At 46.2% G+C, this 72,089-nt stretch overlaps 1 protein-coding gene across 1 annotated transcript; it reads left to right on the top strand.

Annotated features, from left to right (window-relative positions):
- The first annotated feature begins 35,480 nt into the window (after positions 1-35,480).
- Positions 35,481-71,409, top strand: TCEA2 (transcription elongation factor A2). The gene is made up of 10 exons (XM_054979951.1): positions 35,481-35,680; positions 43,603-43,665; positions 45,194-45,299; positions 46,796-46,886; positions 57,714-57,838; positions 61,368-61,424; positions 62,476-62,630; positions 63,290-63,436; positions 66,648-66,719; positions 69,475-71,409. The coding sequence occupies exons 1-10, from the start codon at positions 35,612-35,614 to the stop codon at positions 69,481-69,483; spliced, it is 894 nt and encodes a 297-aa protein (XP_054835926.1). The 5' UTR covers positions 35,481-35,611; the 3' UTR covers positions 69,484-71,409.
- The last annotated feature ends 680 nt before the right edge of the window (positions 71,410-72,089 follow it).

Below are 72,089 nucleotides of genomic sequence, written 5' to 3'. Positions count from 1 at the left end.
AAAAGTATTTAACAGGCTGAGTGGTAAATACTTCTAGTAGGGGGGGATGTTTTCCTCTAGTCGGCTGGCAGGGAGGCCCAACCAGTGTCAACCATATGCCTGGCAGAACAGCTCCGTCTTGCAGGCCCCATGGTAGGATAACGAATCGGCTGGGCCCCGGTCTCTTTAGACAGAGTGTTCCACCAGGTTGGAGCCAGGACCAAAAAGGCCCTGGCTCTGGTCGACACTAAACGGGCCTCCCTGGAGCCAGGAACCATTAACAGCTGTTTGTCGCTGGATCAAAACATCCTCTGGGGCTCATATAGGAAGAGGCGGTCCCCGCAGATATGCTGGACCCCATCCACATAGGGCTTTATAGGTTAATACCAAAACCTTGAATCTGATCCGGTACTCCACCGGTAACCAGTGCAGCTGGCGCAAGACCGGTGTTATGTGTGCATTAGAAGGCACTCCAGTGATGACACGTGCCGCTGCATTTTGGACCAGTTGTAACCACTGGATCAAGTTCAAGGGAAGACCTGCATAGAGCCCATTACAGTAGTCTAGCCTAGAGGTGACCATTGCCTGGACTAGAAAGAGAGACTGCTGAATTGTAACTGATAAGGAAGTTCAAGACAATGCATCCCCCTGGACTGAATCGAGATCTGGGCTTCCCTGGTTTCAATTGCAAAGTGAATGCATCTTGTCTCTTTCTTACAAACAGATGTATGAACGTTCACTGTAACCTGCAAATGGGACTACATTGCTCTAAGTGGGGTGGCGTACCTACTGGAACCAACCTTACCACGCCCCCATATGCGAGTTCTATTTTATTTCATTGTAAGTTCCTTTGAGGGCTGTTTCTGGCATGGAACAGGAATTCTAACAACGAGATGTTGAGGATCCTATGAAGAACATTGGAGAGAGAATACATGAGAGAGAATACATGATTTGGGAATTCTAATCCAACATGCCAAGCTCATTTCTCTACCCTCTCAATTTTCCTTCTTTTAACTGACTTTCCACATTCCATGCCACTTAAAAGCAACGTCAATTCTCATCGGGCTGGCTTTTTTTGCTGGGGGAGGAGGAAGGCCTTTTTGATTGATTTACATTTTTCTCCATACCTGGCGAGTTTCTTAAATGTGTCAAACAGCCTACCTTCTCTGTGGGCGGCAGCAGTGAAAAGGAGTTTTAACTTCTTGCTGATATTCTCTCTCGTGAAGCAAACGATGGCATGGGATGAACCTCTTCAGCATTTTTCCTGCCTGTGCTTTGTACCCCTCTGTAGAAGCTTAATGTCACCCCAGATGGTGGTTTTGTTTGGCCGTTTTTGGGATTGACACAAGCCACTCACTCTATCCTACTATATAAAAGGCAAGCCGTATTGGTGATGACTCACTTTTTATCCTCGTGCAGGCATGTTGCCGACGACTCTCGCCTCGAGGCCGCTGCAAAGTGGCCGCTTGCCGCTGGGCGGGGGCCCGCCAAATCGACGGTCTAAACACTTCTCCCTGCTCCTCCCTCAGTGCCCTCCTGCTCTAGCCTCCACACCACTGTGAAGTGCCCACTTGACTCCAAGAGGGGGGCCGCCGAATCAGTTTTCTAAAGCCCATTGTATTTTTTCACACAGCAGGCATTGTTGCTAGTTGGATCTAATGGGAAAGGGAGGAGGAGGGGAAAAAAACGGCATTCCCTTATATGTCCTGATGGGAGATCAAGGGCAGTGAAGAGTAAGAAGGGTGCAATATAAAATCTTGTCTTTCCCTATTAACAAAAATAAGGAATGGAAAAATAAGACTAGGCTGGTTTCCACATATATGACCCCCATCTTATGGAACGGCCTGCCTGATGAAGTACGGAAGATTCCTACTCTCCTGGCCACCTGCAAACTGTGCAAAAGCAAATTATGCAGGAGGGCTTTTTTACAAATATAATAGGGCTGTACTGTAATGAAATGGTTCAGAAAGTTGCTTTGGTATAGGGACAGGGACTGTGGACTATACTGATGTGTACTGCCTGTTGCTGTAAGTATACTCCTACTAGGTAATTTCTGCATCACTGAACATAATAATAACAACTTTCAATTTATATACTGCCCTTTAGGATGACTTAACACCCACTCAGAGCCATTTACAAAGTATGTTATTATTATCCCCATAACAAAACACCCTGTGAGGTGGGTGGATCTGAGAGAGCTCCTAGAAGCTGTGACTGACCCAAGGTCACCCAGCTGGCTTCAAGTGGAGGAGTGGGGAATCAAACCTGGCTCTCCAGGGCCGATTCCACACCACCTTACCTCCCGCGTTTTTTCCGATATTATTGCATCATGTGCGAGGGCGCAATAATCACCCGCGTGTTCACATCACCTTCCGACTTCCGTCTTTCTTGCGCGACGCCATGATCACATCCCCTCAATAAAACCTGCAATGAACGTGCGGGGGGCGTGGTTTTGCTGTGAAAAGTCTTGTGCCTTTTTTTTTTAAATCAAGCTGTCGGTATACCGACACGATACTATCCTGTCCTGTTGAAACCACACCCCATTAATTGGCGCTGATTGGCTCTTTTTCCTACCACCATCGATAGTCTGCAGTGATTGGCCCCCTGTTTGGGCGGGCAATTTTGAAATGTTTTTTAATGCTGGGTCCGTGGAGTTTTTATCTCTGTTGGTAGTAGGTGGATTTTTGGATTGCTCATCATGGCTCCTCGTGAAACCATTTGATTAAGGTGGGTGATCACCTGTGATCGGGGAGGCGTCACCCACTGCGGACCCCTGTTGCCCCACTACATGACATGAGTTCTGCGATGGGCAATCAACATCCTGGTCCATCCTATGCAGCATTCTCCCCAGCTTTCATCTGGAGATCCACTCTTGCAACATGACGGAGCAGTCGAGCCGAAAGCTGACATGACAGCTGGCACAGAAAAATGTTACGATGCGGTCCGTTCTTATTCCGGGTAGGTATATGGTGGTTGACTGAGTAGCGGTGTCGGCATACCGATGAATTGCCCTTCCTTTTTTTCCTTTAAGTGCGGGGGTGGGGCCGCAGAGATGAGGGATGCAGATTGATTGGGTGATGCTTTAGGGGATGGACGATTTAATGAGCTAATAGCGCGATGAAATTTCGGTGGTCTGCTGCGACGCCGTAGCGGTACCATTACGATTTTTTTTTAAAAACGTGTGAACAGAAGAATGTGTAGCGTGGCGGCAGCAAAAAACTAGCGCTAAAACTAGGTAGTGTGGAATCGGCCCAGATTAGAGTCCCGCTGCTCTTAACCACTACACCAAACTGTCATTTTCAATCCTTATGCTTTGTTTCAGGTTTGTTTCAGTTGTTTTCAGATTTTAGCCTGTTTTCAGATTTCTGCAATCCAAACACTATTGCAGTTTTCCACCCGGTTGGGCATTTGTTTGTTTATTTATTTACGTCATTTGTAGTCCACCTTGCTCAGTGAGACTCAAGGCGGAATACAAGCGTCAAAGTCATTTCAATAAACAATGCCATAAGGTAAATAAATGCAAGTTTTACAAAGACATCATATTAGCGAAAATCTAATACAGAGTTGAAGAAATGCTGAAACAGAGGATAAGCAATTCTAGGACTGACATTAGATAATATAGAACTACCCAATAGGGTCATACTTAAAGCAACAGGTAGTACATAGGAGCACATACTTAAACCAACAGACAGTACTATGTATGGCAACAGAGTGGTCCTGTAGGTATGCTGGACCAACCCTATGTAATCCTCTTTGGGTCTCAGTGAGAAAGGCTGACTATAAATTATGTAAAAGAATGAAAGAATGAAATATCTTGATGTAAATTCTGTGAGAACTTGAGAACTTCTAGAGACTTAGTGTGGTGTAGGCAGGGCCGGATTGACGGGGGGGGGCAGTCTGCCCCCGGCGCTGCCAAAGAGGCACAGGGCGCAGCTGCCAGCTCCAGGAGCGTACAGGCGGCAGGACAGGGGGCGTGCTTGCCACATGCCCCCTGTCCTGTGGGGCAGGTGAAAGGCAGTGTGGGTGGCTGGGAGGCTGTCCGTGCCATTCGCCTGCCCCACAGGACAGGGGCTGTGCAGCAAGCTGGCCGCCCCCAGTCCTGCGGGGCAGGCGAATGGCGTGGGTGGCTTCTCAGCCACTCGCGCTGCCGCTGCCAGCTCTACGGCGCTCCTGAATAGCCGGCTTGACGTGGGGCAGCGCATGCGCCCTGCATGATGATGTCACAGAAGTGCCATCATCACACAGCGCCGGGAGTGTGCGCGCGAGTGGCTGGTCTTTGGTTGCCCTGGGCGCCGGCAACCGTAGATCCGGCCCTGGGTGTAGGTCTGTGGTCAAAGCATCTCTTTGAGACCTCCTCCCTTCAATCCAGCCCTCCCACCTGAGTAAAAAGCCCTTTTGAATAATTCGGTTCTGCATCGTTTGCAGAAAGCCAGGAGGGTGGGGGCTCTCCTGACCTCCTCAGGCAGGCTGTTCCACAGGGTAGGGGCCACCACAGAGAATGCCTGTGTACGGGCAGCTGTTGATTTTGCCCACGTGCAGGGTGGCACCTGCAGGAGACCCTGTTCAGATGAGCAAAGCTGCTGTGGAGAGACCCAGGGAGAAAAGCAGTCCCGTAGTTATGCTGGAGCAACACTATGTAATCCTCTGAGTCTCAGCGAGAAAGGCTGACTATAAATTATGTAAAAGAACGAATGAATGAAATATCTTGATGTGAATTCTGTGAGAACTTCTGGACAGTTATTATTATTAACAACAACAACAACATTTGATTTATATACTACCCTTCAGGACAACTTAACACCCACTCAGAGCAGTTTACAAAGTATGTCATTATTATCCCCACAACAAAACACCCGGTCAGGTGGATGGGGCTGAGAGAGTTCCAAGAGAGCTGTGACTGACCCAAGGTCACCCAGCTGGCTTCAAGCGGAGGAGTGGGGAATCAAACCTGGCTGTCCAGATTAGAGTCCTGCCGCTCTTAACCACTACATCGAACTGGCTCTCAGTCATTGTGCTGTAGTGCTTAGAAGTGTTGGGCAAAGATTTGGGTGACCTGGGTTCAGACCCTCATTTTGCTACGCAGAAGTCTCTGGAGGATCTTGAACCAGTGATTCTCTCTCAACCTAACCTACCTCACAGGTTTCTTCACCAGGTTGATGGATTTCCATTCTGTATGGCTAAATGTGGTGCCTTCTATGGAGAGAGATCAAGATGGGTAGCCATGTTAGTTCAGGTATCTGAAGAAGTGAGCTGTGACTCACAAAAGCTCATCCCCTACCACCAATTTTGTTAGTCTTATAGATGCTACTGGACTCTGGCTCTTTTCTGCTGCTACAGACAGACTAACACAGATACCCATCTTGAACTACCTCTCAGGGTTGTTGTGATCATAAAAAGGAGACAAAGTCATGCATGCTTGCCTGAGCTGCTTGGAGGAAGGGGGGTTTGAAATACACTGAATGGATGAGTGAAAAAGAGGAGAAAGCAGCTCAGCCACAATTGCTGCCCTCTGCCCCTGTGGCACGCTCGAGGCAAAGGACTAAATCCCCAAGTGCTTATCTGATGAAGGTCGGGGTCTTGCCAAAGCGTCTTGCTATCAGCTGGAGACATATGTGCAATTGGCAAAGCTTCTGGGAAGGAACAATACAAACAGACTTCATTGTGGAGTCAACAATGCTGGGAGAAGGAGCCGGTGTGCCGTGGGCGGTCTGAGAGACGCACCACAGGCGATTCCAAGCCAGGAAGATGCTGTCAAAATCAAACGCAGGGGATGGCAGATTTCTGGAGCTTGGCTTTTTGAAACTTTTTTTTTTTTGGTTCATTCCCAAAGGAAAATTCATATGATTTGGAGCCAACAATATAAAAGAGATTGTGGTTATGGTCATTTGTGATCTTAAAATAGACCACTGTTGCCAGCCAGTTTTGACAAGTGATTGGGTTTACCAAGGCACTAGTTCTCCTTGTTCATAGAATCGTAGACTCATGGAATAATAGAATGATAGAAGCATAGAATCATAGGGTTGGAAGGTACCTCCAGGGTCATCTAGTCCACCCCCTGCACAATGCAGGAAATTCACAACTCTTCCCCCACCCCCCCACACACTCAGTGACCCCTGCTCCATGCCCAGAAGATGGGAAAACACCATCAGGATCCTAGCTGAACTGGCCTGGGGAAAATTGCTTCCCAACCCAAAAGTGGCGATCAGCATTACCCTGGGCATGTAAGAAGGGCCACAAGAACTAAGCACTCTTGTAACCCTTCCTGTCCTCCCTCTCATGATCTGCCCATGTTCACAAAATGAGCATTGCTGTCAGACGGCCAATCTAGTCTCTGCTTAAAAAAAACTCCAAAGATGGAGAGCTCACCACCTCCTGAGGAAGCCTGTTCCACTGAGGGATCGCTCTAACTGTAAGAAAGTTCTTCTTAATGTTTACCCGAAAACGCTTTGGATTTAACTTCCTGGCAGTCTTGCTTGTGTGTTAGTCTTTAAGGTGTTGCTGGACTTTTATTTCACTACAATAGAGTAACACCTGTTGCCTCTTTGCAATCATTCATTCTTACCAAAGGAAACCAGGCAAGCGCCTGGTTTCCTCTGGTAAGAATGAATTTCCATATGAGGTTTTGTGAGGCACAAGTCACTTCTTCACCTTCCTGAAGAAATGACCTGTGATGCATGGAAGCTCCTATGGAAATAAATGTTAGTCTTTAAGATGAAGCAAAGAATGGCATGGCCAGATCTTGTCAGATTATGGGAGCTAAACAGGGTCAGTACTTGGGTCATCAAGGAAGAGGAAATGGCACACCACCTCTGCTTCTCATTTGCCTTGACAGCCCCTTGCTGGAGTCGCTGTAAGTTGGTTGCAACTTGATGGCACATATATACACAGGGCTTTTTTTCTGGGAAAAGAGGTGGTGGAACTCAGTGGTGGAACCCAAGACCGCACAATAACGTCACTTTGGGTCAGCTGGAACAAGGGGGGAGTTTTTTAAAGTTTAAATTGTCCTCTGAAAATGGTCATATGGCTGGTGGCCCCGCCCCCTGATCTCCAGACAGAGGGGAGTTGAGATTGCCCTCCGCGACGCTCCAGCAGCGCAGAGGGCAATCTCAACTCCCCTCTGTCTGGAGATCAGGGGGCGGGGCCACCAGCCATGTGACCATTTTCTCCGAGGGCAACCCACTGAGTTCCACCACCTCTTTTCCCAGAAAAAAAGCCCCGCTTACAACATCTTGGAAACAGGATAATTGCTTTTGGGGGGAAGGTTAATCCTCACCGCCCCTACCGCCCCCAGCTCTGCAGACTATCCAAATTAGATGCCCCTGTGGCTTCTATTTAAGAATTTATTCATTTGCTTCACTTAGACCCCATCTTTCCCCCCAAAGCAGCTTACATTGTTCTCATCTTCTTTGTTTCATTCTTGCAATAACCCTCTGAAGTAGGATAGGCTGAGAGTCTCTGTACATGAGACCTCTTACACGGGAAGCTCAAGTGCAGGGAGGTGCGATGTTAGCCTGGAAGCTTAGTTTAAAAAGACAGAGCCTCAGGATCTGTCAATTTCACCCCTCAACGGGAGGGTAGTTTAAAAAGAGCCTGTGGAGATCGCTCCTCAGAGGGTTTGTTAATTTCATCTTCCTCTCCTGGAAGGCTCTGTCAATTTCACCTCCTCTTCAGAGGCTAAGATGAAATTAACAAACCCTGTGAGGAGCGATCTCCACCAGCTCTGTCTTTTTAAACTGCGCTTCCTGGTGAACATTGCATCTCCCTACACTTGCATCTCCGTCGGATGACTCAGTGACCTTGAGATGGGTGTTATGGTGTTGGAATAACTTGTATAATATAGTTATGAGCTTTTGAAAAACCATTTTGCCGAAACGGGATTACAAGCTGGAGAAAACCGCTCAGGCTCTTCAGCCACATTTTTGGCTTCCAGCTATAACCACTAGACCACGTTGTCTCCTGGAAAGACTCCACACAGAAACCAATGCAATTTACAAGAGAACTGCATCTCTGGAGGTTTCAAATAGCCACCCTTTGGTGAAGCTAGACCGGTTGGACTTTTGATTGAATTTGTATATATATATATTTGTATGTAATTATTGGATATTTATATATAATGTTTATTGGATAATGTACATTAACACTTTTGCACTTTGCACAATTTTTTTTTAAAAAATTCAATTTATCTTTAGTGTACCTCCAAGGTTTTTCTTGTTCATTGGGTAGCTCTCCCGACACTCGAGCATCCTCGTGTAAGACGTCTTGTGCACATGCATCTGGCGGGGAGGACTGTGGTTATCGAGGGCTTGTGCTGCAGTGCTGCTGAACTCTTTTTGATTTTGCTACTACAGACTAACAGCAAACTCCTTTGAATCTTTACACAAGCAAACTGATCCCCACACCAAAAGGAGCTGTCTGCATCTCCATATCAAAGGAGTTGTTTACATCCCCCCTCTCCTCCTTCCCCCCTTCCCCCCCTCTATATTTGGCCAGTTTCCTTCTGCCCTCCATGCATCTGACAAAGAGAACGTGATTCTCGAAAGTTTATGGTACAATAAAATTGGTTAGTCTTAAAGGTGCTACTGGACTCTTTTTGATTGTGCAGAGAGACTCCGAGAGTGCAAAACTGGCCCAAGGTCAGCCACCAAGGTTCCACAACAGAGTAGGGATTTGAACCTAGCCTCTAACTACTACACTATAGAGACTCTCTAGCATAAAGCGCACCTATAAAAAAATCATTTGTGGATCTCCAATGTAATACAGAAAGAGTTTTCATAGAGTAGTGGTAAGAGTGCACGTCCTTAGCTTTCCTGGGAATGGAAGCTGGTTTCATAGAAAAGGTGCCCTGCAGCCCCAGAGTCCCAGCATTTAAGGTGACTCATTGCCACTGGATCAGTTTCCAGGGAGGTAGTCCATGGCGTAGATGTGGAAGGACCTGAGTTAATGGCAGAGGAAGTCTGTTTTCGGAGAAAAAAAAAGGAGGGAGGCATTTCCTAATAACTAACAAATTTCTAGCACTATGGTTGAGTGATTCAGAAAGTTAATACAGATCGCCAAGTGGGAAAGTAGGAGGCTGGGCAACTTGATGGGGTCCAAAAAACCCTCTTGAAAGAACAGAGAGAAAAAAAAAGAAGTCCTCTGGTTCCTTGGACCTCCTATGACGCCCAAGGCCTTTGGTCCTGGAGGGGTAGGCAATGGGTACCAGACCTGTGATCTTCTGCAGTTATCTCCATTCACCAGGGAACCATCCACCCTCCTTTGAAAGCATCACCTGACAAGAAGGTGGGGCATGCATTACAAGGGAGCAGTTCTGAATCTGGAATCTTTGGGATTTTCTGCCAGCGCTCTACCACCCAGCTCAGATCAGAAAACGAAGGATTAAGTCTGGAAAGACCTGGGTGCACAGAGAGAGAATCCTAAGGCTGAGATCTCCTACAAAAAAATTCACTTTGCTGTCCAATATTCAGTGTTAAAGTTCTCTTTGTCCTCTATTTATCACAAACCTCTGGTACTTTTGTTCCCTTTCCTTTTTCTATTTATCCTTGCAGCAGAATTGGAGCTGATAGATACCTTCAGAATAACCACATGATACAGCCCTGCAGTACCATTTCAGACAGGAGGAAGGTTTTTTAAAAATATGTTTAATTCTTCCTTTTGCAAATATCACACCACCACTATCTGTCCTAGCCTTCTCCTCGAGGCACTCGTTTTCTGCATGCAGGGATTTCCTCTGGAGTGGGAATTAAAAGTTAGCAAACCAGTGCAGGGCATAGGGAATTGCCTCACCCCAATAAAAATGTTCAGCCTTGGATTTGCATTTCAGTAGCTTCAGCAATTAACATCAACAACATTCGATTTATATACCGCCCTTCAGGATGACTTAACACCCACTCAGAGCAGTTTACAAAGTATGTTATTATTATCCCCACAACAAAACACCCTGTGAGGTGGATGGGGCTGAGAGAGCTAGAAGCTGTGACTGACCCAAGGTCACCCGGCTGGCTTCAAGCGTAGGAGTGAGGAATCAAACCTGCCTTTCCAGATTAGAGTCCTGCCGCTCTTAACCACTACACCAAGCTGGCTCTCTTTCTTTGCTCCATACTGCAGATTGCATTGGTCTCTTCCTCTCCCTGTTCCAACTGCCATCTGTGCCTCTGGTAGTTTTAAGATATAGCCTAAGCTAGCATAATTCAACTAAATTGTGAGATGGACCAGTTCCTGCCCCATTGCACTGGGTGTTACTGCTGCTCCCGTGCACAGTTGACTGCAGATGCTCTAAACCGCCCCCCCTCCCACTAGCAAACAAGCAATCACCCTTGCAAAGATTCCTGTCCTACTATATAAAAGGCTAAGCGTGTTCCAGACAACTCACTTCCTACACTGGTGCGCCACAAGAGGGCACTGCTGTGGAGGGAAGACCAGGCGAAGCAGCCTGTCCCTCCAGAGAGCATGCCGAGGTGGAAAGCCCACGCTGGGATCAGGTGTGGAGCAAGTGGCAACGCCCACCCTCCCTTCACTCTGCTGGAATCAGGCATGGGGCAGGAGGCAACTCCTGCCCCCCCTTCACCAGTCAGGATTTGGAGCGGAGCATGAGGTAATGCCCACCCCACTTCACCTGGCTGGGATCAGGCATGGAACATGAGGCAATGTCTGCCCCCCTTCACCCGGCCGGGATCAGTCGCAGAGGAAGATGTAATGCCCACTTGCCCGCCCTCCCCTTTCTAGAGCCCGTTGTATTTTTCCCCACAACGGGCTTTGTTACTTGTCAAGTATAAACCCTACCACCACCTCGAGCCTATGCTCACCCCCTCATTTTGTAGATGCTGTGTGAAACCCCAAAGGCCAACCCCTTTCAAGAGCATTGCAAGCTTCCCTTGCCAGTAGATGGAAGGGAGGTGCTTCTCCCCCCCCTCTTCGTATTGGTGCCGACTGGCCGGCTGGCTGGCATGTGCCTCCCAAGGGAGGTGTTAGCAGGAGGCTATGTGTTTCTGGGAATTGTGTGGGTCAAGGAAGGAGGCAGTCATTGTTCTAGCTACAGACCTGCAACAGGCATGTGAGATCAGCGCTTGGTTAAGGAACCGTAGCAGAGACATGTGGGTGAAGGACAGAGGTGACACATTGCAACTGTGCTCACAGGAGCAGAATCATTTTGTGATGTGAGTCCTTTGCACACCAGCGATTCAACACTGGCCCATTCTCGGCCTTACAATCCTTTTTGGTTTCAAGCAGGTTATCCCCTTCTTGTTTTTAATATTTTACAATCGCTCATATTCATTGGTTTGGGTCAGCCTTGGTTAGTAATTGGATGGGAGACCTCCAGCGAAGACCAGGGTTGCAGAGGCAGGCAATGGCAAACCACCTCTGTTAGCCTCTTGCCAGGAAAACCCCACCAGGGGTCGCCATAAGTCAGCTATGACTTGAGGACACTTTCCTGCACCATATATTCATTGGTTTATATATTGTGTGTTATGAGCCATCAAGTCACTTTCAACTTATGGTGAACCCGTGAATGAAAAACCTCCAAAAAAGGTTCTATCGTGATCAGACTTGCTCAGATCTTGCAAACTGGAGGACGTGGCTTCCCTTATGGAGTCAAGCCTTCTCATTTGGGGTCTTCTTCTTTTCCTACTGCCTTCTGCTTTTCCTAGCACTGCGTCTTTTCCAGCGAGTCTTGTCTTCTCATGACGTGACTGATTTTAAAAAACGACAACATTCCTCAAGCGATTAAGGGGAAGGTGGCGTGCAAGCACTAGCCAATCAGCGCTATGCACAGCCCACTTCTATTCACGTTTAAAATACTCCTAAAGCTGCAGAATGCCTGGAGAGAAAAAAGAGGGGGGAAATGCGCTTGGATTGAGTGTGGTGAGGGGATTTCCGGACCTTCCTTGCATCAAGTTATGTCTGTCCTTACAATATCTGCTGCTAAGAAGGAAAACGGACTTCTTCTGAGCAATTATGAGGTATCCATATGATCTGATAGTTTGCCTCATTTTTTAATTCCTATATTTGATGCCTGTTTGTTCTCATCTTCTTCCAACTGATTGTTCTACCGTGTGCAGATGCTTGCGTTGATTGGCAGAGGTCTTTGAACCTTGCATCAAGTGAGCGTGTCTGAGTCTGCCTCCAAGAGCAGTCTTGGGGTGGGGGCCATAACTTGGTGGTAGGGAACGTGCCAGGTTCACCCAGCATCACCAGTTAAAAAGATCGAGAGCTAGTTTGGTGTAGTGGTTATGAGCACGGGACTCTAATCTGGGGAGCCAGGCTTGATTCCCCACTCCTTCCCACTCCCCCGCTTGAAGCCATCTGGGTGACCTTGGGTCAGTCACAGCTCTTTCAGAGCTCTCTCAGCCCCACCCACCTCAAAGGGCATTTGTTGTTGTGGGGATAATAATAACAGGATGACTCAGCTCAACCCCACCCCTCCTGAGTAGATACAAATGACCTGCCAACATCTTTTCCACACTGTGACACTGAGAGATCTCTGTCTTTTGGTGCTACACCTCTGAAGATGCCAGCCACAGCTGCTGGCGAAACGTCAGGAACTACAATGCCAAGACCACGGCAATACAGCCCGGAAAACCCACAACAACCATCAATAATAACATATTTTGTAAACCGCTCTGAGTGGGTGTTAGGTCATCCTGAAGGGCGGTATATAAATCGAATGTTGTTATTATTGTTGTTGTTGTTGTTATCGGACAGTAGATGATGAGAAGAACCTCTCTCTGAGGCCATGGAGAACTGCTGCCCGCCAGAGCAGACAATACCAACTTTGATAGATCAATGGTCTGATTTATTATTCGGTGTTCTTCTTTTGCACCATCTTTTATTTTCTGTTAAGCTTTAAAATAAACTTTCAAGATTTTAGCTCATAGGCGCTATGCCACAAGAGAATCCAAATGCTCTAGACTCACAAACAGCTCCAATATTTTGGATGGCCCAGGCTAGCTTCTCGGAAGCTAAGCAGGGCTAGTGCTTGGATGGGAGATATGACCTGGAGCAGGGGTGGTCTGAAAGTCACCACGCCCAATCCAAGCACAGTTTTTTGACAAGAGACTTCAGCGGTGCCTGCCTCTGCATAGCAACCCTGGACTTCTCTGGTGGTCTCCCAACCAAATAGTAACCAGGGCTGACCCTGCTTAGCTTTGAGATCGCAAACTGAGAAAAAGACCGGGGAATGCAGTTAGAAGTAATGAATAATCAGTCTATATTGTGCAAAGTGAAATATTAATTATAAATATTTCATACAATAAATAAATCCAATAAATATATTCAAAACTTGCAATACATATTCCGTCTCCAGTATCCGTCTATCTCATTTCCAAAATTCAAGGGCTCTAATGAGCAGTCCAATCAGGACAGGCAGATTGCCCCTTGGCCCCCTTTTTCCAGACTTGGACTGGGGATCACTTAGCACAGAGTCATCATCCATGCGCCCTCCTGTACTCTGTTTGATTGGACTGCTCATTAGAGCCCTTGAATTTTGGAAATGAGATAGACGGATACTGGAGACGGAATATGTATTGCAAGTTTTGAATATATTTATTGGATTTATTTATTGTATGAAATATTTATAATTAATATTGCACTTTGCACTTTGCACAATATAGACTGATTATTCATTACTTCTAACTGCATTCCCCGGTCTTTTTCTCAGTTTGTACTTCCTTGTTAACCCGGGGAACTCCTGCTGTTGTTTTTAGCTTTGAGATCGGACAAGGTTACGCTAGCCTGGACCATCCAGTTCAGGGCATTCAAGAGTTTACTGCCTGAATGTGGAAGTTCCCTTTAGTCACCACGACTAGTAGCCACTGACCTTAACTCCACAAATCTATCTAATCCCACTAGATCAAATTCCACATTTTAATTTAATTTAAGCCAGTTTGGTGTAGTGATTAAGAGCACGGGACTCTAATCTGGAGAGCCAGGTTTGATTCCCCACTCCTCCACTCGAAGCCAGCTGGGTGACCTTGGGTCAGTCACAGCTCTCTCAGAGCTCTCTCAGCCCCACCCACCTCATAGGGTGATTGTCATGAGGATAATAATAGCACACTTTGTAAACCACTCTGAGTGGGTGTTAAGTTGTCCTGAAGGGCAGTATATAAATCGAATGTTGTTATTATTAATCACTCATCGTGTAAAGAAGTCTTTCATATCTTTTTAACCTCACACAGTTCCGCTTTGGAAGGAGAAGGGGATGGGGGGCACAATTTTCTTCCAGTTGTATCACCTAGTTTCAATGCAGAATCAGCCCAACTGTTATTATTATTGTTGTTGTAATTAATTTATTTTATTTTATTCCATTTTTAGCCCGCCCTCCCCGCGAATGGGCTCAAGGCGGGTGACATCAGATATGAAACACAATATAAGATCACAATAAAATCAAGTAATCATAATACACAATAAAATGTACAGCTTGCAATCCCCAAGATGGCAGTCCGCATCCCTCTTAATAGTGCATGGGGGGAAGAAAGGGAAGGGAAGAAGGGGAAAACATTCAAATCAGACCGATTCATAAGGTGGGCCAAGATGATAACACAGCCCCTCTCCTTATGAATCAATATGCAGTAAAGGGGAGGGACAGTTGCAGCTTGTTATCAATCTTCCTTCACTCTCTCCAGTTGATATCAAAGCTCCAGTTTGACCGGAATGAAAGCTCCAGTTTTCAGCATACGTAGCTGCTGTTGGGTTTGCAACGCAGACCAGAGATTCTGACAGTGTCCCCTCCGTCCTGTTGTCTACCTGAGCTTTTGAAGGTAGTCTCAGATTTGGTTGTTGATTTCTTTAGTTTTTAGACACGGCAATATCCATGCCGAGACTTCCTCCTCAGGCTATTTCCCCAGAATTTCTTTATTCCCATAGATGTGGCAGGCTATGCCCTTGACTTGCTCTTCTTTATCAATCAAATGCAAAATGTTCTAGGAACTGAGGGAAAAATCCACAATTCTCTTGTCAAAGACCAACCATTACATGGTAAAGTCTAAAGTCCCAGGAAGTTGGGACCTCCGTAAGACTGATAGATCAGTTGAATAGTAGGAGAAACTTGCTACTAGTTAGACTATGGATCCAATTGCCTTGAGGGAGGCGGTCTCTCCCTTATTGGAAGCCTTCAAGATGGGGGTCTTCAAGATGGACAGATCGGGGCAGGAGAGTCATGCACTGCGAATGTTTCCGTTTGGGGCTTTTTTGCACTAACCAGGGGTCAGACAAGGTGGTCTATAAAGTCCCGTTCAACTTTATGATTCTATGAGTCTCTCTACACAAGACATCTTACACGAGGACGCTCAAGTGACTTACTTTTTGTGTGGTCTTATATTCAAGTGCACTCTGTCTCCCTAGCAGTGCATGTGTAGCCACAATGGGACAACAAGAGCAAGAGCTTTCACTTGAGCATCCTCATGTAAGATGTCATGTGTAGAAAGACTCTATGTTTCCGGGTGTCTCCAGGAGAGTTCTTGATTACATGGCTGGTGTTTTTGCCAAAGCCCTGGCAAGAATCTGGTACAGAGCTGAAGAAATGCTGAAACAGAGCATAAGCAATTCTAAGACTGACATTAGACAGGATCATACTTGAAGCTCAGATAGTACATAGGAGCACATACTTAAAGCAACAGATAGGACGTAAGGCAACAGAGTGGTGAAGTCTATGGACCCTAACTCATTAGTGAAGCACCTCTTTGAGACCCCCTCCCTACAGTACTGCCCTCGGTTCTGAGTAAAAAGCCCTTTTGAATAATTCAGTTTTGCATCATTTGCAGAAAACCAGGGGTGTGCGGATCTCCTGACCTCCTCAGGCAGGTCATTGTCACATCATGAAATCCATGTCTTTTACCATGGACATCTCTTCATAGAATCACAAGGTGGGAAGGGCTCTCCAGGGGCATCTAGTCCAGCTCTCTGCACAATGCAGGACATTCACAACTACCTCCCCCTTCCCACACACACACCCAGTGACCCTTGCTCCATGTCCAGAAGAAGGCAAAATACTGTCAGGATCCCTAGCTGAACCAGCCTAGGGAAAATTGCTTCCTGACCCCAAAGTGGCGATCGGCATTACCCTGGGCATGTAAGAAGGGGCCACAAGAACTAAGCTCTGATGTAATCCATTCTGCCCTCCCTCTCATGATCTGCCCAAGTTCACAGAATCAGCATTGCTGTTGTGGCCATCTGGCCTCTGCTTAAAAACCTCCAAAGAAGGAGAGCCCACCACCTCCCGAGGAAGCCTGTTCCACTGAGGGACCGCTCTGTCAGGAAGTTCTTCCTAATGTTTAGCCAAAAACTCTTTTGATTTGATTTCAACCCGTTGGTTCTGATCCGACCTTCTGGGGCAACAGAAAACAATACACCATCCTCTATGGGAAAGCCCATCAAGTACTTGAAGATATATTGTCGAAGGCTTTCACGGCCGGAGAACGATGGTTGTTGGGGGTTTTCCGGGCTGTATTGCCGTGGTCTTGGCATTGTAGTTCCTACAGTGTGGGAACTACAATGCCAAGACCACGGCAATACAGCCCGGAAAACCCCCAACAACCATCTCTTACAGAATGACTCAGTGAAGCCTTCCGCCATTAGCATTCCACACCCTGGGAAACTCTTACAGGATGACTCAGCTCAACCCCACCCCTCCTGAGTAGATACAAATGACCTACATCTTTTCCACACTGTGACACTGAGAGATCTCTGTCTTTTGGTGCTACACCTCTGAAGATGCCAGCCACAGCTGCTGGCGAAACGTCAGGAACTACAATGCCAAGACCACAGCAATACAGCCCGGAAAACCCACAACAACTACTTGAAGATAATTATCATATCACCTCTCAATCGCGTCTCCTCTCCAGGATAAACATACCGCACTCCTTCAACCTTTCCTCCTAGGACTTGGTCTCCAGACCCCTCACCATCTTTGTTGCCCTCCTCTGCACTCGGTCCAGCTTGTCTATATCCCTCTTAAGTTGTGGTGCCCAAAACTGAACACAATACTCTAGGTGAAGCCTCACCAGAGCGGAGTAGAGTGATACCGTCACTTCTCATGATCTGGACACTATACTTCTGTTGATACAGCCCAAAACCACATTTGCTTTTTAGCTACCGTATCACACTGCTGACTCATGTTCAGTGTATGGCCTACTAAGACCCCTAGATCCTTTTTGCACATACTACTGCCAAGCCAAGTCTCCCCCATCCTATAATTATGAATTTGATTTTTCCTACCTAAATGCAGAACTTTACATTGATCTTTGTTGAAATTCATATTATTTGTTTTAGCCCTGTTTTCCAGCCTGTCAAGATCATCCTGTATCCTGACTCTGTCTTCTACCATATTTGCTACCCCCCCCCCTAATTTAGTATAATCTGCAAATTTAATAAGCGTTCTGCCTTAACCCAAATTAGGCAGGGACTCCGGGAACTAGATAAAATTGTTTGAGGGATCAGCCACACTTTACGATCCCTTGGATTTAGGGCAAAGCAAATCTACAAGCTAGGCGAGAACGGGGATCAATAGTTAGAGATAATTTGGAATGCACGTCCGAGCTCTTTGCTCCTGTTTTACCAAGTCGCTTGGAAGCGTGTGTGTAAGATTGGGGGGGGGGAGTAATTCTGTAGAAAGCACTCAGGGGGAAGGGAAAGTCCTTGGTGAGAGCTCAAGAGTCCCCGTCTTCCCACAGCCAGCTTTGCAGTGGCGCCTGTCGAGAGGAGGATTTTACAGCGGCCCAAAGGGAAGTATCTGAAAGCCGGATTTCTCAGGGTCAAGGACACCCGACCAGCCTGGAAGAGAAATGCTGGTGCGACTGAAGAAAGGCGGAGCTGTTAAGGAAGGCAGCAAGCAAAGGAGCAGCTCGCGCTTTGCAAGAGTGCACGTAGGAGAAAGGAGGATAGTTAATTGGCACATAGGCCACGCTGCTCAGCACACCTTCCTTCACACACAAAACATGCATTTGTCAGAGCAGAAGTTCTGAATTTTCCACATTACGCTTTCCGACCCCTGCTCCCCTGGTTCAACACTCTGGTCACTTCTGGTACGTGGAAATGAATGGGGAAACAGAATTCGAAGGCCTTCTCTCAGAGCCAAACTGCATACAGGCAGCTCATGCCTACCAATGCTATTCTAGAGGAGAATTTAGCCATTTAAATCTTGCCTCAAGGGCACGATCCACAGCAATTTTTAAAGGGTTAAATTCTCCTCTAAAATGGCGCTGGTTGGCCTTAGTTGTCCCCTGTCTGCCTGCAGTGTGTAGTTTGGCTCTCATACACTGGATTCTCTAAAATCTGGGGCAAAAGCAGAGCTTTTGGAATGGCCGAGATATTGCCAGACATACACTTTGCAAAATGTACAAATATTCACCTCGTTGGTTGCCTCTTTACTGCCCTTGTTTCCCTCATTTGCTCTTTGGTCATTTATCAAACCCCTGGCCGTTTCCACACAGCTTACCTTGTTCTGGAAAACAGCGAAATCTCATGTGAAATCTTGCAAGAAGACGCTGTTATCGCGTCCACTCGCGCAATTTCATGTGAGATTTCACTGTTTTCCGGAACAAGGTAAGCCATGTGGAAATGGCCCCTCTTCTGGGAATAGCCCCATGAGCAATACCAGCCAGGTTGCCAGCCCTTGTCTTGCAATGCCCAGGAAGCAATACAGGGATGTTTCACAAATGCTACGTCATTTCTGGTTGAGAGGGGAGAGGTAACATCACAGCATCAGCAACACTCTAGTACTTTCCACAAACTCTATGGTAAGTACCATAGAGATCTGGAAAATTCCCAGAGTGTCACTGACAACATGACATCACATCTGCCTGTTCAACCAGAAGTGACATCATGACATCATGCTGATGTTTCCCTAGCCCATTTTTTTTCCTTTTCGCTAATCCACAGAGCAGGATGGGAGCTGGAATGATGCCCTTTAAGAGAGGGCAAGAGAGGAGAGCAGCCGCTGAGGCTTTCAAACAGTTTTCAGAGGCAGCCCCATGTCTAGCTTGTTACAGCAGTTCAGCTTGGGTGCACCCAAGAGAGTGTGCTTAGGCCCTATAGGCCTGGAGGAAGGAGAGAAGAGACCACTATTTTTTGGTTCCGCATCTGGCACAAAGCCAAAAGGAGCACCTTTGCCTCCCTTGGTGGTGTGCCCCTTCTCACATTACAAAATACACACATTCTCGCACAGAGAGGCAGCATACCTCTATCAGATTCTGGGAGAAGGGGGGGGAAGGCAAGCAACAGGAAAAGAGCAGTATGGTGCAGTGATTAGAAAGTCAGATTAGGACAAATCCTCACTCAGCCATGAAGCTCACTCGATGACCTAGAGACCAGTCAGTCTCTCGGTCTGACCTACCTCGCAGGGTTATTCTAATACTGAAACGGGAGGATGATATATATGCCACAGGGAGCTTCACAGCAGAAGGATAGAATACAAATGGAACACACAGGCAGAAAAGGCTGTTTCCTTCATGTCTCGCTTGAAGGTTTCCTGGAAACACCTGGCTAGTTACTGGTAGAGATGGACCTTGTTCAAGCGGCCCACCACTTTAATGTTCAGGTGTTCCCATAGACAGATAGGACGGTGGTACTGTAAGGAAGTGGTCTCAAAGAGATCCATCAGAAAAGGGCTAGGGAACCCATCAGTAAAGGGATAAGGAGGGGCCACGGACTTTATTACTATTGCTGTAACAACAACAACAACAACAACAACAACTTATTCAATTTCTAGCCCTCCCTCCCTGAGAGCAGGCTCAGGGCGAGTTACGACCATATCATAAAACAAATAAACCATTTAAATACATTAAAAATCAGAGTAAACAATAAATACATATAAAATCCCAAGATGGCAGCTTCCTCCATATCACCCCAGCCAATATAAATAAATAAACAATGATGGACCACAGACTTTTATAATTATGATCCTACTCAGTAATTCCTGCCCTGATTTGGATAGCCCATGTGAGCCTGATCTCGTCAAATCTCAGAAGCTAAGCAGGGTCAGCCTTGGCTATTAATTGGTTGGGAGACCTCCAACAAAGACCAGGGTTGCAGAGGCAGGCAATGGCAAACCACCTCTGTTAGTCTCTTCCATGAAAAACCCACCAGGGGTTGCTATAAATAAGCTATGACTTGAGGGCACTCTCCACCACCACTCGGTAGTACGTGTGTTGTTCAATATGTCAGGCATGGAATTGCTTATGCTCTGTTTCAACATTTCTGTATTGGATTTCTGCTGTTTTTTGAAATCTTTGCAAATTTGCGTGTATACCCCCATTACGTTTATTGAAATGTCTTCGATATATTTAAATCTTTGCAATTTGCATGACATGTTTATTCGAATATCTTTGATATTGACTGTACTGACTCACACTGTGCAATCCGCCATGAGCAGCGGTGAGAAAGATGGACTAGAAATGATGTAAACAAAGAAAGTACGGACCACTTTTCTGGGCAAAATTTGGAACACGTGGAATCCATCCTGGCTTGACCACGTACAAGTTCTCTTGCACAGGGCGAAGGCTCCATGCCGAGTTTTCATTGGATCTCCAAAACTGTACACTTTTGCAAAGCATCCGAAACTTGAATAGTTTCTATTTGACGCTCTGGTTTCCACTGTGCCCATAAGTTCTCCCTCTCGGATGGACATCCAGGACTGCTCCGAAACGGAGGGGACCGGGCACACACATGACCCGAACTTGTGCAGACCCTTCTCACACACATGGCCTGCTGGCTTTGCAAGAAGCGAGAGGTCACGAATCTGCCCGTCGAGCGGGAACCTTTCTCCTTCCCTGGGGATTCCTGCTGCAGCAACAGGTCGGCTCCTGTGGAGGTGGGGTTTCCTCCTGCTCCGCATCCACCCAGATTTGTTGGCAAAACTCTTCTGTATTCAGGGGGTGGAGCTGGACAATGCCAACGCAGCTGCTTCATGACTGAGGGCATCCAGCCTCTGCCAGACGATAAAGCTGGCTCTTATTCGGGGTGGGAAGCATGAATATGGTAAAGAATTTAATGCACGTATTTCCGTTTGGGTGGTGGTAGATGGCGAAGAGTTCTGGCTACAATGGTGGTTTAGCCAGTGCCCAGGCATATTTTTTTTGGCCTGTGTAGATGGTCCAGGCGAACCCGATCTCACCAGAGAGCCACTGTTGTGTGGTGGTTAGAGGGTCCAAAGAGGATCTGGAAGCCCCGGGTTGGAATCCCCAGTCTGCCTTGGAAGCTTGCTGGGTGACCTTGGGCTAGGGTTGCCAGTCCCCTGCTGGGGGCAGGGGATCCCCGCAGCCACCCTCCACCCCCACCCCCGCTTACCTCGCTGATGGGGGAATGGTGGGGGGATGTGCCTCCCAGCGCATACTCCTGGGTGGCGTGGCACGCGTCTGCACACCACAGTGGGCTGATTTTGGCTCCAAATGGATTGCGGAGTCAGGCAACAGCGGGCCAATTTAGGCTCCAAATTGGCCCGAAATAGGTCCACTACGGAGCGTGGGAGTGCTCTCAAGGGCAGCACAAGGCCCTGCATGATGATGTCACTCCTGGAAGTGATGTCATCGTGAAGCCCTGGTAGTGCACACATTGCGTACACACAAAGACCTCCACTAAGGCAAGTGCCAGGCCTCCAACCTCCCACTGGAGTGAGTGTGGAGACCTGGCAGCCCTACCTTGGGCCAGTCACACGCACTCAGCCTAGTGTTGTTGTAAGGATAAAATGGAGAGGAGAACAATGTAGGCCTATGGTTCAAAAATGTTTTAGTAACACAATACAGGCCCTAACCTTGATAGCCCAGGTGAGCCTGATCTCATCAGATCTCAGAAGTTAAGCAGGGTCGGCCTTGGTTAGTAATTGGATGGGAGACCTCCAATGAGGACCAGGGTTGCAGAGGCAGGCAATGGCAAATCATCTCACTTAATCTCTTGTAGGGATCGCAGATGCCCGTCGGTGACTGGCAGGAGATTCCAAGTCACCCAGAAATGGCTCATCACCGGCAGACACCCTGGGCACAAAAGCGGCACACGGACTCTCAGCAGATGTGATGACGCCACTTCCAAATGTCATTGTGGCTGCTGCAGGACTCCTTCCATGCTTTGATTGGGGCTGGTTTTGGCATTGCGCAAAACATGGGCGCTCTCCTGCAGCTGGAGTGATGACGTCATTTCTGGATGTGACGTCGATGCGTCTGCCAAAGGATCGACATCCCTATGAGTGCTGGCTGGGTCCCCCTCCCAACGGGAGGGTATAGGGACCTGGCAACCTGAGTCTGTTGCCATGAAAACCCCACTGGGGGTTGCCATAAGTCAATTAAGGCTTGATGGCACTCTCCACCACCAAAGGGATAGGAACTGTAGACTGTTCCACTTGGTACCGTTTATTGCTGTAATTATGAAGTGGAGGCCTGGTGTTCAGCCAAGAAATCTGCAGGCAGCCTTCGATGAGCCACTGCCAGTTATTCATCAACATGCAGTATGGTGTGAGCCAGTGTGGTGCGATGCCCCAAATAAACAATCTTTGGAATGATAATGGTTACAGAGTCAGACTAGGATCTAGGAGAACCAGGTTTGAATCCCCACTCTGTCATGGAAGGCTGCAAGTGACCTTGGGCCAGTCAAACACACTCCACATAACCTACCTTGCAAGGTTGCTGTGAGGATAAAATGGAGGAGAGAATGTTTTAAGCCACTTTGGGTCCCCCATTGAGGCGAAAGTGGAGTATGAATGAAGTAAATAAAATGACCGAGATAATACCCGAGAAGCACTTTCACACTATATATGTGCCATGCATTGCCACTAATTGGAACTAGGGCTCAGCTTAGGGTTCCCAGGTGACTGCCAGCGACGGGCAAACTCCTGGAGGTTTGCACCCTTGCCCGCCGGTCTGCCAGTGATCATCGGGAGGTGGCAAGCCCCTGGAGGTTGCCTGGAAGTGACGTCGTAGAACCGGCAGCAGGAGTGTTCCTGCACATGGAGCAAGGAAGGGCATTTGTGGCTGGAAGTAGGGGTGCCAGACCCCCCGGTTGGGGGGGGGGATCCCACACCCTCACCGCCCACACCTCGCTCCCACTTACCTGGCCAGCAGGGGGGTGCGCACCCTCCGTGCATGCTCCCCTGCAGAGCTGCACGCTTCCGTGGACCGGGCCTGTTTTGAGGCGCTGTGGAGTGCTCCTGTGCGTGGCAGCGTCCCAAAACGGGCCCGATCCACGGCAAAACGGCCATGGATCGGGCTCATTTTGGTGTGGATCAGGCCCGTTTTGGGATGCTGTGGCGCGCAGGAGTGCTCCTGCGCTCCACAGCAGCTCAAAATGGGCTCAATCTGGGCCAAAACGGGGCCGTTTTGAGGCGCTGTGGAGTGCAGGAGCGCTCCTGCGCTCTGTGGCGCCTCAAAATGGGCCCAATCTGCGGACGCGTTTTGGGCCACTGTGGAGTGCAGGAGCGTTCCTGCGCTCCAGAGCAGCCCCCAACGTGAGCCCCTGCGGAGTGTGGGCGTGCTGGGGGGGGGCGTGTGCAGCGTGATGACGTCTCTTCCCAGCCTGGCAACCCTAGATGGAAGCGATGTCATCACGCAGGAGAGCCCCACCTATACCCTGCCAGGAGTGTATAAGGACCGGGCAACCCTAGCTCAGTTGCTGGTACTTCTGCATCCCTGAATGGGCTGGAAGCTAGGGGAGGGGGCAGAGCTGGCACAGGAGGGTCTGCTGTTGCTGCCATATGCTCACGGATGCGTTGCCCCTCTTCCCCCACACTCAAAAATACCAGACATTTATATATCTGGTTTTCTAACTATGGCTGATTCCGCACACGTTGGATAATGCACTTTCAATGCACTTTATCAATCGTTTGAGGTGCATTTTTGTTCCGCACACAAAAAAATCCGTTCCAAATGATCTATAAAGAGGATTGGAAGTGCATTATCCAACGTGTGCGGAATCACTCTATGTTTTCCCCAGATAGTTCCAGAAAAAAACCAGACTGTTTGGGGGAAAACTTGAGATGGCGGGTGGTGGGGGATCGGCAAGCCAATGCCACATAGAAAGACATCCTGAAATACTGAGAGCTCCAAACTCCAATGCCCCTTTTATTACCTCCAAGAGAAGAAATCCTTGTATTTATTTGAACACTTTTTACACTGGCTCACAGCACAAACGATCAAGGTTGCGTCGGGATTAAAATATATAATAATCCATGCCTCAACAAGGTCACCATAGCACCTAAAATTTCTTTGTGGGGCCTAGTATTTTTAGCAATGAAGTTATTGTACCGTTTCTTTGGCAATCCTCACAGAAAGCTTATTTATCATTTCGCATCAGAACGTGTTTTGCTTGCAACATAAAAATGCATGAAATCATTGCTTGTTCACATATTTACACCATTAAGTGGTGGTAGATTAATTGATTGGTTAATCAGTTGCTTTCTATACTAGCTCCAATATTCAATTAAATGAAAGGAATAAATAAATTATATGGAATTGGGAAGAAGTAAGTTAGCTTGAGGTTAGTTTTATCTTATGATGACAACCTCGGGCTACCTAGTGGTGCAACCCTTACCTTAGGGTTGCCAGGTCCAGGCTGGGAAATTCCTGGAGATTTGGGGGGGGGGGAGTGGAACCTGGAGAGGGAGGAGTTTAGGGAGGGGAGGGGCCTCAGAATGGTATAATTCCATAGAGTCCACCCTACAAACCAGGCATTTTCTCCAGGTGAACTGATCACTGTTCTGTGCAAATCAGTTGTAATTTCGGGAGATCTCCAGCCACCACCTGGAGGCTGGCAAGCCTATCTTACCCTGCTGGTGGAAGAGGGGACCTGCACTTACCCCTTTGAGGACAAGAGTGATGTCATTGTGCAGGCCCCGGGAGTGCTCCTGGGCTTTGTGCAGGGCTGATTTGGGCCCCCAAATTGCGTGAAGCCTGGGAGTGCTCCCGGAGCCTATGCGATGACATCACTCCCGGAAGTGATGTCGTTGCCCAGTGCCGGGAGCGCACCCCAGCAGGCCTGTTCCCGCACCTTTCCCCTGCTGGCCAAGTGAGTGGTGATGGAGGGAGAAGCCTGGGAGTGGGGGACCCACTGTCCTCACTGGGGGACTAGCAACCCTAGGGCTACTCCATGTGTATTTATATACTACATGTTTACCAAAGCGTTATTAAAATTATAAGAAATTGTGGAGAGTTTAGGAATATGCTTTGTGATAGCAATAGGGCTGCCAGGTCCTCTGGTGGGGGAGGGAATCCACGCTCCCAGCCTCTGCTCCCTGCCACCACTCACCTGTAGGGTTCCCAGGTGCCTGCAAGTGGCAGTCAAAGTCCTGGGGATTGCCCCCTTGTCCGCCGATTGCCATTGGCAGCCATCTCAGGAGCACAGCGATGTCACTTCCAGAAATGACATCATTGTGACGCCTGAGGGAGCGTTCCTGCGCTTCGGTTGGGGCTGATTTGGGCCCCAAATGGGCCGAATCAGCCCCGTGCAGAGCATGGGAGCGTCCATGCAGCCAGCATGGTGACATCACTTCCAGAAGTGACATCATCACACTGGCTCCGGGGCGTGCACATGAAACAGGATCTCATGCAATGCACAAGGTAAATGTCAGGGACTCCACCCTCCCAACGGGAGATGAGGTGTACCTGGCAATCCTACTTACCTGGCCGATGGGGAGAAAAGCCGGGGGAATGGGCCCAAGAAGCAAAACCCTCCCAGGCCAGCACTCAGCACATGCACTCCTACTGGGCACAATGATGTCACTTCAGGAAGTGACATCATTGCACCCAGTGGCGAGCATGCTCTCGTGCTTCACAGGGGTCCAAATTGAAGTCACTTCTGGAAGTGATGTCATCGCACCCTGCCAGGGACACACACACTTTGAGCGCAGAAGAAGATCCAAAAGATAAATGCCAGGTCACCCATCCTCCCTCTGTGAAGGTAAAGGGACCTAGCAACCCTAGACAGCAATTAACTAGAAAATATGGCAATTAAAATACAAAACCTGAAGACTGAAATATGATGCCTAAATTTTTGAGCTTGCTCCTAGGGCCAAAGAAAATTGGTCAAGGCCTTCAATAGCCTACAACAAAATAAGCAAGTTTTAAAAATAAGCAGGTTCTTTTTTCCTCTACTGCATTTCCACTTTATGCAAAATGCCCAAGACAATATACAAAATTAAAAGCGCAAAATATCTTTTATAGAACGCTAAACAAACACACACAAAAGATGGCTCAGGGGATCTGGAGCACACTGCAAGTAGCTCACAGAAAGCAGCCGCAGCGAACGAGTTATATGTTGGTTGTTGGGGGTTTTCCGGGCTGTATTGCCGTGGTCTTGGCATTGTAGTTCCTGACGTTTCGCCAGCAGCTGTGGCTGGCATCTTCAGAGGTGTAGCACCAAAAGACAGAGATCTCTCAGTGTCACAGGGTGGAAAAGATGTAGGTCATTTGTATCTACTCAGGAGGGGTGGGGTTGAGCTGAGTCATTCTGTAAGAGTTTCCCAGGGTGTGGAATGCTAATGGCGGGAGGCTTCTCTCTATCCTGAGGAGGTTCTTTTGCATATGGAGTGAAACTCTTACAGGATGACTCAGCCCAACCCCAACCCTCCTGAGTAGATACAAATGACCTGCCAACACCTTTTCCGCACTGTGACACTGAGAGATCTCTGTCTTTTGGTGCTACACCTCTGAAGATGCCAGCCACAGCTGCTGGCGAAACATCAGGAACTACAATGCCAAGACCACGGCAAGACAGCCCGGAAAACCCCCAACAACCATCGTTCTCCGGCCGTGAAAGCCTTCGACAATACATCGAGTTATATGTTCTCCGCTTTTCCAAACAGTGAGAAAGTGAGGGACGTTGCTGGGTTTGGTTTCCTTTCGATAAGCGAGCAATACACGATTAAGGTCTCTTGGTAATATTTCTCTGATTTACAAATATGCAAGCGCTACCACTTTGGGAGGGCGTTTGCTGCCTCTGATTTTTGATTTAACCAAATATTTTCCTAAAATGAGGCTGTTGTCCTTTAGATGCAAATGCTACAAATCCAAAGCTGGTTGCTATTTTCTTTTAATTTTAGGTCGGCCATAAATACTCAAGGCTTCAAAATTGTCATATACTCAATAGATCCAGAGGAGTTAGCCGTGTTAGTTGCAAAATAGTAAAGAGTCCAGGAGTTACTTGAAAAATAGTAAAGGATCCAGTCATGCATCTGATGAAGAGAGCTGTGGTTCTCAAAAGCTTATGCTACAATAAAGTTGGCTAGTCTTAAAGGTGCTACCGGATCCTTTACACATTTACTCAATGGTATTCATGTATGGCTGTCATTTCCTTGGTGGGGGGTAGGGGATCCCCTGCTCCCAGTCTCCATCCCCTGCTGCCACTCACCTGGCTGGCAGGGGGAAAAGGCACAGAGAGTGAGTCCAGGAGACAAAATACCTCCTGGGCAAGCCCGCAGCAGGCACTCAGCAGTCCGTGGTGACATCACTTCCAGGTAGAGATGAGCACGAACCGAAATACGAACCAAAGTTTGGTACAAACCAGGCCGGTTTGTGGTTCGCAAACTGGCGGTTCGTCAGAGCCCATTTCTGATGAACCACCATGAACTTTAGGGAGGCTTGTTTGGTTCATTTTTCAGTTTGTCACTGCAGACAGCTTGGTGCCGATCAATCAGTTCCCTAGGCAATGGGAGATGGGCTTTCTGCAGACCTGCTGACCTGGAACTGGTGATTTGCTGTCCCGGAAGTGACATTTTCCGGAACCAAACGAACCGGTTCGCGAACCAGGGCAGGATCATAAAAGTTCGTGGTTCGTGGAATGTGACGAACCACGAACTGCATGGTTCGGGTTTTTTTCTGGTTTGTTCCCCTCTACTTCTAGGAGTAACTTCATTGCACTAGCCATGGGAATACTCCCACACTTTTCTTGGAGTTGATTTGAGCCCCAAACCAACCAATACTTACAGAATTGGCCCGGCTCGAAGTGCAAGAGAATTCCCGTGATCAGCTCGATGACATCACTCCTGTAAGTATCATCATCACACCAGCTTCGGAAATGCGTGCAAATATGTTCGAACAGGTAAGTGCTGAGATCTTCCTTCCTGCCAGGAGCGTAAGGGGACCTGGCAACCCTATATTCATGTAAGACAGTGGGTAGCATAGAACTAAGTTAATGTTACAATATTTTACAATCCATTTTCACCTATACATATTATTCCTACCGGTTTTCTATAGGAAAAAACAAGTCCTGGAGATAGGGTTGCCATCCTCCAGGTGGGGCCTGGATTTCTCCCAGAATTACAACTGATTTCAAGACTGCAGAGATCAGTTCCCCTGGAAGAAATTGCAGCTTGCCAGTTTTGAATGGTAGACATTGGCCGATTCCACACGGGTTACCTGAAGCCGGGACGTTGCGGAACATTGCGGACCATGCCGGAAAAAACGCGGAAGATCGTGTTTTCTCACTCAAGTTTTGCGCAATCTCATGCAAAACTCGTGCGAGAAAACGCGATCTTCCGCATTTTTTCCGGCATGATCCGCAACATCTCGGCTTCAGGTAAGCCGTATGGAATCAGCCATTATCGAACCACATAGCTGCTGAGCTATGTCTAAGTCAAGCTCAGGCCTTTGCCATTCCACTACACTGGCTCTCAAAGAGATTCTCCTTCTGACTCAATGCATTTAAAAAACACTGCAACTAAGGACATACTACTTCTCTTGGATGGATTATAAATCTAAATAAAAAGGGTTCAAAGACTTTTTAAGTACAAGACTAGGAGGCCTTGGACTTGCCATTGTGCAGAAATGTATTACAGATGGTTTAGCTGTACGATTTTTCTTTTTTTTCATCCAAATAACTTGCATTATTTTTGAAAATAATGCCATTCCGTTTTTAACTAAAAGTAATAATTTCTAAAAGAGAGTTTCAGGTGGGTAGCTGTGTTGGTCTGTAGTAAAAGAGCAAGATTTGGCTTCAGTAGCGCCTGGAAATCTAGTTGGTCTTTAAGAGGCTATTGGACTTGAATCTTGAATTTTTGAAAGGTTGATGGATTAAATTTGTAGTCCGCTCTCCCTGTGAATGAGCTCAAAACGGATGACATCAGGATTACATTTACATTAAAATGTTTACATTAAAACCATGATTGACATGCCCCGTCTTCTGCCCTTGTTCCTCCCTCTTGGAGTGACCGAGCATCCTAGAATCCAGAAGAAACTCACCTGTCGTTTCTGTTCGAGCTAAGATGAGCCAAAGCACATTTCCAGTGGCACCTATGGCAGAATATGTGCCTTCCCTGATGCTTCTTGAAGAAGGGTGTGTGTTTCAAACTCAGTCTTTGCCCAAGTTCTTGATCTGCCTCTTGCTTGGCGGGTGGGTGGGTTCTACAGCCCTATTCTTCCTTTAAAGCCTGACCCCCTGTAGCCTCAATTTTGCCAGTTGATGGATGATTTCCAGGCACTGTACTGTTTCCAGATTCTGGTTTGGACACCTGCCTAATCCATACTACGCTGAATCTCTTTGTTTCTGAGGCCCTAACAACAATCCCCCTCCCTCCCAGAAGGAGAATGCATGTAGATTTCTATCTTGGCCAAGTTAAAAAAAAAGCTTAAGGTTTCTAGAAGTTCACGTGTCTTCATTGCTAGCAAAAACATTTAAAAAATCCTCACCATCTCATTTCATGGTTATGGATGTTGGATAATAAACCTGTGTGCATCCAGATCTGTCATTTCCTCCCCCTTAGACAAGAGAAGTGTCCAGAAAGGGCTCAGCTCAGAGAATCCAGCAAGGCCCAGCCATGTTCAACCTACCAAAGGCACTGAGAGTCTCTCTACATGAGACATCTGACACATGAAGAACACGTGTTGGGAGATGCAATGTTATCTGGGAAGGGTAGTTTAAAAAGACAGAGCCAGCGGCAGGGCAAATGCTTTGCTCTACACTGGAGCTGTGTGAAGGGGCTGTGAAATGCCAGAAGGGGAATTTCAGCCCATTAGAACCTCTCCAGGGGCTCTGGAAGGCAGCTCCAGCCTGGTTGCCTTCTGGTTGATCCCACATAGTTTTATACTGGAGAGGTGAAATTGACAAATTCTTCAGGGAGGCGAAGATAAAATTAACAAACCCTCTGAGGAGTGATCTCTGCTGGCTCTCTTTTTAAACTACACTTCCTGGCTAACATTGTGTCTCCCTATACTTGATGAACACACATCAAGACATCTCATGTAGAGAGACTATGAGTTCCTATTCGTATGCATGTTCCCGATGTCTTGAGAGTCCAGAAACCTCTGCCAGCTGAACCAAGGAATAGACTCATTTAATCCACCTTCAGACGTTCTGAAAAACTCATTGGCTAAGGGTCCTATATAAACCTCTTGTCTGAGAAAAATCTTCTGCTGGTTATTTTTTAAGGTGTTTTTACTTTGCCTAAGTCCACTATCCTGGCTGCTTTCTTATAGACTTTCTTAAGACCTCGCTTGTGGTTGTAGTTTGTAGGTATGGGCGGCAAACTTTCTGACGGGTCCCCACTGAGAATGTTATGCTCAGACATAGATTTCAGCACTTCCACCACACAGCTAATCAGCTTTCCCATTCTCTCAACAGGAGAAAACAGCAAAGGGCAGCCTGAGAACAAGGAAAGGGCCTTGCAAGTGTTCATTCTTCTATTTCAACTCTGAGAGCTTCAGTAGTGATGCTCATTTCACAGACTGGGAGTTACACACTTTCCCAGTTCGGGCTCCAGCACATGCTTGTAGTACCCAGATCTTCAAGAAAGTATGAGGACTATAAATCATGCTTCATTAAAAGCATGAAGATCATTATAGATGCACCACCATTTGTTCTGTTCTATATAGTCAGGATACTGCACTGTTTTCGTTGAAACGGTCACGTGGTAGTGTCAGGTAAATGCAAAAAAAAATACAATTGGGATGTCCTTTGAATGGGTTAGGTTAAAAAGTTTGTTCTCCAGGACTGAAATGGTAATCACACCAATGTTTTAGCAGACAGTTCAACAATGCCCTCTACAGGCATTTTTAGAGTATTGATGGAACACACGGGGAACAGAAAAAGGATAATTTGATTTGCGTATCCTATTAGTATTTAACGTATTCAAAAGTGCCCGGATTGTGCCCCAAGAGTCAAATGTATTGGGAAAAGGTTATTAACACTATAGAAAAAAGTACTGGCTGTGAAATGTGGCACAACCCAGAAACTATATTGCTGAACGTATGGTACGGAATCACAGTACCCACCAACAGGGCAGATCTTGTTTCAATAATGATAGTAGCAGCTAAGATGACTATAGCTCAAAAGTGGAAAACTGACTGTATACTCACTATCAAACAATGGATATCAAAGGTCTGGGATCTTTTAATCTCTGTCAAAATAACCGACCAAATAGCTTCTTCTGAGAAACCCGTCCCTTTTTAAACTATATCAGAACACCCTATGGAGGATTATACTGTAACTAAGAAATATGTAGATATTTGTAGTCGTCAATATATGTAGATACTGATTAATAATGACCTGTAAATTTGCCCCTTGTTAGATTTATATGTCTAGTTAAGGACATTTGGAATCTGGTTACCGTTATGTTATTATTATTGATGTTATCTTGAAAATTCAGAAATAAAAAGTTATTTTTTAAAGAAGTGCCCAGATGAATGGCACTGTATAGTATTTAAAAAAGTAAAATCTACTTGGACGACTGAAACTCCTAAGAACTCCTAGTGTGGTATCAGACCCAACAGTCCATCTCACCATGCACTTCATCTCCTTGACCAACTAAGTACCTTAGGGAAGCACAGAACTACAGCACGGTGGAGTTGTTTGCTATTCCCTGCTGCTTGCCCCCAGCGGAAGTGCCATCTATGTTGAGCCTAAGGGTGAAAAAAGTGGAGGATAACTGAGTACTGGAGATGGGGAAATGACTAGAATGACAGGAGAAGATGTGGGATGAATCTTTAAGACAGGGCAAAAGCTCGTTTTAAAGCATACTCTGTGGCAGTGATGGTGGCAAAGAAAATACTTTCCCACCACCATGGCACCTGTAGTGTAGGACAGTGGAGCTATTAGGATCTGACCTGCAAGAGGAGATGGACTGTTTAGTGCATAGCCTGCACTGACCATGTTGGTCAGCACTTTGCAGATGAAATCTCTCTCATCTGTTCCAACTTGGGCTCTACATTAGCATCGATAGGGCCAGATGGTACAAAATGCTGACTTGTCCAGTTGTTTGGGATGCTTTTCAGTTTATTCATTCTGAGGATGGAGCCAGGATCTGTGGAAGTTTGTAGGACAGAGCTAGGATCTGCGGAAGTTTGTAGGAAGATAACACTTCCTTGAGAGAAGGTGTGGTTCTCCAGCTTGTGTGCCCTCTTCAAAAGAAGGCTACCCTAGAAACAGGCAATTTCAGTAACTATTGACCAGTCCATTCCATTCTATTATTGAGCAAGGTGATTGAACAGATAGTTGCTAGACAACTTCATGCTTTCCTGGATGAAGCAAATTTTCTAGATCATTTCCGATCTGGTTTTAGGCCTGGTAATAGGACTGAAACAGCCTTGGTCACGCTGGTGGATGACCTAGGCCAAGAAAGGAACAGAGGGAATTGTGACACTGTTGATTCTCCTGTCCCTCTCTGCGGCTTCTGATACCATTGATCATAGTATCTTCCTGGACCGCATTTCTGGGCTGGGATGAGGAGGCTCCTTTGCGGTGATTCCAGTCCTACTTGGGAGACTAGGTTTCAGACGGTGGCACTGAGGGACCCCTGCTCAGCCCCTTGGCCTTTAGGGTTCCACACGGTTCCATTTTGTCCCCTATGCTCTTAAAACATCTTCATGAAATTGCACTGTGAGTGGATGTGGGCTAATAATTTGAAGCTTAATCATGACAAATTGCAAGCGCTACTGGTGAGCTGTGCCTCTTCATTCATGATTTTGATGCAGAGCATCTGAAGTCACATCACACCTAGCTAGTAAGACATTATACTGGTTAAAACTCTGCTGGAATACCGGTTCCGAGCACTAAATGGCACTTCTGAAGTGTTCCTTGCTGCTTCTTTGAGCGAGCTGCAAATTTTAACTTGCTGAGGAGAAAGCATCTGTGACAGAACGTTAAAAGCCTGCAGAAACTCAGTTTGGAAAGCAGGTTTCTTTTTACACCAAGGCCCACAAAGAATCCTGGCATTCTTTCTAATACTAAAAAGATGGATTTTGGCAAAGCTTCACATGGATCTGAGCTGATTTCATCCAAAGGCATTTCATTTCCTTGAACTTCCATAGCTGCAGCCTCTGCTTTGTGAAGTTCAATCTCACTTTTTTGTTTATTTACAGCCCCTCTTTACCACTGAGAATGCTAGGCGGATTACCCAATGCAAGTGAATACGATATAATGACAGCTGGGATGTTTACTGAGTGAAATGCAGTGTGATTCACACCTAGGACATTAAATGAACAGATACAATAGGGTACAGTAGCAGAAAATTTGAAAACAAACATGAAGCTGAACTCAGAAATGAAAGCGTTCGGAAACGAACCCTAACTCATTAACACGACCTCTTCAGCAATAGGGAAACTACCCAATAGGAACATACCTTGGTTGCACCCATTCACTTTCATCCCCATCATTTTTATATTCTCCTCCATTCCATCCCCTTGTCTTTCCAGTCATCCTCACTCTGTTTCCGTTTTAATCTCTTCTATTTATGTCATTTATAGTCCATCTTTCTCACTGAGACTCAAGGTGGATTACACAGCGTGAGATTAGTGCAGTCAATTTCAAGGACATTTCCATAAACAATGCCACAGGGTTAATAAATAAGGTAAAGGTAGTCCCCTGTGCAAGCACCGAGTCATTACTGACCCATGGGGGGGATGTTGTATCGCAATGTTCTCTTGGCAGACTTTTTGTTACGGGGTGGTTTGCCATTGCCTTTCCCAGTCATGTATACTTAACCCCCAGGAAACTGGGTTCTCATTTTACCGACCTCAGAAGGCTGGAAGGCTGAGTCAGCCTTGAGCAGGATGGAAGGCTGAGTCAACCTTGAGCCAGCCATTTGAACTCAGCTTCCGCCAGGATCGAACTCAGGTTGCGAGCAGAGCTTGGGCTGCAGTACTGCAGCTTACTGCTCTGCGCCACGAGGCTCTTAAAGAGTTAATAAATACAAGTTTACAAAGACATAACATCACCAAAAATCCAATACAGAGTTGAAGAAATGCTGAAACAGAACATACGCAATTCTAGGGCTGACATTAAATAACACAGAACTACCCAAGCAACAGGTAGCTCATAGGATCACATATTTAAAGCAACAGATAGTACATAAGGCGACATAGTGGTAAAGTCTATGGTCCTCTACCACTTTCCCCTTCCTTTTCTTTGCATTCTTTCCACAAAATTTCCTGGTCCAGCAGCGCGATTCCTCACAGCCTCTGGTTTCTGGAGTCTCAATTTTAGGGTTACCAACTCCAGCTTGGGAAATTCTTGGAGATTTGGGAGGTGGGGTTAGACTGAAGAGGGCAGAGTTGGGAATGGACCTCAGCAGGATGTAACGCCACAGAGTTGTTGGGATTTTAGCAAGTGTCCTACATTCAGTCATGAAAAAGTTAAATAGTTGTTCTGTTCTGTTTAGATAGCTAGTTAGCATAGGACCACTTAGCTGCTGAATAAAATTTCCGCCATAGAAAGGGGAGTCTTTAGTCTTATTGAAGGGATTTAGGATTGTCTGTTGGATGAACCAGTTTATTTGGGGGGGGGGGGAGCAATTAACTAGCAACATATGTGTGTACATTACATGCTGTCAAGTCGCCTACGACTTATGGCAACCCTATGAAGGAAAGACCTCCAAAACGTCCTATCATTAACAGACTTGCTCAAACCCTGTAAACTGGAGGATGTGGCTTCTTTGATTGAGTCCAGTCATCTCGTTTTGAGTCTTGCTCTTTTCCTACTGCTTTCCACTGATGAGCGACATATACTATGGTTTTACTGCTCTTCACCCACTCTCTCTCAGATCTTCTATTCCGATCACCAAGATATAGAGATGTAGTAGTTAGCTATTCTTTATTTGCTAACCAATATACCCTTTTCCTGATCTGCAGAAAAAAAAATAGAGCTAAAATCACACTAGTCTGTCTCTACTGCGCTAGTATTAAACTCTAAAACTTTAACCCCCCCTCCCCACAAGAGTCCACCGTCCAAAGCAGCCTGGAGATCATTTGTAATTCTGGGAAATCTCCAGCCGCCACCTGGAAGTTGGCAACCCAATCTCCAAAACGGTTTTCCTATAAAAAACCCATCTGGCAGAAAACTGGTAGGAATAATTTATATATGTGAAAGTGGATCGTAAAGTATTGTAACATTAACTTAGTTCTATGCTACCCGCTATCTTACATGAATATAATGTTGCCAGGCTCACAGAGCCCTGCTTGTAGTCCTTCCCTCCGAACTACATCTCCCATAGTGCTTCGCGGGAAAAACACAGGCGCCGTAGTCCAAGACGCCAAGGGGCTGAGCGAAAAAACGGCGCCGCAAAGGCGCCAGAGGACTACAACTCCCACAGTGCTCCGCGCCGGCGCATAAACGGAGCAGGCGGCTGTGTGTAGAAGCGTCTGCTCTTCGCCGCGGCCGGCCGGACTGCGGCAGGGCTCGCTCGGCAGCGCCCGGCCTCATTGTCTCTTCCTCCACAAGCTGCAGAGCCGGCGCCATGGGCGGGGAGGAGGAAATCGTGCGCATCGCCAAGCGGCTCGACAAGATGGTGGCCAAAAAGAGCGCGGTGAGTGATTGACGGCGCCGCCTTCCCTCAGCCGCCAGGGAGCCCCGCCCCTCGGCCGCGCGCGCTCCCGCCTTGAGGCCCCGCCCTTCGCCTCCGTCTCCTGAGGGAGCCCGCCTCTGGCTCTCCCGCCCCGTTTGCCTCCTCGCGCGTACCGAAGAGTTACAACGGCTTTTTTGGCCCCGCCCACTACCCGCTCGCGACTTTTAAAATCTTCAGCGTTTGGCCCCGCCCCCAGACGAGCCCTCCTCCCTTTTCCCCCTGAGGTTCGCCTCTTCTGCCACAACTTTAGCCCCTCCTATAGTCTCGCGTTCTCTCCTTTTCTGCCTTTCGATCCAGCTTTATCTCCCTTCAGGAGGCAAGCTCCGCCTACTTTTGGCCTGCTCATTTAGGCCCGCCTTTCTGCCTTTTTCAAGTTCCCATTGGTTCCCTAGAAGGCAAGCCCCGCCCACCGCCTCGTGCATTCTCTTCCCGCCTTTGGCCTTTGCGCAGCCCTTCCATTATTTCTTGGGGTTGCCAAACTCCAGGTGAGGGCTGGAGATCAACTAAACTGACAACTCGTATTCAGGCCACAGAAATCAGTTATCCTGGAGAAAATGGCTCCTTTGGAAAGTGGACTCTGTCATTATGCCACACTGAGGTCCCTTCCAGCCCCAATCCCTGCTGTCTCCATGCTCCACCCCACAAATTTCCAGAAATTTCCTGACCCGAAACAGGCTATCCTAGTGATCCTTATGTGGCCTGTTATTTATTTACATATGTTAATTTTGCCCCTTTGAAATTTGGCTTAGCTTTTCCTCTGAAGGTGCTTCCATTTTCTCCTCACAACAACCCTGTGAGGAAGGCAAAGCAGTGGCATTGTGCTCATTGAAGCGATTAACCTGTGTCTGAATTATGGCACTGAGGGAAGTTAACATAACCAATTTAGTCCAGGATCTTGCTTCACTTAATGGCTAGTCCAATATCCCCTGGAAGGCCTACAACAAGCAGGGCACAGAGGTCAAAGTCTCGCCCACCAGGGTTGCCAGCCTCCAGGTGGTGGCTGGAGAGCTCCTGGAATTACAATTGCTCTCCAGGCCCAAGATATCAATTGCCCTGGAGAAAATGGCAGCATTGGAAGGTGGACTCTCTACGACATTATACCTTGCTCAGGTCCCTCTCCTTTTCCAAACCTAGCCCTCCCCAAGCTTCACCCCCTAAATCTCCAGGAATTTCCCAGTCTGGAGCTGGCAACCCTACTTCCCCTGCACCTTGTGTTGTTTGCCCCCTGAGTTTGTCCAATTTCCTTTCAAAGCTCTCTGTGCAGTGCTGTAGTGCTTACACACTGTAAGTAAGTTTGGTGTAGTGGTTAAGAGTGTGGGACTCTAATCTGGAGAACCGGGTTTGATTCCTCCCCACTCCTCCACTTGAAGCCAGCTGGTTGACCTTGAGTCAGTCACAGCTTCTAGGAGCTTCCTCAGCCCTACCCACCTCACAGGGTGTTTTGTTGCGGACTTGTAGTCCGCCTTTCTTTCTGAGATCCAAGGCGGATTACACAGTGCAGTGAAAGACAATATAATCAACAAGTAGGACATACCTAAAACAAGATGGCTTGACTCAATAAAAGAAGGGACATCCTCCAGTTTGCAGGATCTGAGGAAGTCTGTTAATGATGGGACATTTTGGAGGTCTTTCATTCATAGGGTAGCCATAGGTCGGAGGCGACTTGACGGCACATAACACACACACACAGGACATTCATGAGCACATACAATAATGAATAATAGGACATTCAGTGAAATAGATACAATAGGATATAGTAGCAGAAAAATTTGAAAACAAGCATAAAGTCGAGCGTAGAGATGAAATCTTTCTGAAACAACTCATAACTAATTTACACGGCGCATTAAGCAACGTGCATATTCCCTACGGCACATATCTGCATCAGCAGGCAATATCCAGTAGTGTAGCACAGGGTCTGCAACGTTGTACCCATGGGAACCATTGCGCCTGCCAACACCTTTCCTGGTGCCCTCCAAGTGTTTTTAGAAAGTGGGTGTGGCCAGGTGCGGCTTTTGCCAAGCATGGCTTTTGATTGACTAATGGAGATTGGATTGGCTGTGCAGATTTTTAAAACACTGCTTGGGCAGAAGCTGCTTCCACAGCACAAGAATCTTCACTGTGTGACTGAAGGTAAGCTGTAAGTTTGTGGCTTGCTCTGCCTCCTGCAGCAGCTATTTTATGGAAGCCATTTTGTACCTGCGCCCACCGCTCTACATGAGAGCTCCAGATGTGACCGCAGGTTGTGGACCCTACCATAGTATATTATGGTGCCATTCCCCCGCTGGGGGCGGGGGGATCCCCTGCTCCCACCCTCCATCCCATGCTCCCACTTACCTGGCTGGCAGAGGAGAATGCATCTCCCAGTTTGGCTCCTTTGTGGAGCACAGGAGCGTTCCCAGGGAGGTACATGGCATGTGCAATGAAGTCACTTCCCAGAAGTGACAGCATCACTTTCCATAATTTTGCACTGAGCTGTATTTTAAAGTGCAGGTGGGAGCTCAAATAATAAAATACAGTTTGTACCTAATATAATAAATAATGATAATAATAACAACTGCACTTATATATTGCTCTTCTAGACTGATTAGTGCCCCACTCAGAGCAATGAATAAAGTCCGTGTTATTTTTATCCCCACAACAGACCCAAGGCCACGGGCTGTACACATGGCAAGAGTGGGATTTGAACCATCAGAGTGCTGTTTCGTAGCTCAGCCACTGACCACTATGCTACAGTAGCTCATGGCGGGTGGTGGCTAGCGTTGCCAGCTCTCAGATTGGAAATTCCTGGAGATTTTGGGTGTGGACCCTGGAGTAGTCATTTTCTCCAGGGGAACTGATCTCTGTAGCCTGGAGAGAGGGATCCCAGGTCCCCTGGTGGGGGTGGGGGATCCCCCACTTCCATCCTCTGCCCCTTGCCACCGCTCACCTGGCTGGCAGGGGGGAAAAGCGGGGGAACATGCCTCCCAGGCATGCTCTCGTGCTCAGCAGTGGGCCAATCTGGGCCCCAAGCTGGCTGAATCAGGTCCATTTGGGGTCTAAATCAATCCACAGTAAAGCACAGAAGTACTTGAGGGCCCTGTGCAACAATGTTGTGCCACCCTGGGAGTGCAATGCGACACCCTGTGTGATGATGTCACTTCCTGTAAGTGATACCATTGCACCAACCTGGGAGCGTGCACACAAGGACATGCAAGAACAGGTGAGTGCTAGTCTCCCTCCCCTCCCGCTCTGGGAGGGTAAGGGGACCTGGGAACCCTACTTGGAGAGCAACTGTAATTCCAGGAGATCTCTAGCCAACCACCTGGAGGTTGTCAACCCTAGTGGTGGCTGATCATGATTCTATACACACCTTTTTGCTTCGCCTCTGTTAGGGCTTAGGTGAACTCCCCAAGGAGCTAGCTTCCTAAGGACTGCTTGGAAATAAGTCCCATCTTACTCTCAGGAAAGTTTCCTTAGGACTACAGTCTTACAACACAACCCTAAGTATGCTTCCCTGGGACTAAGCCCCATTAAATAGACCTGAGTAGGATTCTGAAAAGAACTGTTGAGTATAGCACTGTTGGTCTCTTACACAAAGATCCATGCTCACCTGTGTAGAAGCACACCTGGTGACCAAGTCTGTGCTTTGATTTTTTCTACTTTGCAGGAAACAATTTTGTGTGCACTCCTCAGTATCCTGAAAATTTGGGCTTAAAAACAAAATGCAGATTTCTAACTGAAGGCTGCAGAGGTCAGCTTGAAAGTGTTATTCAGTCTCCAGTCAAACATTCCCCCCATTTGTTATAATGTTGATATCTGGGGGGTTTGAAGTTGTAAGCTAAAATCATAGGGAAAGAGGATTAAGCATGTTCTGTGGTTATCCCCTGGAAGCAGAATCCCTTGTGCAAAATTAAATAAATAAATAAATAAATAAATGTGTTTAATAATAGTGCTTATATACCTCCCTTCTAGACAGATTAGTGCCCCACCCAGAGCGGTGAACAAGTTAATATTATTATCCCCACAATATGGCTGGGGAGCTGGGGCTGAGAGGAGCGGCTTACCCAAGGCCACCTACTGAGCTCATGGCAGGAGTGGAAGTCGAACCAGCAGAGTGCTGATTTGCATCCAAACCACTTCACCACTGGGCTGTACTGCATTAATTTGCATAATTACACTGTATTGATCCGCATAACTAATACAGGTTGCAGAATTCAGCTTTTGTGGAGCAGCATTTGGATTACTTTGCTGACCCTTTGTCGTCTTCTGCTTCTGTGGCAGCTGTTAAAAGACAACAGATGATTGGACTGGATTTGTTTCTGGCAGAATAAGCACAGCCCTACTAATAACGTGCGAAAGAATGTACGAGTCTCTCTTTTCCAGTTCCTTGCATGTCTTGAAGCAGAGATTGGTTTTTAGATGCACTCTGAAAAAAGAGACGTGTCAACTCTCTGACATGATAAGACAGTATGAAAGTATAGTTGCTGTCTGAGAAAGGTTACCCCTCACACACGTCCTTCACTCCCCAACTCCTCAGTGAATTCTTCCCCACTTATTTCTCACCCCTAACCTATATGTGGCCCATTTCTCAGAAAGCAGGGCTCACTTATTAGGAGCTTGTTAGATTGGCAAAGAGAGATTTTTCTAGTTGGGCTGTGATAAGAAAAGCGGGCCACCGTGGGCATCCTGGCCACCAGCTGGTGAGAGAACCTGGGCAATGCAGCTCCTCCCAAAGGCCAAAGATGAATCTTGCCAAAAACACAGAAATGGCAACCAACCACCTGAAGACAAAACTGTACTCTGGGGCAGCTACTCAGATGCCTCAAAATGAGTGCAATCTTTTTCTTGATAGGCTTTGCTTCTCACCTAATTACCTGTTGTATCCAGACATGAGCTCCAAAGTTTAGGAATGCGTCTCATACTCCCTAGAATTTAACATTTTCTGTGCACAGTCTGTTGAGAGCTCCTTTTCTCTTCCTCCTGAAGAGCTTCCATCTCTCAGAGGAAGAGAAACGAAAGAGATTTTTTTTTTACTGTCCTAGCAATAGTTGAACGCAGTCTTTCCTTGCTGTTCCCTCTTTCTGGAAATGAGAGCAGCAGAGAGCTTCCAGCTTGCTTGGCAGCAACAGGCTGAGTTCAGAAATCACTTTGGCATTGTCTACTGAGAAGCGTTTGTAGTGTTTTGCATGGAAATTCAGAGTGACATTGTGTAGTCAGGAAATTTCATTCAGTGTCCATGACACTGTGTGGAATTTCCTTTCAAAACGTTAGGGGGTCTTTGCCCCCGGGGGCTTATACATTACACACCAGTTCAAGAAATCGAACCAGCTCCTCATTTTGTTTCACACAAGTCTTTTGTCATTTAGGTGGTCTTTTATGGTACCAGAAAGGCACTATGACAAATGGATCAAGTGAATTCTTAAATATCCCTCATAGTAAGCCATTGCCTTGGCTTTGCTGCAGTTCAAAGAAGCGATGAAAATTTCGTCAGTGAAAGTCGAAACTAGCCTTCCTCTGTGGGTTTTGTGGGAAGCCACGCTTGGGTGGATGTTGTTGTTTCTGACTTTCACAAAGATGAAAGGGACTGAGATTTACTAAGCAGCAAATTGCGTATTCTGGATCTCGCCGGAGCTCTTGGCCCTCCTGCTTTGCTCTGATCGATCACTCCGTGGCCGTGCAGGATTGCACTGGCCACGAAATCTCTTTCAAAGATGAATCAAAAAGAGTCCAGTAGCACCTTTAAGACTAACCAATTTTATTGTAGCATAAGCTTTCGAGAATCAAGTTCTCTTTGTCAGATGCATGATCCGAACTGGTCAAATACAGAAGAGGAGGGGAGAGAGGGGAGAAAGAAGGGGACATATATCACAAGGAGACAGAATGCAATTAGCGTGGAGGCAGTCAAAACATTCCTTTGCTTGGAAATGTAAACATCTCCTTTTGGTGTGCAGTCAGTTTGCCGTATTAGTTTGTAGCAGTGAAAGTATCCAATTCCTATGTAGTATAAGCCTTCGATGACCACAGCTCTCCCTGCCAGCTGCATCTGACAAAGAGAACTGTGGTCCCCGAAAGCCCACACCAGGCGTCACTGGGCTCCCCCAGACCACGCCTCTGTAAAGGGAATCTGTTACCTGTGATAATGTGATAACCATTCATAGTCTCTATTCAGTCCCAGCTTGACAGAGTCAAATTTGCATATGAATTCCAATTCAGCAGCCTCCCGTTGGATTTTGTTTTTGAAAGGTTTCTGTTTCTGACTGCCTCCACGCTAATTGCATTCTGTCTCCTTGTGATATATGTCCCCTTCTTTCTCCCCTCTCTCCCCTCCTCTTCTGTATTTGACCAGTTTATGTACCATGCATCTGACGAAGAGAACTGTGATTCTCGAAAGCTTATGCTACAATAAAATTGGTTAGTCTTAAAGGTGCTACTGGACTCTTTTTGATTTTGCTACTACAGACTAACACGGCTAACTCCTCTGGATCTATAAAGATGAATCAGGAACCGCTCCTCTTTATGGAGAGGGAGACATCAAAAGCCAGCAGGCATATCAGTTCAGGCCCCTTCCCGCCTCTGTGGTTAGCCTCAGCAGAGCTTGTTCTGAAAAAGCCCGGAACATTTACTGAGCTAAAAGGACTGGCTGATAGAATGGGTGGAGAAGCTGACATATTCCAGGTTAACACGTGCCCGATTAGCACCGTAGAAAGTTGGCCATGGCAAATATTTTCGTCACATGGAGAGCTGGACAAAAAAGGAGGAAATTGAATTCATGGGTGCAGTGCCAACCAGATTTATGGATTTTTTAAAAAAATGTACTAAAATCATTTGGGTCTTTAAAGTTTAATAAGCGTGTGGATTTTAAGTTAAAAAAAATCTTTTACCTGGCATCCCTAGATCCATTTCCCCCACCTTGTTTTTTGTTGCTGTTGCTTGCTGGTAGGCGGGCCCTTCAGTTGTACTTGCAAATATAGTCACGGACCCAGGGAGAGCGGAGCTGGCGAGAAGCTGCGTTTTCTGCATATCCAGACTATGATGCAAAGACATTTTTGGTTTGGAAACTCTAGCTCATTGAAGGGGAGGAAGGGAGGATGCTCTCTTAATTAGTGATGTGTAACACGTTTAGGTGCTATGGTCAACATTCTTTTTTTCAAAATAGTAAAGAGTCCAGTAGCACCTTTAAGACTAACCAACTTTACTGTAGCATAAGCTTTCGAGAGCCTTCGTCAGATGCCTCTGACGAAGAGAACTGTGTTTCTCGAAAGCTTACGCTGCAGTTAAGTTGGTTAGTCTTAAAGGTGCTACTGGAGTCTTTACTATTTTGCTACTACAGACTAACGCGGCTAACTCCTCTGGATTCTTTTTTCAAAGGCACTTCTCTTTGGGGCAGTTTCCAGGAGCCTGCTGAACTGAGTGGCCTGTGCAGCGGTCGTTGTTCCACATGGGATATGCAGATCAAATCTGGCCAGCAGAAATAGTGATGGACGTGCCCCGTACCTCCTGTGTGAAGAGGCAGTGGGTTAACCAGAGCCGGTTGTCCTTGCCACTTGCTAGGTCCAAGCTGATTTTGAGGCTTGGTTCTTAGCTGCCTGCCGCCCACCGAGAACTTCCGAATGGTCTCTTGCTAGGGTGTGTGATAAACTCATTCACATGTCGTTTCCCCTCCAGGGAGGAATGTTTGCAGATTGCCTCTTCATGGGAGTATCTGGAGTCCTCCTGAGTTTTACACAATTCAAGGCTGCAGCTGCTCAAACAAAATTTTCTGGTTCTGTTCCCGAGAGAATGTTTGTGCTTCTTTGGTCCCAGGAATTCACTCAATATTTGCGGGATCTATTTTCAGAAGATCTCGTAGAAGCTACTCAGATTAATTTACACTGTCACTTTAGAGGATTTATTTCTTTTCCCAGGAAGGGGCAATGGATTTGCTGAAGGAGCTGAAGAGTATGCCTATAACTTTGGACTTGCTGCAGGTAAGTGCAGCTGCTGCATATCTTTTGTCGTCATCTAGTTACCAGTTCCTGAACTCCCTGCCTCCCCACCCTGCTGCCAGTCCCTGTTTTGTGTTGTTACTTGATTGTAAAATCACTTAGAGTCTTTCTACATGGTACATCTGACTCGTGAAGAACACGTGTCCGGAGATGTAGCAGTAGCCAGGAGGGGTAGTTTAAAAAGACAGAGCCGGCGGCAGGGCAAAGGCTTTGCTATACACTGGAGCTGTGTGAAGGGGCTGTGAAATACCAGGAGGGAAACGTCAGCCCATTCTAACCTCTCCAGGTCCAAGCCCGGCTCTGGAGGGCAGCTCCAGCCCATTTCCATTCCTCGCTGCCCTCTGGTTGCCATCCCACACAGCTTTAGCCAGGAGAGGTGAAATTGACAGAGCCTTGGGGAAGTGAAGATGAAATTAACAAACCCTGAAGCCGATCTCTGCTGGCTCTGTCTTTTTAAACTATGCTTTCCGGCTAACATTGTGTCTCCCTACACTTAACGAACACGTGCCGAGGCATCTGATGTAGAGAGACTCCCAAGTTTTGTGGCCTATGCAGAGCTGACCACACTGAGGGTGCTATATATATATATATATATATATATATATATATATATATATATATATATATATATATATTACAACTGCTGTCAGAATGTTATAATAAGGGTTTGCTGCAGTGTTTCTCAAATTCCTGTGATGCCATTTTGTTTATGTAATAAGTTAAAGCAAACTGTTGCTTTCCTTGAAGACTCTATTGCGGTTTTAGCATTTACATTTTCACAGATCTGGAATGATTTGGCAAGGAATGTAAGAAGAGCCTGCTGGATGAGACCAGTGGTCCATTTAGGCCAGGAAATTTTTTCATACGGTGGCTAAAGATTTGTCCTGTAGGGACAACAAATGGGGCATAGAAGTCAAGGTTATCCCCTGATGTTGCCTGTTAGCATTTATTTATTTATTTAATTAGATTTATACTCTGTTCGTCCTGCATTGATATTCAGAAGTTTGCTGCTTCTGAACATGGAGGTTCTCTTTCCTCATTGATTGTCCTTTCCTCCTCGAATCTGTCTAACCCCCCTTTTAAAGCCATCAGTGCTTGTGCCCTTCACTACGTCCATGAGCAATGAATTTCACAGCTTCGTTAGTCATTTGACGTCATTAGTCAAAGAAGTATTTCCTTTTGTCCGTCCTGAGTCCTTTGATCAAGGCAGAGAAGAACAAGGGTGGTGGAGGAATGAGGTCAAATGACAGAGGGATGGGGTCAGCCGAATCAAGCCGTTCTGAAGCAGAGGCAGGGAAGTCCTTGGTGGGACGAATGACTCAATTGTTCTAAAGCACTTGCAACCGTCAAAGTGGTGCTTAGTGAAATAACCCTGGTGCAAAATGCCAAGTAGCCTAAAAGTTGTTCACAGCTGTCAGTCACCGCTGAAGTGGCCGCAAGTCTCCTTGTCAGCATCTTTGCCTAGCCAGTCACATGACGAACTGGTCACTTCTTGCCTGTTGCTTTGCAGTCCACTCGCATTGGGATGTCTGTGAATGCCCTCCGGAAGCAGAGCGCAGACGAAGAGGTGATCGCACTGGCCAAATCGCTTATCAAGGCCTGGAAAAAACTCCTCGGTAAGGGAATGAGCCATGCTTGAGTAGATGTATAAGAAGAACCCCACCGAAGGTCCGTTCCCTCCGGCGCTCTAACATTGGCCAGCCAGATGCCAGTTAATAGGGCATGCAGACAAAGCTTTCCCATTGTTTGTTCCTCTCTCTAATATTCAGAGGTATACTGTTACTGAACAGGTAGCTGTTTCATCAAGTCATGGCTGCTCTTTGTGTGTCTCGAAGTCTGTATTTGGCACAAAACAGGAGCCTGACTACCTATTAAACCAGTAGTCCTTCAAATTTTAGCTTGTGACAAAAAGACTGTGTTCCTCCATCGGGAGCAGCAGAGCCTTCAAAATACTTGGCATGGTGCCTTTCTGGGGCATTGGCGGTGCCTGTAAGTAGTACATTAGATTTTTGAGTGCATCCTCTTCTTGGCACAGCCTCAGTTGCCAGAAGAGCGCCTCTCTTTCCCTCACACTTGGTTGTATCAGCTGCTGTTCCTCAAACACTCATAGGATGCAGGAGGGGGACCGCTTGGTCTAATTACCCTTGTGACCATACAAGGGAGGGGCCGTGCTGGAAGATGCATGTACTGCTCTACAGCGGAGTCCCGGTAGGGGTTGGAAAGAACGCACGCTCCTCTTGAAACCTTGGCGTGTTGCTAAGATCCCTGTTCTTCTGCAGTTCTTCAGTGTTTGGTCGTGTGAGCCAAGATTAAGGAGCTGACAGCTGCTCTGGGCAGCAAGGCCGCATGACAGCCCCTGAAGCAACAGGAAGAGAATAATAACAACAACAACAACAACAAAAACATTTGATTTATATACCGCCGTTCAGAACAACTTAACACCCACTCAGTGCGGTTTTCCAAAGTGTGTTGTTATTATCCTCAAAACAAACATCCTGTGAGGTGGGTGGGGCTGAGAGAGCTTTGGAAGAGCTGTGACTGACCCAAGGGCACCCAGCTGTCTTCAGGTGGAGCAGTGAGGAATCAAACCTGGTTTTCCAGATTAGAATCCTGCCGCTCTTAACCACACCAAACTGACTCCTGGACACCTTTGTCTCCACATTAAATAGAATCAGCATTTTTATCCTGCTCTCCTGTCAAGGAGCTCAGGGTGGCATGCATGGTTTCCCCCTTGCCTATTTTATCCTCACAACAACCTTGCGAGGTAGGTTAGTCTGAGAGAGCGCAACTGGTCTCAGGCCACCCAGTGAACTTCATGGCCAAGTGGAGATTTGAACCTGAGTCTCCCAGGTCCTAGTCCGAGACTTTAACCGCTACACAATACTGGCTTTTCAGGCTCACCCAGCGAGTGGGTGCTGTATCCACTAAACCATGCTGTCTCTCTTTGCCACCATAGATGATAGGATCAGGCTACTAGACAAGCTCATTTACAAATGATCAAGCGGCTGGATGTCTGTCTGTCTGTCTGTCTGTCTCACATACTCAGAATTACAGTTAAATGTGGCAACTTTATTATTATTTTTTTGCTTGTTCCCTCCTGTACCACATTCAGATGCCTCGGAGGAGAAGAATGACGAGAAGAAAAAGAATTCCTCTTTGCCCACTTCCTCTTCCAAGGAAAGCGGTGACTCAAGAGACCAAAGGTAAAGTATCCTTCTAGCCAGAGGTGACACTCTGCTATCTTGTATCCCCTCCGACCCCTGCCCGTTACTTCACTGAAACCACTGATCTGTTGTCCTTCCCTTCTTTATTGGAATGGGATGCCTTATCCCACCCAGCACAAATGAAGCCTGCCTAAAACGAATGGGTGCAAATAGAAGAGGGTGGGTGCAAGTAGATCGATCAGTTTAGTATCATCTTTATTTTTATTTTTAAGCTACAGTTGTAAATGGAAAAATAAACGTCTACAAAACCCTGTGACTTCAGTGCGTTTACTTTGATTACTTTTGTTTATGGTTTATTTCACATTCACATCTTCTTGATTCTGTCTCACGCTTGTCTTTTCTTTATTAATAAAAATATCACTTCTAGTTTTGTTGATTTACTTTGTGTTTCATTCTTTTTTTTCTTTATTATTAACATGTTCTGCCCCTCCCTTCCCCTTCCACTGTGTACACATACAAACACACACGATTTCCTTCTAGAAATTTTAAGGCTTTGCAATTCAGTTGGAACAGGAGAGACTGCAGTAGGGAAAACTTCTGCTGTTTAGTTTGAAACAAGTGTGCCATTTAACAGTCCCACAACTTATCAGCAACAATCTGTGCAGACAACACACGGGGGCTAAATTTCAAGGCACATTGCTGCTGCCTGTTGCCCATAGTGTGATAGCACAAGCACAAATCTGAGAAACTTGTTACGCATCAGTGTTCATGGATCTGTGGACCTGTGGGGGTCCTACCGTATTTAATTGAAAGGAAGACTACCTTGAATGTAAGACTACTCCACCTATACATTTTATACACAAAAAGGTTTTTATTACTGGATATAACTGTAAATTGTATGTGTATTGAAGGTAACTCCCTTCTTCTTCTTCTTTTTTGATGGCATACCTGATTTAAAAACCCTAGTCTTGCACTGGAGTAAATATTGTAGTTTTGTAGGTCAGAATATTTATGCTGGTCTGGCCTTTCAGACATAGTTATTATAAACATGAAGCTGTGTAAGAAACTTACTTGTAGGGGAAATACATAGTCACTCAGTGGTGTGGTGGTTCCTTAAATTCTGGTCCAAGGAGGACAGAAAGTGGGCGGAGAGCTGTCTCTATGTATCCTCCAGCACTGACGTGCTCTAAGCATTGCTGTTGTTCTGCCGTTGTTTGGAAATACAGGGAGGCAAGGGGCATATAATGGCCAGCAGTTGCGAAGGACCAGCTTTCCCATACTTTGAGCCGCCACCGACTTGGTACTCAAGTGACCATGGCTCCTTCTTTGGATTTCTTGCACTGCGCTGCCTTCCAAACAGCAGAGGATTTTTGGGGAGCTTTCACATAACTTCATAATACAATCGGCTCCCTTCTACATTTCCCCCCTGCCTCATCAGATTTTTTTCCTCGAATGTGCTCTGGTACAATTTTTCCTGAAAGACTTCACCCATAGCAATTTTGCTCATAGTGTAGATGAGGAGGTCCAGATTTGCAGACTTCCATGCCCACAGCAACGCCAAGTCCTTGTTGCTCCTGCCTCCACACTGGGCTTTCCGCCTCTTTTTAAAAAAATGATGCCAGGGGGGTGGGGGCTTGCCTGGCCTGGCTTCCTCTGCCCAGCTCCCAATGCTTTGGGTTGGAAAAGAGAAAAAAGTTGTTGCATCCGAGCAAAGCTGTACTTGAAAGGTGCCCAAGGGAGAAAGAGAAAGCAGAGAGGAAGGAGTGAGGGATGGGCAGGTGGGGCGGATTTTCAAGAAGTAGGTGGTACTCACACCAAGAGTCCTGCTTGCAGAGGCAGATGGGTTCACTGTGTGGCGGCCAGCCATTACTCCCCTCCAGATGGACTTTGGTGGGCAGTTGCAATAATGGGTCTCTGCTGCTTTATCAATTGCCACTGTAAACTCTTGGCAGGAGGACAAATGGAGCTACGGCATGGTGAGCAGCCCCCATTTTCTCTCCAGAAGGAGGTGTGTGTGTGCATGTGTGTGCGGCAAGGGCCAGTGGTGCCCTTTAAAAAAGCAGTTGCTATATCACAATAGCCTTCTAACACTATAATGATACAGTGTTAGACCTAAGGAAAGCATGGAGAATCTCCCCCGTATAGATGCTCCGTTGTTCCTGCAAGCGCAGCTCCATCCACATTGGCAATGAGTGCCCCTTGACAAATCATCTCCATGTGGAAACTGCCCTTTTATACGATTCTACCCTCGGTCATCAGAGATGAGGAGAAGGTGGGGTGGGATAGGAAGCTAGGTGGGACTTGCCATTCCAGATCCTTAACCCCTTCTAGATTCTGAACCTTTGTTTTGACACCGCAGTGTAATTTAAGTCTCCACAGCCGCAGCTGAGAATTCATTTCTTGACTCAGTTTCTCAGTATGGAGCACTGGGAAGTAGGAAGCAATTCTGAGTTTCTTGTAAATGTAAGATAGGTCGAGGCCATACACTCGAGTACTATTTATACAAAGTTGAGCTCCTTGCCTAACTACGGTAAGCTCACGTCAATGCTCTCCCTGTTTTGCCTTTTATACTGGTGAAGTCCAAATCGCTTGTCCTGAAGGTGGACTCTTTGTGGTTGTATTTTCAACAGCAGAAGCCCTGCTCTTTTGGCATCTAAACTGGGCCTTAGTTTTACTTGTGCGCTTGATGAGAATTGTGTTAAATCGCCAGGTTTTTTGAAGCATGGGTGTCTGAGATTTTCTCCATTACTTGAAAACAAAGACACACTCTGAAACCCAGTGAACAAACATTATAGAATGTTTGGGTAAACCTAGACAAGTCCATTATTTGTGAATGCCGTAAATGGGAAGTGAACTGTAGCAAAGTCAATCATACATCCAATTCCCATACGTCAAACTAGTCCTGTGACTCGCAAGCATGAACTAGGGGCATGTTTGGCCACTAGCCACAGATTGATCAAGTGAGCAATCTGTGCCATGTGTTCCGGGGAAAAGTAAAAGCAAAATAATACAAAACCGCAAGTCATTTGCCAGTCCCATCTGAGACCCAAATAAAAACTAAGCTCATCCATTGAGTCTCATTCTATCAGTTCAGTCAAAACAACTGCGATGCAGGCAGGCAAATTCCGCATTGCCGTAGTTTCACCAAGTTTGTCGTTTGTGACCTCTACCACATAAACGCTTTGCATGTAAAAAACCCCAGGTTCTGCCCCTCAAAATCTCCAGCTAAAGAGGGATTTCAGGGAAAGGACTGCTTGTTGAGCTCCTGAAAACCCTGCATAGGGAGTTGGCTATATTGATACTCTGTGACTCAGTCCGAGGGATTTTCGTACGCTCCGGCTGAAGTCCTGACTTTCTGCATAGACCAACAACTGCCTTTAGTGACAGCATGTCAGAATGTTCTCCGTGCCATCGTAATCTGATCTACTCAGTATCTTACTCATGTCTATTCAGAGGCGTTTACTCCCTGAAATGCATTCTCTGGATTGTTCTGCCTGATGCTTAGAGCCAGGGCTCATTTTGAGGGGGAATGCACCGGAACACAGTTCCGGCAGTTCCCCAAAGAGGTCACATGTCAAGTGGCCCCGCCCACCTGACTTGGCTATTTGGACCTGTTTTGGCCCGGGTTGGGGCCAAAACGGCCCGGATCGGGCCTCTGATGGGTGGTGGATCACTCTCCCGCTCATCAGCGGCCTGATCCTGCCCATTTCGGGCCCCTTTTTGGCATTTTCAGCCCCTTTTTGCCATTTTGGGCCCAGTTTCATCCCTGAATGGCCAGGATTGGGCCCAAAACAGCCAGCATAGGTGATGTCAGGGGGTGTGGCATATGCAAATCAGTTATGCCAATGACATTTCCAGTGATGGCAAGGGGCGTGGCATATGCTAATGAGTTATGCTAATGAGTTCCTCCAGCTCTTTTTCTACGAAATGACCCCTGTGTAGAGCAGAAATGCAGGTCATACTGTTACCTGTGATGCTGCCTGAAATGAAAAATGTATGGACAGTGTTCTCAGATGGAGCACATCATTCCCTAGAAACTTAACAGAAGCACTAACAGTGGTCAGAGGTAACATTGTAGTAAGTATAGTAGCTCCAGCCAAACCTTTGGGACTACTTCGGGGTAAGTAATGGGAAAAGATTTTTTAAAAATAAACAACTGTATCACTGTGTGGTTCTTGAAGCCAGTATTTGGAGCATAGCCATCAAAACCACCTTTCTGTCCCAACGTGTGAAGCGAGTCAGTAATGTTGATGGGATACAGGTGAGGGTGGTCTTTTAGATTCACGCGATCATATGGACATATGCTGGTGTTGTCTGGCAGGTGCAGAAGCCCACTCTCCGTGGTTGCTGTGCCACTGTGTTTTCTGTTAGAGGACACTATTGATCATGGATTTGTGTGTGTGTGTGTCTGCATTGCAGAGAGAGAAAGGTGGAAAATAAACCGACCGAGTGATAACTGCGTAATCTTGGTTATATGAGGAAATTGCGACATCTTGGCAGCACCCTGGGCACAACCTGATGTCTCAGGGGGTGTGAAATTGGGAGGGATCTGTGTAACCATGTAATATGAAACTGGGACATAGTATATTTGAATATGCCAACGCAAGGCTGATAAACAGGGATCCTCCTCTGTTCATATCACTTTTCATGGGAATGAGCCCATGGTGAGGAAATCATATGGCTGGTCTGCACTGTAATTCTGTACTGGTATGTGCCCGGTTTAATTGTCTAGGTGTTCCCCAGGAATCCTGGGAATTGGGTTGGAGGGGCTGCTGTGAATGAGGACTTAAAATTTCTGGAAATTTTCAAGCCACAGGGAAAAACAATTTTTTTCCAGGAAAAAAACTCCAGAAATTTTGGGGAAGATTGAAATATATGCAATACTATCAAGCCTAAACTTCCTTTACTGATTGAACAACATAAAATTAATTGTTCATAACTTAGCTTATAAAATTGTACTATTTGTCATATTTAGTGGTGGAAAGTAGCCTCAAGTCATAGCTGACTTACGGCAACCCCTGGTGGGGTTTTCAAGGCAAGAGACTAACAGAGGTGGTTTGCCATTGCCTGCCTCTGCAACCCTGGTCTTTGTTGGAGGTCTCCCATTCAATAAGGCCGACCCTGCTTAGCTTCTGAGATCTGATGAGATCAGGCTCACCTGGGCTATCCAGGTCAGAGCATTTGACATATTTATGCATTGAAAAATTATATATATATATATCTTCATTTTCTGTAAGAAAAATTGTGAGCATCCTCAGTACTTGAGAAGGAGTTGCAAAATGCTGTTCCCTATGTTACCATAACTCGCATATCTTTAATTTTTGAGAGGTAGGAAAAAATGAAAGTTGAAAGTAGAAATCAAATTCTGTAGAAATTCAAAGAAAATGTATTATTCAGACAGAAACTGTCATAAAGTTATGATAAGTAGGACTACCAGCATTTCTGGATATTAAACAGAATTTAATAGCACTGAAAACTCTGCATGCTTTAATAATGTATTATCACACAATAGCATATTGCTACCAAAATGATTTCCATTTAAACACACAAAAAAACCTGAATATGTCTACCATTTGAGACTTTTCCCAGCGTTCCCCCAAATTTCCCCAGTAGGAAAGCCCTCACACTTTTTCATGCGATGGAGTTTGATTATAAAAAAGTGCCTTAAGAAGCATTTTACTCATTCTAAAATAAAATATTTCGTAAGAGTTCTTTTTAAAGCACCCCCGCCCCCAGATTTTCCAATTTTTCTGTCAAAAATGGGGGGAAAGGTCAGGAGGGGAGACAGAATCTCCCTCAACTTATTTTTCTGAGCCTTCACATCTCTAGCTGTGAACTCAGCAATCCCTACAAGTACAATTCCCAGGGTTCCATGGGGACAAGGAAAGACTGTGAAAGCACTTTAATTCTGTTGTGTAGGGGTGGTTGGGGAGGGAAGGTGGCATGGTATAGCCTAATCGCATCAGATCTCGGAAGCTAAGCAGGGTCAGGACATGGATGGGCATCCACCAAGGAAGACTCTGCAGAGGAAGGCAATGGCAAACCAACTCTGCTTCTCGCTTGCCTTGAAAGCTCCTTACCCGGGTCATCATAAGTCGATTGCGACTAGATAGCACACACACAGGGCTGATGGAGAGGATCCTCCAGTGGTCAAGACTAGAGATGGGCACGAACTGGAAAAAACTGAACCATGTGGTTCGTGGTTCGTCAAATTTCATGAACCATGAACTTTCACGAACCTGCCCCTGGTTCGTGAACCAGTTCGTTTGGTTCATGAAAATGTCACATCCAGTTCAGAAAATCGTTACTTCTAGGTCAGCAGAAGGTCACTTCCGGGTCAGCAGAAGGTCTGCAGGAAGTCCATCCCCTGTTGCCTAGGAAACTGATTGATTGGTGCCAGGCTGTATTCAGTGACGAACCAAAAGACGAACCAAACAAAGCAGCCTAAAAGTTCGTGGCGGTTCGTCAGAAATGGGACCTGATGAACCGTGGTTTACAAACCACGAACCGACCTGGTTCGTGCTTAATTTTGGTTCGTATTTTGGTCCGTGCCCATCTCTAGTCAAGACCAGGCCTTTTCAGTTTAGAACGGTTCTGTAAACCTAAACAAGCCGTAACATTTTCCATCCTCTTCTAAAAACCCTCCAGGGAAAGATAGCTCAAAATGCCTCTTAGGAACTTGGTTTCAGACTGAACACTTCATATTGTGAATAAATTCTTCCTCATTTTCACCTACAGTCTGTTTCCTGCATCCTGTGATCTGATTCTCAGAACAGATGTTGTACTGAGATTCAGGATTAGATGAAGAGTCATTGCAAAAAAAAAAAATTGTCAAGGCAAGACAAAATAGCGGAATATGGAGAAGCCAATAATGTCCTCTTCTTTGCAAAGTATGCACTGTTGCTGAATGTGGGAGCCAAGAACAGCTGTATTAAATCTCCCACATTACTTGACAAATTTAAGAAGGGCTGTTCTATTGCAGACAAAGTAAGAAATCTGTGGCACTGCATAGACTAACGAATGTTGCAGATGCTTTTGTGAGCTAGAGCCCACTTTCTCAGATGCAACTTAAGCCCACAAAAACCTTCTTCCATAACACGCAGGTTATTTCAGCTCTTTTTGGTTTCCACTGCGCATTCTTAGCAGCACGAGGCATAAGCTGATCTCCAACCTTTCCTGTTCTGTCCTGATCTCCCCATCAAAGAACAACTGTTTCCGTACCGTTTCCATGTGCATTCTGTCATCTTAACTGATGTTTATGAATGGGGTATGACAATCTATTGACTGGACCATGGCTTCGTTTAAACCTACCGTTATCATAAACTCTGAATCAAAACAGAGTTTTTGATCAGAGCTTTGGTCTAGTCTGAAGCTTAAATGCATGTTCATTTCAGATGAAAGAGGAAGTCTGTGTAAAGCAAGCAGGTCGGACCCATGTAGAGAACGTGGTTTTTGCACTGCGGATGCACTGGGCACAACTTCCTGGAATAATAATAACCTTGCACTTTGATTTAATAAACCTTTATATTTTTACCTTGTGTGGGTTATTAAGACTCTGAGGCCTCACTGCTATAAAACCTCTGCTGAACTCACCCTATGTGTGCTTGAGATCCACCTACCTATTCTTTGGCTGTGAACTCTGCCTGCAAACTTACCCTTGCAAGGTAGACTTTGCTTTGGCTAAATTCCCTAATAGGCTCTGGATCTTTGCTCCCTAACTACTTAGCCTAGGGATAGACTGGGGAGCTGGTGGCAGCTTATCTGGTTTGCTATTTGCAACAGGACCTTCCAGGCAGCCTGTGTCCCTTCCCCTTAGCTGGGCTGGGCCCCAGGGGTCTGGAACTCCTTGACATGGTTAAGAAATAGTTACGCATTTTTCTCTACAGTTAGCCCATTCATTTAACTAGAACTTACGCAGGAGAAAATCCCAGGATGCAGTACCTTAAAGCTGATACGCAGAACTAGGATTTATTTGTTTAGAAAATTTGAACGTTTGGTGCTCACTTGAAATGGGGCTGATGATACTGCCTACCTTGCAGAGCTGTTGTAAGAATTAAGACTAGGGTTGCCAACTGGACTGGGAAAAATTGCCCATTCTTTAATAATGTTTGGAAATCGGTAAATGAAGCTGTTGGTGAAATGGAAGTAAATAGCATCCTATTAAACTTCTATTAAAAGAGACAGGACTTTTTATTCTAGACCAGTTGGCAACCCTCATTACAACGAGTTAGTGGCATGTATCCTACCCTCTCCTCAGCAAACTTTGAAGCATTCTTCCAGCCTGAGAAGCCTTCTACCAGCTTAAGTAGCTTTTATTTATTCACTTAGTAGATTTTTCTCTGCTTTCCCTTCCTCTTGGGCACATGTGAAGTAGGGTAGGCTGAGAGAGGGTGACTTTCAACATGGACAATATACAGGAAGTATTATTTCATTGCCCATTACTTAAGTAATCTGGTTTTGCATCCTGGTTGAGTTGCGGGCTCTTCCACAAATGTACTCAATGGACTTAGGCTTATCCCTGTATCTTATATCTGCAATATGAGGATAATATCTTACAACAGGTGCTTTAAGTATTCAGCAATAAAGATCTGCACAAATGCTAACATAGCGTTAAATGCTGTCTTTATCCCCAATTTGGGCTTGTTGATGTGAAATAAGCTGAATATTGCAATATATGTCACATATTCCAAAGTGATCTACTTTTCTTTCTGTGGCTGATGATACGGCTGTTTTTGTGTTAAAGGATTCTGATCTCATGTGCACCTATGCAGGGCTCATTTTTAGAGGGAACACATAGGAACGCAGTTCCAGTAGTTCCCCATAGAGGTCACATGTCAGGTGGCCCTGCCCACCTCACTCTTGGCCATTTGGGGCCCGTTTTGGCCTGGATTAGGGCCGAAACGGCCCAGATCGGACCTCTGACAGGTGGTGGATCACTCTCCCACTCAGCAGCAGCCCAATCCTGACCATTTTGGGCCCCCTTTTGGCTATTTTCAGCTCCTTTTTGCCATTTTGGGGCCAATTTCGGTCCTGAATGGCCAGGATTGGGTCCAAAACAGCCAGAATAGGTGATGTCAGGGGGTGTGGCATATGCAAATCAGTTATGCTAATGACACGGCATATGCTAATTAGTTATGCTAATGAGTTCCTCCAGCTCTTTTTCTACGAAATGACCCCTGCACCTATGTATTGGGTTCAAAGTGGGTGGAGGCAGGCCAGCTGTTGTCCTCCTCCCCGTCCCCCCCCTTTTCTGTTTTAGGCGATAAACCCATGCACAAGTTGGCTCAGTCATTTAACTGGATTTCTTTGTGGGGGAACATAGGGAAGCAACACTTAAAATCAGCAAGGGCTATTTTTCAGTACTGCTTTTGAACAAGAACATACATTTTCTCATGTGTCCCAGCCATTGTTCAATTACTTAGTTGATCGCTGCCGCTGACAATTCATCCCAATATGAATAAGTAATACAGGTTTCTTAACAGACTTTTTATGAATATTCCACACTGACAAGACTTGCGCGAGAGAATTCTCCGTAAATTCTAAACATTCGGCTCTGCTCACCTTCCTTTATTCTTTCAACTGAACCAAATGTGCATGTACTCCAAGGGGGACTGATAACTGGCTAGAAATATTTTAATTAAATCTTGTAATGGGCTCAAAAACCGTGGCTTGATCGAACCAATGATGGGGTGGAGGCCACACGGATACTGCAGTTAACACAGAGTCTGATAATTGTACAGGAACTCGGTTATTATTTGCTTAGCAGATCAGGACAGAAACACCACCTTTTTAGCTTCTACTTTCTGTTCAGATTTGACATATTGTTTGTGTTGTGTAGTACTTTGTGTTGTGTAATACTTTGCATCAGAAGAGCCCTGCTGGATCAGACCAGTGGTATACCGAGTCCAGCATCCTGTTTCCCATGGTGGCTAGGTAGATGTCTGGGAAGACCCATAACAGGGCTGCAGAAGCCCTCTTTGTTTCTTTCTTAGAAAATGGCATTTGTAGATATACCAATCACAAAACCACCGGGAAAACCCAGGGAGGTACAAGAATCAAAAATCAAACACCTTAATATCAATTTACAAAGCTATTTTAGCTCATTTATAACAAAGGTTTTAAGCTCATTTATAACACACAATCATTCAGCTGACTGAAATATCAAGACCCGTGTACAAAGTAAATGAATACAAAGTAAAGTCCAATCCTGCGAAGGCAATGTCCTTGTCTAGTATTCCAGGTGGCCCTTGTTAGCACACCAAACACATTTGTACTCCAATGATGCGCTTGAACGACAAGCTGAAAAGCGGGCAACGAGCTTCACCGGCCTCTTCTTTTTTTGCTCGTTTCGAGGTTAAATCTTCATCCGGCCATTCGTTAATTTTATTCAATAAAGTAGTCACAAAGTCTCAATTTCCCATATTTTTCCAAGTCAGTAACAGTTTGATTTTTGATTCTTGTGCCTCCCTGGGTTTTCCCGGTGGTTTTGTGATTGCTTTAGGAGGTTTTCCACCTGTTTGGGTCTATTTGTAGATATACCACCTCCAAATACAGCGGTCCCGTTTAGCCGTGATGGCTAATAGCCATGGATATACTTTCCTCGATTAATTTGTCTAACCTGCCTTTAAAGGCATCTAAGTTAGCGGCCCTCACCACATCTTATGGTAGTGAGTTTCACAAGAAGTACTTTATTTCATCTCTTCCAAATCTACTGCTCTTCGATTTCTTCTGGCAAGGCCTAAATTCTTGCTTTCCTCTCCCCCGCCCACAATAATTCACCTCTCACATTCCCATCAGGCTGTCATTACGTGATGTCTGTAAGGCAGTCTGAGAAATTCTGACTGGTTTCTCTTGTGGCTCCAACAGAAGGCAGGATCCTCCGAAGACCCTGACCACTCCCAAAATCACAACCTTCCCACCGGTGCCTGTCACATGTGACACCGTGCGCAACAAATGCCGAGAAATGTTGACTTCTGCCCTGCAGACAGACAGTAAGTAGCCAGGAAAATTAACATGCCCCCCCTTTTCCTGCTTTCATCAGCATTCTTATTTGTGACATCTCTGAATCCAGAATCCAGATGTTACAAAAAAAGCCCTTCCTTCGGAAATGTTTGCAGTGATCACTGTCAAATCCTTGAAATGCCCGATCCGTCGCTCATTTCCTTCTGACAATGTGTGGAGGAAAGTGGCCGCACATACTGACTTGTAATTGTTATAAGAAGCCTAATTATTGTTTCTAATTATATTGGGTTAACTGTCTTGAATGGGTTGTTTTGTATATCGGTGCAAGCTGCTTTGAACAAACTGGAAAAGTGGGATGCAAATATTCTTTGTGAATAAAATGCAAAGTGTCGAGAGTAGACGGGAGCCCGAAGTTGATTCCGAAAGTATGATTCTGGCCTCTTTTGCTCTGTGCGGTGCCTCCTATGATACAAAGAAATGGATACAGTCAGGGCTTTTTTCCCAGCGGGAATGCGGTGGAATGGAGTTCTGGAACCTCTTGAAAATGGTCACATGGCCGGTGGCCCCGCCACCTGATCTCCAGACAGAGGGGAGTTTAGATTGCCCTCCGTGCCGCTGAGTGGTGTGGAGGGCAATCTAAACTCCCCTCTGTCTTGAGATCAGGAGGCAGGGCCACTGACCATGTGACCATTTTCACAAAGGGGAATTTAAACTTAAAAAAACTACCCCCTTGTTCCAGCTGACCCAAAGTGACGTCATTGTGCGGTCTTGAGTTCAACCACTGAGTTCCACCCCCTCTTTTCCCAGAAAAAAAGCCCTGGATACAGTGATGTCTATGTATACCCTGTGCTTTAAATAAGAAAAAAAAATCAAAAGCTGGTTCAGAATACAATCTTATTTTTATCCTGCATGCATGGTGCGCCTCTTCTCCACTGTATCTTCACAACCACGTGAGCTGGGCCAGGAGCACATGCTGAGCCTAACCTAAGTTTTTGGGTCGTGGGGATAAACAGAGGAAAGGGGAATGATATGAGCTGCTTTGGTTCCGCGTTGGGGAGAAAGGCAGGGTGTAAGTACAGTAAATAAGTCTGTGAGACTGACTGGCCCGAAGTCACCCAATAAGCGTCTTAGTGTCCCCCCCCCAGCTTTTGTCATATACAAATACAGGAGTAAAACCAGCTGTTTCAAAAGACGCTAATAGTGTTAGTAACATTCTATGAATCTTTTGATGTGCATCATGTTCCAAGGGTTGTGCATGTTGTTGATAACTGTCTTAAATCATAGAGCTTCGGTGGAGCTGATGAATTTTCAGCAAGTTGAAAAGCTAAATTATGTCTCTGTTGCCATGGTCAATATCACGTTATTTCCAAATGGATATGGCGCACTTCCATTACTGTATAGACATCTCATTGAACGAAGTTTTGTAGGAATTATAGGATGATCATCTGGTATGATTGGTTTTGTGGTTGACAGTTGTTGTTGTTTATATGTCCAAAGAAGGGGATCCATTTTTCAGTTGATCTGGGGTAGATATCGGCTTGGAGAAGGTCTTCTGTGTTTTTTTCCCTCTTATGTAGTGGTCCTATACCTTTGTGTACCAATTTGCTAGTGTAGGTGGTTTTTGTGAACAAGCTTCATAGTTGGATGTATTGTCGAAGGCTTTCACAGCCGGAGAACGATGGTTGTTGTGGGTTTTCCGGGCTGTATTGCCAAGACCACGGCAATACAGCCCGGAAAACCCACAACAACCACAGCTTCATAGTTGAGTGGGGATTTGGACCCCCCTTATTCTGTGGTCTCTGTTGTCATTAATCACTGCATCACACTGGCTGAGACAGGGACCGCCAGCTCATGAAACCCCTCATCCAGCTCTTGTCTGCTATGAAGCTTAATTCTGATGAGACAGAGGTTCTCTGGGTTAGTAGAAAGGCTGGCCAGCAATGTGAGATCTCCCGTCTTCGGTGGGACTACACTCCCCTTGAAAAGTCAAGTTCATAGCTTGGGAGTACTGCTTGACATAGGAGTCACCTTAGAAAGTCAGGAGGTTCAGAGTGCTTTTACCCAACTTTGGCTGGTGTGTCAGCTGCGCCAGTTCCTGGTTCAGTCAGATCTAGCCACAGTGATCCATGTCTTAGTTGCATCTCGACTGGACTATTGCAATGCGCTCTTCTTGGGGCTACCCTGGAGGGGTGTTTGGAAGCTGAAGATAGTGCAGAAAACTGTGGCTAGACTGCTGGTTGGAGCCAACCGCCAGGAGCGCATGACCCAAATATTACGGCAATGACACTGGCTGCCGATCTCCTCCTGAGCCCAATTTAAGGTGTTGGTTCTCGACTTTAAAGCCCTTTATGGCTTGAGACTGGGGTGTCTGAGGGACTGCACTGCTTCAAGCTGATGAGTTTCCCCAACGGGGTAAACAGGGCTTTTTTTTCTGGGAAAAGAGGTGGTGGAACTCAGTGGTGGAACTCAAGACCGCATAATGATGTCATTTTGGGTCAGCTGGGACAAGGGGGGAGTTTTTTAAAGTTTAAATTGCCCTCGGTGAAAATGGTCACATGGCCGGTGGCCCCGCCCCCTGATCTCCAGACAGAAGGGAGTTTAGACTGGCCTCCACGCCGCTTAGCGGCGCAGAGGGCAATCTAAACTCCCCTCTGTCTGGAGATCAGGGGGCGGGGCCACTGGCCATGTGACCATTTTTAAGAGGTGTTGGAACTCCATTCCCCCACGTTCCTGCTGAAAAGAAGCCCTGGGGGTAAATATTGTCTTCCTGAGACTTTCAAATTGGGAAAATGGCACAAGGGGGGGCTGCAACCTCTCCTCCTCACACACCACGATCCTGGTTAGAATCATGCGTGCACACACCTGCAAATTAAGTTTCAAGCTATCATCTGATCAACTGACCAGGCTGGAATTAAGTTTACACAAATCCAGCTACCTATGATTGACCAGAATTAAATTCCCTGGGCGTGTCTGATTGCCTGAACCCAGAAATCCACATGGGAAACACAAGAATTTTGTAATGTGTGAAATGGCTCAGGTGGTCTTTTCAGAAGCACCCAAGGCAGTCCCGATGGACATTACTTGCTCAGTTAATACTGTGATCTGTTGATCAGGAAAAGCTATGGCTATGTTTGTCTTTAACGTGATTTTAAGTGTATTTTGCTTTAATGAACTGGTTTGAACAGGCATGAGGCATGAACATTTGTATATCGGTAAATAAAACTCAGGGTTCCATCTTTGCTATGCACAGAGGTTGGGTGACTCTGGGCCCACCATTATCTTTCAACTTAATTTCCAAAGCAATTGTGGCTTAAAATGACTCTTGCAGTTCCTTGTAAAGAAAAGAGGGATAGAAAAACAACAACAAATAAATAATGAATCTCTACGAACTACAACCTATCTGCCAGAAGGTCTGCTTTTAGCACTGCTCCATTGAGCTAATCAAACTGTGCATTGAGACCTGACATTAAAGCGTGGAGACCAGGACTTGCAACAGCAGTCTTTCACTTTACCTGACAAGGGTACTTTCTGATTACCACATTTCTTGTTTCTCCGTAGATGACTATGTTGCCATCGGTGCCGACTGTGAGCAGCTTGCTGCCCAGATTGAAGAATATATCCTTGTGATGTTTATGGTATCGGAAAAGGTTTCTGAACGTTTGTGAGCAACTGCTATTTCAAATGCATGCCCCTAGACCTTAGGTTTACTGCTCTCTCATCATCACTGTAGGTGCAAACCAAACTACAAAACTACCTTCCTTCCCCCATGGAATCCTGAGAATTTGTTGCCAGGGATCCCCTAGCCTTTTAACACACATGCAATTCCCAAGTGTTTTGGGAAGCCGTAACTGTTAAATCAGAGTAAACCTGCTATGCAGATATGCTCTGATTGTAAGGCTATATGATTCCCCTTTTTAACACTGTGAAGGCAAACCATTCCATGGATGTATTGGAAATAGTTATATATATTTTGTTTGCAAACCGAATCAGAAGCGTTTCCCCAACATGCGGTAATTAATCTTCAGGCAATTAAACTGTAGAAAAGATAAAGAACTTCCATTTTTTTGAGGTAGAGTCCATTCACAGCATTGTTTGTAGAAGACAGAAGATAGAGTCCTAATCTAAAAGTCAACTTCCCCTGCTAGGTATGGCCAGCTGTCCTGACATCACCATTGCAGGTGGGTATGTGGATTCAGCCTCGGTGGCAGGCGCTCTGGAAAGGGCTGTCCTCCTCCTTGAAAGGCTGTGAGGCAAGAGAGAGGAAGAGTCAAGAGGCATTCTTACCACTCCCACCTTAGACAAACTTGCTAATCAGGAAAATGATACATATACTGTGAGAGATATGCAATGCCCCCCAGAGTCCAAGGCATGCTGAGGTACCTAGTCCAACAAGGTGGAATAAAGAAATTATATATGGAAGAATATACTCTTCAGACTGCGTCTTCCTTGATTCATCCTGTATATCCATCCTGCTTTATTACAATTTGCTTATGAGAGGCGTCTCTCACCATTCGTTATGTGTAACAACGAGGTCCCAGTTTCAGTCCCTTACACAGAGAATCACAGCTGAAAGATTTATATTGGGATTCACTGCTTAGCGTGTGAAGGCTGGAAGCAGCCCAAGCCTAAATCTCTAATGCTGGTTGCTCCTTAATAGTCTTTGAACTCATATATCAAGATGTCAAGAACACAGATCTGAAGTACAAGAACCGCGTGAGGAGCCGCCTCTCTAATCTGAAGGACTCCAAGAATCCTGACCTCCGAAAGAATGTCTTGTGTGGAGTGATCACTGCAGAGCAAATTGCGGTGATGACCTCTGAGGTGAGTTTGGGAGGAGTGGGGGGGGGCACGTTTAAATCGATCTGAATGTCTGGCGCATGGTTTTCATTAGCTCCAGACTTTCGCAGTCTCAGGAACAGTGCTCAGACGGCAGAATAATCAATGGCTGCAGCAGACTGGGATGGAGATATCTAGTACAGCTGCACAGAGTCAAACATACTAGGTGTAAAAAGGGGGGGGGGCCTTTGCAGAAAGGTTTGGATGACAGCATCAGGACAGATGTGCGTTATCATGATTTGGAGGGGAGGAATTTGAAAAAAAAACCTTGATTTTAAGGTGTGAATGACAATAAAGATGCATACTATAGTCGTGGATTTAAAATTGTTTCTTTATGAACCAGAACATGGAGAATTCCCTTTCTCAACTAGGAATTGAAAAGTGGATACTGGGAACCAAATTAAAGCCTTTTCCCACCAGTTATAGGAGTGATCGTCTTAGATTAGGTCAGATAACTAGTTTCTCTCTTAGTTTCAGTGCCTCCAAGCCTGTTCAAGAACTTAGCTCCAGTCTGTCACTCGTTTGCTTCAGAATTTCTGATGGCAGGTGTGGGACAAAACTCAGTCCATTAGCTTGGATACTTTTGAGCAGAGTTGCATATATGTAAATAAATTGTCAATATCCCCGTGTCCTTTTCCTGCAAGGAAATGGCCAGCAATGAGCTGAAAGAGATCCGGAAAGCCATGACCAAGGAGGCCATTCGGGAGCATCAGATGGCGAAAACGGGAGGGACCCAGACTGACCTGTTCACCTGTGGGAAGTGCAAGAAAAAGAACTGCACTTACACCCAGGTGAGGCTTGAAGCTTCCCCTGGCACCACCTAAGGGACCTGGCGGTTAGCCCACCAAGGCCCTGAACATTTCTCCTTCTCTGAAAGTTCCAGAGAGGTAAGGAAATTCAGCTACCCCATGGAGGCGCTCTGAAGATCACGTCTACCCCAAATTTTGCAGCAGTGGAGAGAAAGGATGACACACATGTCATTTGCTGCTTATGGAAGCAAAAGAGGAAGCAGGGGGGACTTCCTAGGAAAGTAACTGTCTCAGCTCCCCGAACGGGTGGCTGTTCCCTAACGTTTGACATGGACACTGCAATCCTAAGAAGAGTTATGCCTTTCTAAGCCCTGTTGACTTCAGTGCACTTAGAGGGGGTAACTCTGCTTAGGATTGTGTTGTACCTGCAATAACATAAAACGAGCAGGCAGAATCCACAGAACTGGGGAAGAGCCTGGGCTCAGCGGCTTTGCACACAGAAAGTCCCATCCTTGGCATTTTCATAATAATTAAATTATCTACCATCAACGTGTGTGATGCTTTACAGCGTACAAGGAGACAGACTCCTGACCCCAAGGAGATTCCAGTCTAAAATGTGACATAATGGAGGAGGTGTTCGATATATTGTCGAAGGCTTTCATGGCTGGAGAACGATGGTTGTTGTGGATTTTCCAGGCTGTATAGCCGTGGTCTTGGCATTGTAGTTCCTGACGTTTTGCCAGCAGTCAATGTGACGCTGAGAGATCTCTGTATTTTGGTGCTACACCTCTGAAGATGCCAGCCACAGCTGCTGGCGAAACGTCAGGAACTACAATGCCAAGACCATGGTTATACAGCCTGAAAAATCCACAACAACCATAATGGAGGAGGATCTTCAGAAGTAGGTTCCTGAGACCCCAAAGAAGCTGTTACCAGTCAGAGAAGGCAGTGCTAAATTAGATAGGCCAAGGGCTGGGTATAAGGCAGCTTTGTATATTCTAACAAATACCAAAGCTGTATTAAAGTGCTCCGTGCTCTATACAAATACAGTTTCAACAGATATTCATAAGGCTTTTTTTCAGCGGGACGTGGTGGAACGGAGTTCTGGCACCTCTTAAAAATGGTCACATGGCTGGTGGCCCCACCCCCTGATCTCCAGACAGAGGGGAGTTAATCTAAATCTAAAGAGGTGGTGGAACTCATTGGTGGAACTCAAGATGGCACAATGACGTCATTTTGGGTCAGCTGGAACAAGGGGGGGCGCTTGGGGCTACCGGCCATGTGACCATTTTACCGAGGGCAATTTAAACTTTAAAAAACTCCCCCCTTGTTCCAGCTGACCCAAAATGACGTCATTGTGCGGTCTCCACCAATGAGTCCCACCACCTCTTTTTCCAGAAAAAAAGCCCTGCATAAGTCCAATATGTACACAATATAATCAGTGTTACATCTAGTCAACATCATATAGCATACAAATCGGTCCAACAAGGCAAAAAACAGTCCTTGTCCATTTCAAAATGTGCTGCCGGTTGCATTAGGCAAGTCCATGTCAATCTCAATACACATCGGTATTTGCACTTGCCCGTTATCTTCCTTAGAAGACCGCTGGTTTAATGAAGAGCTCCGCGGCTGACAATTTCAAATTCCAGACCAACAGCCTCTGTGGGGCATACAGGATTCCAGGCTTGCTGGCCCAGGTTTGTTTCGCATGCGCACAAGCGCAAGCTTTGTCAAGGGCAAAATAAGTAATCAATCACCAATTTTCAAATGTCGGACATTTCCCTTTTGCTTGCTGACAGGCGTGTATTGAGATTTACATGGACTTTCTTAAGGCAACCAGCAGCACATTTTGAAATTGACAAGGACTATTTTTCGCCTTGATTGTCGGACCGATCTGTATTCTATATGATGTTGACTAGATGTTTTGGCGCTACACCTCTGAAGATGCCAGCCACAGCTGCCGGCGAAACGTCAGGAACTACAATGCCAAGACCACGGCGATACAGCCCGGAAAATCCACAACAACCAGATGTAACACTGTTCATATTGTGTACATATTGGACTTATGAATATTTGTTGAAGCTGTATTTGTATAGACCATGGAGCACTTTAATACATTATATACGTTATTAATTGCGTACATGAGAGAGCTTTGGTATTTGTTTGGTATTGGATCCAGAGGAGTTAGCCGTGTTAGTCTGTAGTAGCAAAATCGAAAAGATGTATCTGACGAAGAGAACTGTGATTCTCGAAAGCTTATGCTACAGTAAAGTTGGTTAGTCTTAAAGGTGCTACTGGACTCTGTTTGGTATTGCTTGCAGTTGCTCTCTCTATAAGATGCCTCTTTTCCTAGCAGTACAGCTTTGTATATTCACCTGTGAGCTCCCTTCTGCCCATAGAGTAGAACTTTCCTGTCTCCTCTTTTCTCTAATGCCCCCATATTCCCTGTAAAGGACCTGAGGGTTAGCAAATCCTTGGGAATGGCATGGGGCATGGTGGAAAGGGGCTGCCGCTGAAGGAGAATGTATTTTTCAGGCTGCAGCGCCGAGACACCTTAGCCACAAGGGAATGCTGGACTGGATGGAGCAAAAATGCTTCTGGTTTTGTAGAGTCATTGTTCACATTATCTTAGGCATGGTTGAAGAAAGCCCTCATGTAGATTGTGGGAAATGAAATTCATTACACTCGATCAAACAAAGGGCATAATTCACATTCGGGTCAACAGTTGAGAAAGAGCGATTTGGACCGTGAGTGTGAAAACGGCTGTTTTTTACCCATCTCACTCACATTGTTTCAGGAATTTGACCTTTTCTGAAAAATGTCTTTTCTAAAACTTCCAACCTTACATACGGAAAGCCTTGTTGAGACAGTGTTCAGACAGCGGAGGCAGTGCTTGTTCTTCAAGGTGCTTTATACAACTAACTTTACAAATAGGACAGCCCTTCTGGCTGACTTTATCTATCTTTATTCAGAATCCTTTCTTTTAAGAGCCTTAACTGCACATGACTCAAATGTTCTTACATCTGTTCGGGTAGACGAAACCCATGGATGGCTCCGTCAAGCAGGAGTGGGGCTTTTGCAGGAAACGTCCCAAGGTCGCCTAAGTTCAGTTGTGGCTGCCGGCAGCTTGATTTTGGACCCAAAAGTTGCTGAGTAATTGCAAGACATGGTAGGCAGTGTGGCTCGATTGCAACATGGCAGTCCAGGAGGCTGCATTCATGCACACTTGCCAATGTTTGTTTCTTTCACACAGGTGCAAACCCGAAGTTCAGATGAGCCAATGACCACTTTTGTTGTGTGTAACGAGTGTGGAAACCGCTGGAAGGTACTGGAGATTCCTTGATTTTTTGTTTAAGGCCCAGCTGCAAATTTTGTGTTGTAAACAGCCCCTTTCCCTCTAATAGTTCTTTTCCTACACACCCTTCTCTTTGCAGGGAATGAGATTTGCAATTTGGGGATGGGAATTTTCAGCAGACATTTTATGGGAAGGGAAAAGGTTAAGCTGCCTCTCCCTGACATTTCTCTGCTTAAAGCCTTCTACGACTGCTTTTCAGCTCAAGCAAAGCTTGCAGAGAGACAATGGCTTGGAGTCTACAAGTTTTCCACTTGTAGGTGTGGGGAATTCCCCACTTATCCCCTGCCCACCCACTATTCCTGGGTCTCCACCAACCCTTACCTTCCAGACAAGATTTCAGGAAGGCTTAGCAGGCTACAGTGGGAGTTAGGTAGCAGCGATAATCACCTTCTCTGCTGCTGCACATAGAAGGCGAAGCTGAAAACTTAGGTAGGATCCAAACCATGTTGTTTTAAGACCGGTATCCAAATAACTCCTTTAGATGTGTGCAAGATTTTGCCCGTACCTATGGCATTTTTAACATCTTCCCTCTTTAAACAGTAGACTACTAGGCCATGCCATACATTGCCAGTTGTTCGGTGTAGTGGTGAAGAGTGGTGGGATTCTAATCTGGAGAGCTGGGATCGATTTCGCACTCCTCTGCTTGAAGCTAGCTGGGTGACCTTGGGTCAGTCACAGCTTCTTGGAGCTCTCTCAGCCCCACCTACCTCACAGGGTGTTTGCTGTTGTGGGGATAATAATGACATACTTTGTAAACTGCTCTGAGTGGGTGTTAAGTTGTCCTGAAGGGTGGTATATAAATGTTATGTTATTGAAATTCCCTACCTTCCCACTTTATTTCAAGAAACACTAGGGTTACCAACCTCAAGGTGGGGCCTAGTGTTCTCTCAGAATTACAGCTGATCTCTAGACAACAGAAATCAGTTTTCCCTGGAGGAACGGCAGTTTTGGAAGGCAGATTCTATGGCATCTCATCCCTCTTCCAACTCCACTCTCTCCAGGCACCAGCCCCAAATCTCCAGGAATTTCCTCAGCTGGAGCTGGCAACCCAAAGAAATACATGCCTGACACTTTCTTAGGCTTACAGGATTAGTGGTACCGTTCCTTGCATTCTGGCCAAGGGCTTCTGTTCTGGGCACAATGAGATCACAAAATTCGCTTGGTTTCGTTTACTGGCATGGGTGCTTCCAAAGAAACTTGGAAATTGTACTTCCTTGAGGATTCTGAAAAATTGGTTAGAGATTCTCCCCCATCGAGTAAAAAAAAATACAGTTCCCAGAGTTCTCTCCTGCAGGTGTCACCCCGCACATGGGCGAAATCAACAGCAGCCCATACACGAGCTTTCTCTGTCGTGGCCCCCACCCTGTGGAATGGCCTGCCTGAGGAGGTCAGAGACCCCCCCCCCACTCTCTTAGCTTTCTGCAAACAATGCAAAACTGAATTATTCAAAAAGGCGTTTGTATTGTAGGGAGGGGCTCTCAGATGCTTCGCTAATGAGTTAAGGACCATAGACTTCACCACTATGTTGCCTTACGTACGACCTGTTGTCTTAAATATGTGCTCCTATGAGCTACTTGTACTTCATGTGAATTGCTTATGTTCTGTTTCAGCATTTCTTCAACTCTGTATTGGATTCTTACTAATGCTATGTCTTTGTGAACTTGTGTTTATTGACCCTGTGGCATTGTTTATGGAAATATCCTTGAAATTGACTGTACCGGCCTCACACTGTATAATCCGCCTTGAGTCTCAGTCAGAAAGGCAGACCATAAATGACATAAATAAAATAAATAAAAATAAACAAAATAGAAAGGGATGATTAGTAAGCTTACGTTCAGTAAGACTTTAGAGTATATTCAAGCGGGAACCCACAAAGACTTGTGGAGGTCACTTCGTTTCCTCCTATATCCCCATCTTTACACTATTTCCTCTTTCTCTTTGATATCCTTTCTCCTTTCCCTGCTTCCTTCTCTGCTTCCCACTCACCGACCAATCTTTCTTTCATCTGCCCTTCCCAGTCTTCATGTTTACATACTATTTACTTCATATATACCCCACTTTTCTTCCCAATGAGTACTCAAAGCAGGGGTACTCAAAGCAGCAGGGGTTGTCGGGGGCCGGCACGGCGCCTCCTTCACAGTTCAGCGCTCGAGGCGGCTGCTGGCACCGCCTCCATGGATGCGCCGGGCCTGCTTGTAAACCTTTGAGGATAGACTTTTTTCAAGAAACAAATAGATTGCAGCCAAGTAAATGTAATGCTTGGGTACGTCCAATATAGTTATGAGTCTCTGATTTAACATGACTAATAACCCACCCTGCTAGGCCTGTTCCTCTTCTTTATGGGCTCCATCCTCAAACTCAGACTGTAAATAAAATGATCATCAGTAATGATGGGCTGCCAACCACTGTATTCATTTCCCTCTCTTTTTGGCTGTATGAGACGCCAGTTGACTTTTAATTATTTAGACAAATAAACACGGCAGTTCTGTACAGACACATGATGGGCTGCCCTCCCCCACTGTGCTTATTTGCCCCCCTCCCCAACAAAAAATTTTCTGCCTACGGGCCTGAAAACATTGACCTCCAAATCAACACTCTGCAAAGAAGACCTCTCTGCTTTTTCCTGGGAGTTTTGGCCCACGTGATTAGAAAAGGCTTCTGGAAAACCCTGTTGCCTCTTCCGTGTTTCTCTAAACCCAAGTCTCTCCCCACCCACTTCTTGCAGTTCTGCTGAGACCTCTCGGATGAGACCAGCAACAGCCAATCCTGGGCCGGATCTCTAACATGCATTCCCCAACACCGCCAGCGAATTTTGTACTGTTTTCGTCGCCGAGTTTGCTTTGTGCTCTGTACATCATCCAAGCGAGGGTGACCTGACTGACTGTCTGAACGCCCCGCAGAAAGCAGCAGCTGGGGACGGATGCTGGGTCGGCGCCAGCTGGATCGCCTTCATAGTTTCTCATCCTAATCAGTATTGTCAGGAGTTTGGAACAGTATTAAACTTTTTTTTTTTTAATTTGGCCAGGCGTCGAGTCTTGCAACTTTCCTTGTCTCCGTTGCATCTTCTAAAAACAAGGAACATCTTCATCTCAGTCTCCCGTATGGAGGCAGGCAAAGCTGTTTGTAATGCGTAGAATGTCATTTTAGCTGCAACAACACAAGTTCCTCTTGGTGGCACTGCAGTGGAAGCGCATGCCGCCTGTGCTACAGATTCAAGCCTATTTCAGACTTGGGCATCCTTGATAAAGACTTCGTGGCTCCTTCCACTGCAAACGGCAAATCATACAACTAGCTGCGTGACCAGTTTCAAACCAGATTAGATGTGCGGCATAGATATTACCCTAGGGCTGGGCTAGTGACGACACAGAAAAGGGGATTCGCTTCTGCCAAGGGGGAAGGGGCATGGCGGGGGGGAAAGAAGGGGACTGAGCCGCAAAGCCCGGTGGTAAAAACTCTCAAAGGAAAGCTCTTACGAGTATTGACTTTCTTGCAAAGCACATCTGAAATTGCACTTGGTAACCAGGAGTAGAAACAGCTTTTCTGAGATAGCCTTGATTCTCCTCTCCCCGCTTCATGGTTTATGACTAGAAGCTCTGATCAAATACTCTGGTGCATTACGTATTTATCTCAGTTTATGGCTGTTTAATTGCTGCCCCTCCCCCAGCTGAGGAGGGTGCTGAGAGCTCTGCATGAAAATTTCTACCCTCGCTCCGAGGCATTTTTGGTGCCTTGTGGGTGTACCTGATAGTACAGGCTGCAACCAGCTCATTTACTCGTTCTTCACCCAGAGAGGAACTGCAGTGCTGCAAGGAATGTGGTAGAACCACGCTTCCTCTGAATCGTTTCCACAGAACTGCAGTTCCTCTTTGGGTGGAGGGGGCGTTAGCAAACCCCATGAGAAATGCCATGGCATCAGACCACTGGCCAGAAATGGCTGCCTCCCCCCCAGCTGGAGGTGCATTGGTGGGGCATGAAGGGCAAGCTTTCCCAGCTTCAGGTGGAATGAGCATTTTGGGCTGCATGGAGAAGGACCCTTTCAAGCTGCCGTTGGAAGAGACACTGGCAGCACTGGCACGAATAGTATTGCCCACTCTTACTGGCTGGCAGCAACTCTGCAAGAATTCATGCAAGAGTCTCTCCCTATCCTGTAACCCGGATTCCTTCAACCAGGATTGAAGCCTGTAGCTTCTGCATTCAAGGCACGCGCTCAACCACTGAGCTACAGCTCTCCTGTCAATCAAAGTATGGGAGTCCTAAAGCACTGAGGGGAAGATCCAATAGGTCCTTAGCTAGGGAAATGAGGTGATTAGGTGACTCTGGTGTGGCAGGGGGGAAGCGCATGCAAAAAGCAAAGCCAGGAGTTACAAATTAGGTTGTCGGATGATGTTGGAGCAACGCACATCCCGGTAGCCCGAGGAAAAGAAGCAACATCTCCCCTGCACAAAAGCATGCAGGGGGGAGGGGAGGCAGACGGGGAGGAGAACAGCTTTGTATAAGAAGGGCATCGTGTTGTTGATAAAATACAGCGCTAGCCCAGGGCAGCTTGGATCGCATCTCCTGCCTTTTGCTGCCTCTAGCAATCTGTGCCTATTTTTTTTGGTATGTTTCCATGTACAATTGCAAATGAATGGAACAATAAAATTCCTCCATGTACAGTGAAGCAATGGGCTGTGATGCACCTATCTTAAAATTCTGTTTGGAAAAAGACCACCTCATGGCGTAAGTTTGCATGCATTCAAATCAACCCAGTTGGCAGAATTGTAATGCTGTCATCTGACTTTTGTGTTTGAGGGTTGAGAATTGCCTTTCCAGATTTTTTCCCCCAGACAATGAGTGGATGTAAGAAATCGAGAATCATATTGGGCATAAACCTCTGCCCTGTTGCAGATAGAACGATTGCACATTTTCAAGGAACAGCAGGATTTGATACTTTGCACATTCACTTTAGATACTTTGCACATTCTCAGAGGCACTGCAGGATTTGAGTCCAGTGGCACCTTAGAGTCTAGCAAGATTTTGACTCTCAAAAGCTTACACCCTGAAAATCTTGCTAGACTCTACCTTCTTCAGATACTTTGCGCTCTCAGAGGCACCGTGGGATTTGATTCCAGAGGCACCTTAGAGACAAGATTTTCAGGAGTAAGCTTTCAAGAGCCAGGTCTCTCTTCTTCACGTGTCTTCAGGCCTTTGAAGGAGGAAAGCCCAGTAAGTCTTCTTGGTTCAAGTGTCTGAAAAACTCTCTTAACTCTCTAAAGTGTACACTCTGAAAATCTGGTTGGTCTGTAACAGGGGTGGCCAAATTTGCTTAATATAAGAGCCACATAGAATAAATGTCAGATG

This window comes from Eublepharis macularius, chromosome 5 (genome assembly GCF_028583425.1).
Source record: "Eublepharis macularius isolate TG4126 chromosome 5, MPM_Emac_v1.0, whole genome shotgun sequence".
NCBI classification, from domain to species: Eukaryota; Metazoa; Chordata; class Lepidosauria; order Squamata; family Eublepharidae; genus Eublepharis; species Eublepharis macularius.
This window is presented reverse-complemented; position numbering and strand designations above follow the sequence as displayed.

Bases quoted from the DNA above. Each gene is read 5' to 3' on its own strand.
- TCEA2 (XM_054979951.1), top strand. From the start codon at position 35,612: ATGGGCGGGGAGGAGGAAATCGTGCGCATCGCCAAGCGGCTCGACAAG. The intron at 35,681-43,602 runs GTGAGTGATTGA...TTCTTTTCCCAG, and splicing joins TGGTGGCCAAAAAGAGCGCG to GAAGGGGCAATGGATTTGCT. The intron at 45,300-46,795 runs GTAAGGGAATGA...TACCACATTCAG, and splicing joins GGCCTGGAAAAAACTCCTCG to ATGCCTCGGAGGAGAAGAAT.